The sequence below is a fragment of the Leuresthes tenuis genome, unplaced genomic scaffold (genome assembly GCF_036924035.1).
Source record: "Leuresthes tenuis unplaced genomic scaffold, fLeuTen1.0.hap1 SCAF_9, whole genome shotgun sequence".
NCBI classification, from domain to species: domain Eukaryota; kingdom Metazoa; phylum Chordata; class Actinopteri; order Atheriniformes; family Atherinopsidae; genus Leuresthes; species Leuresthes tenuis.
Window position 1 is genome coordinate 4,008,745 of NW_027325363.1, and position 69,384 is coordinate 4,078,128.

General features: G+C 40.3%; 3 protein-coding genes across 3 annotated transcripts; 2 read left to right on the forward strand and 1 right to left on the reverse strand.

Moving 5' to 3' along the window:
• Positions 1 to 15,071: 15,071 nt before the first annotated feature.
• On the reverse strand, positions 15,072 to 18,315 carry polr1g (RNA polymerase I subunit G). The gene is made up of 3 exons (XM_072391939.1): positions 18,094 to 18,315; positions 17,786 to 17,930; positions 15,072 to 16,792 (listed from the first exon to the last, which is right to left on the reverse strand). The coding sequence occupies exons 1-3, from the start codon at positions 18,173 to 18,175 to the stop codon at positions 15,994 to 15,996; spliced, it is 1,026 nt and encodes a 341-aa protein (XP_072248040.1). The 5' UTR covers positions 18,176 to 18,315; the 3' UTR covers positions 15,072 to 15,993.
• Positions 18,316 to 18,414: 99 nt separating this feature from the next.
• Positions 18,415 to 23,298, forward strand: LOC140313947 (interferon regulatory factor 2-binding protein 1-like). Its single transcript, XM_072391938.1, has 3 exons — positions 18,415 to 19,735; positions 19,923 to 20,305; positions 20,459 to 23,298. Exons 1-2 carry the CDS (start codon positions 18,720 to 18,722, stop codon positions 20,263 to 20,265), a joined length of 1,359 nt encoding a protein of 452 aa, XP_072248039.1. The 5' UTR covers positions 18,415 to 18,719; the 3' UTR covers positions 20,266 to 20,305; positions 20,459 to 23,298.
• A 3,486-nt stretch (positions 23,299 to 26,784) lies between these two features.
• On the forward strand, positions 26,785 to 30,776 carry foxa3 (forkhead box A3). Its single transcript, XM_072391940.1, has 2 exons — positions 26,785 to 27,253; positions 28,569 to 30,776. The coding sequence occupies exons 1-2, from the start codon at positions 27,182 to 27,184 to the stop codon at positions 29,898 to 29,900; spliced, it is 1,404 nt and encodes a 467-aa protein (XP_072248041.1). The 5' UTR covers positions 26,785 to 27,181; the 3' UTR covers positions 29,901 to 30,776.
• The last annotated feature ends 38,608 nt before the right edge of the window (positions 30,777 to 69,384 follow it).

Below are 69,384 nucleotides of genomic sequence, written 5' to 3' on the forward strand. Positions count from 1 at the left end.
GGAAACCAACCCTGACAAAGCACCATCAGATCCATCATGTGGAAATGTTTGGATTTTAAAAAGGGAAAGAACACTGAACGCAGAGCCGGATGAAGTACAGCACAATATATATAAACTTTCACCCAGTGAGACGTCACAGTGAATTCCAAATCATTCATTCTTCAGGTATTGTTGGTTGAGAGTGACAGCTATAGTGAAAATAAGGTACCAAAGATCATGGGGGATGCACAAGGCTTTTACTCAACACACATTTAAAAAATTAGATTTGTTTATATGTACAAAATCATAACTAAACCCATTTATCAGATTACAAATGTCTGTGGGAGGGTGAAAGACTGAGTCCATCTACTCCACCTTCCACTCTACCAAATATTCTTAATTAATCCAGTAAATGTGGTGCGATCACTGCTGGTGAAACAACATGCAGTGCAGATGGTCTTCATTTGCAAACAGGAGCGCATTGTTGGAATAATTTTAAAGGTGGAGCCACAATAATGTCCACTGCTGATGAAACAGTCTGATGCCAGTGTGCGAGGTTCACTCAGCATAGAAAGATGCATGAGGAATTTCCTGGAAAGAGGGTTCAGGATAACTGCCGTACATGAATTAGAGCCGAGATTAAAGATACAAAGTAGACTGTATTTCTCCAACTGTGTCAGACCTTTATATAAAACTTAAGAAAAAGGTCAAACAAAAACTAACAAATATATTTTCCCTTCTTTTAAGTACAGTCGCAAAAATATGTCTGTTATTAAATATATTGTGTTGAAGGCAATGCAATATTTATAGAGATGACTTGATTTTCTTTACAGCCGAGCATGAATATTGATATCGGAATCAAAGTGATGTGAGGAGGTCTCTCCTGTATGAAAATGCTTTCACAGGGTGCCGAGGCTCTTTTAATCACTGCTTTGGTGTTGAAAAAAAACCTTTGAACGTATGCTTAACAGCAACATGTGAGTGGAAAAGCCGTACCAGGTCAACAGAGAGATGCATCAAACAATAACTCTCACTCGCAGTAATGCTACGGAAGGTTAGCTGCTGCTCTCACACGTTGTCTCACCTGCTAATCTTCTGGATGTCTTAAAAGGTCAAAAAAGTTCAGGAAATCTGGACTTAACCCCTCAGTTTTGTCATATTACAGGCCAATTTCTAAACTCCTGTTACTTTCAAATTCAGTTTTTATCATTTCTATCCGATTGAATGCCTTTTTAGACAAGAATACTATTCTGTAGGCATTCTGGTCGGGATTTAATTGCGCACACAGCACTGAAACGGCCCTTTTAAGGCTCTTTTATGATTTTATTTCAGCAAATGACTCTGGTAACTGTTATCCTCGTGCTTTTAGATTTAACATCTGCGATTGACACTGTATCTCGGGGGGAGCTCTGGTGGTTGTTACCTGTGTTTGCCAACCCCTTTAACATGAGACACAAATGGCTGTGTTGTTAAAGCAAGTCTGCAGGAGGATTGTCTTTGCCTGACATACCAATTTCCAATGAACAATCCCACTTTGACAACTCCCAGTCAAAGGGACTCGGAGCAGAAGGGCTTGTCAGTCTCAACCCGCAGGCAGATGGCTGCCTAGCAGGACTTCGGGGGGAGCGATAGCTCTCTTCCAATGGCCAATTTATTTCTCACCCAGCAGCCTGAACTCTGACCCAAATTTAACTGAGGGCTCACGCACACAAACACTCTAGGAAGGCAGCTTCCAAGTCGTCATGCTGAATTTACTGTCTCGCTCTGTGTTAGAACCGCTGAAGATGAATAAATTTGATGGGGAAATTATACAAATTGCTCGCCACATGGCTTTGTTCTGATGCTGTAAAAAGCAATGATCAGAACTCAAAGCTCATAGCTAAAACTAAGCATAAAAGTTGAAGTGATATAAGTTCAGTTATGCATAGAAATGTATGACTCAGACTGTGGTTGTTTAAAAATATGTGCTTTGTCTACTGGGTTATGGAGAGGGGAATTTTCTGCTCAGGATATTTAGAGCTGGTCAACAAATCATAGTTCTATAACAGCACTGGGAATGCACTGCTATGTTACAAATAGGCCCTCTACGATGCTTTAGTCTAGGTGTAGCAACTAGCTAACACACAGTTTGGTCTTCATCATGGAAATGCATGTTAGCTGGATGCCAGAATTGAATTTGATCTCTGTTTTTCTGTCTGTTGTTACACTAAATATGGTCCAGAGCAACTTTCTGCTGCAACACCTAAATCTGTCAGGACGGATTCTCTAATCAACCTGTCTTTTGTTGCTTTGTGAGGATACTTTACATTGCTGGCGCACCGAATATGTCTCCAGCTCCAATCTGCATTGAACAGATCACCCGAGTGTATACATCCATTTTAAATCAGGGTGCTGGGGGAACAAAAGTTGGCACACTTATTCAAACATGGAGCCTCTAAAACTGACAGCAACACAGTGGCAGCTCACTCTTTGTCCCGCTGTGCAGGGCAGAGTCAAAAATAAGAAATTAGCCTGATTATCTAAGAAAGTGATGAGTATTAGTCGCAGCGTACTGACACCTTTCATGTTGTAAGGGAGTAGTGATGGTTACTGGACAACAGTCTCACAGCAAATAAGCACATTGACAAAAAGAATGTGCATCTTCACACACAGTTTTTTTTTATTTGTGCCTGCTTCACACTTTAGGTTTTGATATGCATGGACCAAACAAGGGAATGACATTAAATTCAATTTAACTAATTAATTTTTTCTGTATTGATTGCTTAGTTAGGAGCATGTCAGAGGTGTACTTATTCAGTTTGTTGTTGCACTTTGCATCTCAGCGGGGCCTTTTCATTCGGTTTGATTCTGCTAACTTCATCAGATTTGTTTATTATGGCTTGTATGTCTACATGTTACTTGAAATGTACTGTACATTATAGGGTTGAGAGGCAGCTGCTGTTTTAAGTGAAGAATATTAAAGTACTTTGACTTGTAAATGGGTAAGTTTGACAGAGATCACAGGATGTGGAGACAGATTATTGCAAAATCAGCAGTACAAGACAACGTGTTGGAGAGTGTGAGGGTGAACCTCTCGTTTCAGTGATTGATCTGCATTCCTGTCCTCACCTATGGTAATGATCGTCCATTTAAGACTGAAGGAATGCGGTCACAGATTCCTGTGCAGATGAGATTAAGAGCTCAAACATTCAAGAGAAGCTGCGTCCACCACTTTAGGGAGATTTTCTGTTTCATTGATTAATTTTCACCTTTTATTACATACAGTAGGAACACAAAGTCTGCGAGTCATTTAAAATTTGGCAGTAAATGGGTGATGATTTAGGTGATGATTCTGAACATGATTAAGGGGTAAAATGTTCTTTTCATTTTAAAGAATAAGCTGAAAAATGCCTATTAACCTAAGACATTTTTTATGTGATCTCTTTGTTAGCCATGTATCCCCCACTGGCTGTAGCTCCACTCTGCTCACAGAGCAGCACAGACTGTGTCCATGTCTGCATCTGCAGTGAAGGTCAAGTGAAGGAGCTCTTTTTTTTGTCGCTGCCTCTCACTGAGGTTGACCTGCACTGTCACATGAACACGTCCTCTGAGACACAGAAACACACAGCCTGCTATCACACAGAAACACTCATAATTTTGCAAAAAAACTCATGCACATAGAAACTGTATCCACACACAGCAACAAACTGCACCAAACCAGCTCTCACTGTCAGTCTTCAAGGCTCTAATAAACCAAGACTCTGAAAAAGCTTTCAGGATATCGAGCCGCCCAAACAATGGGGGGAAATGGCATTGGGGTTTCCATGGCAACTGCTGCAAGCTGCTAAGGGGGCTGCTTTGAAAACATATGTCAGACTTGACTGGTTTGTTCACAGTGAGCCTAGCAACAGATTCTCAGTGCAGCCTATCACACTGTCTTGTGTAGCATTCACTGTTCTAACATTTGACTTGCTGTGTGCCAGTGGTCTAAAGTGATTAAAGCAAAGAAAACTAGTCCCATTAACAAAGGGAGAAGAACTTCAGGCTTCTTGGCTGTGAGAGGCAGAGATTTCCTTTTGTACAGCATATTAACGAGCCAAACTGATCATATTCTCCTTTTGGTATTTTAAAGATTTTAATGCAACCAAAAGATGAAGAGATGGAGCACCGGAGCTGCAAATCCTAAGATCCACAACAACTGATCTCTGTTTCAGAAAAGCAAATGTTCAACATTCTCTGAGCATATTATCTCAAAGATCCTTTTAAGTCTCTTTGCTGCATTGTCTCTTATAACTAGAGAGGATTTGACAGCTGGGAGTCAGAGATACTTTCACCTGGACTAGATTAAGTAGTCAGGTTCAATATTATTGGGAAGTCATTTCTGACTACGAGACACTCACCTGTCTCAGCTTTTCTAAGGGGGGTGATATATTGCTTTTTGTATTCACTATTATTCAAAAGGGGCTCAAATGTGCCACCCAGCTGTTCTGAGAGACAGCCAGCGTATGGAAGCCAAATGGTCAACGGGTGACTTTCTGTTTCCTGACATTTTTTAAATATTTAATTAAATAAAAAGCTTAATAATGACTTATGAAGATATGTGATACACGCAGCTGTAAATATCATTCTGCTGCGTTTTCTACTGTCAAGTCCCATGTGTTTGAATTCCTGTTTGTCACTGCAGAGGTGGTGGGTGGGTTGTAGCAGCAGCAGCTCTCTGCCATATCACTGCCACACAATATGAGGAGCAAGGTGGGAGGGTGGGTAGGAAGAAAAAATTAAGGAAATAACTGAGATGAGGAAGGGGAGAGCGATGGGGAGGAAGTTGATTTGGGGGGAGGGAGAGCAGAAACGAGAGATGCGTCATACCAAAACATTAGTATGCAATCAAGTTGTTGGTGCGGTAAGGATTGTGGCTGTCTGTCGACGGCTGCCGCAGCCTTTCACATCTACACCGCAACACACATGCACAAACACACAACCCCTAGCTCAGTAACAGCACACAAACAGGCAGCACAACAACTCCCTCCATTGTCTGGGAGAAAATAGAAGTACAAAAGAAGAATTGCAATTTCCATGTCAGTTTGAGCAGAGAGGCTTCATATATCCAGTTATTGATCCATGTCACCCTTTCATTTTCAGCGGAGGGGCTTATTATAGGGCTGGAGCTGGAAATGGGCCAGAGTACAAACTCATACTGGTACATATATACAGAGAAGAGCAGTGGGTATTTTCTAATTTGGCTTCGAGAGAGACAGACAGACAGACAGACAGACAGACAGACAGACAGACAGACAGACAGACAGACAGACAGAGAGATAGAAAGACAGATAGATAGATAGATAGATAGATAGATAGATAGATAGATAGATAGATAGATAGATAGATAGATAGATAGATAGATAGATAGATAGATAGATAGATAGATAGATAGATAGATTATTTGCTGAATATTTGAAGCTTGAGGCCTTTGTGATCTTTATGCTTTCAACAGCATGCCTAAAGACTGTCTGTGTATTTTGGTGGGGGAGGGAAAGGGGGACTCTGAAGACATTGATGAGCTGCGCCCTCCCTCCTCCCTTTCTCTCCATCGCTGCGGTCCTTAGCAGGTCCAAGTTACCATGGCAACGCTCACATTGCCGCAGGCTGGCTGGAGCAAGGCGCGCTGGTTGAAAAAGAAAGCAAGAGTGGAAAGGAATTGAGAGAGATGACTGCAGAGGGAGGGGGGGGATGGCAAGAAATGGTCCTCCCATTCATTACCACTATAGCACCCCTCTCTGCCCCCCAACCGAAGAAAAAAATAAGAACAAAAACCCTTCTCCACACCAACTACAACTCCCCAAACACCACCCCCACCAACCCAAACCTCATCATTGGCATCGAGTTGGCCGGTCAGCAGAAAGGCCTCTGCTCTGCTCTGTAATCTGCACACGTTGGATCCAAACTTCAGACTGCATTTATTATTCATCCTCGTCCTCCTCCATGGCAGACAGCACCGCAGCCTAACACACACACACACACACACACACACACACACACACACACACACACACAGAGCAGAACCTCTTCTGAGCTCATACAGCAGCTCTCACACATACAGTGCTGTTCAGCCATACATTGACTCATTCTTTTACCGTTGGTATAATGTATTTCCACGGAGTCACCAGCTGATATAAGATAACCGTCTGTAGATAGATGCTACAGTGATCAACTGGAACTGAACAGGCCTCATGGCCTCAGCTCACATTTGAACCTTCCACTTGTGACTTGAAGATTGAGGTAGAGTTTTGTCAAAATGCTGGTTCTGACTATCGAGATCAGAAAGTCAGAAAGTTGTGGCTTTTAAAGCAAAAACGAGCCTATTAAGAAATCTTCCCATTGTTTTATTTTTCACTCAAAGTATATGCATATTTTGTACTGGAAAAACACAGATCTGGCCAGTTTATCCCTCAGTATTCCATTTGGTATATGAAAGTTTAAATGTATTAATCGGAAATAGTTAAATTCTGTAATTCTGGCCAAAGACAGTCTGCCCCGCAGTGGATATTCATCATCCTGTTATGCCTAAAGTACCGGGTGGCATATAGGTTTGATTTGACTTCCCCTTTCCCTGGCTGAGCTGGATTGGAAAATTAATGGGGGCTTGTCCGGGATTGTTAATTCATCCCATGATTAAGAAGGTAATGTTTTGTTTAGTGATTTCATTTGAGCAAGTGAGTAGTTGGTGCTCTGCTTGTTAAGGTACTAAAAGTGACTCCTGTGCTGTAAGTTTTTGGTTTAATTATTCTCATTATCTATGGTTCTCAGTACAACATATGTGTCAATAATTACAGATGGTGCAAGGTGGGAGTAAGAATCAGATGTTGCTACAATGTCCAGTGTTGGTGATCCGAGTTGCCCTATAAGGTTGCCAACATGTCCTGCAAAGTCACCTCAGCATACAGTGCAGACTGCTCAGAGGACTGTTGCTGCTTTTCAGTTGTTCAGTATATGGGTGATGAGTGATGATACAGCAAGCAGTAGGATTTTTTCGTTTTTAGATTAGATTTATATTTAATTTTATAATTTTTGTTGACACTCTCAGGCCCTCAGTTCAATTAGAGTTTTGCTTTTGCTGTCAATTTCTTTACCTTCAGCCAATATCTGGTTTGTTGTAACTTCCCCTTTCTCTGAGGTGGATCGTAACAAATACATATTGGTATGCATTCAATAAAACATCCCGTAAACCAGTAAAAAGCCCAATTCTGTAGTCAACGGTCAGTTAAGTCAAGCTGCTGTCCATCTGTGCACATTGGTATAAACAAATATATCAGCATTTAAATGTTAATGCACCTCTGTGGAAAAAAATACCATGCAAACATCAAATATCAACCAAAATTGTACCCTTCATACTTTGAATTTAAAAACATGAACATCTGAGCCTTTTTTAGAATAGTTAAATGAAAACCATAAACACTGCTGTGGCTTACTTTTTCATTAAACTTCACTGCTCTTCATCATACTTAGAGATGTTCCTTTAAGTCAGCAGTTGATGGTGAAATGTCAGTCTGTTGAACTCAAACATGAACTGATCCTGCCTCACTGACTTCTCGACCTCTGAGCTGCTATCCTGAGCAGTGAAAGTGGTGCATTCAAGGAGACTAACTCACTCTGGCGTGGTTGCTAAGATACAGTGGGGCTGACCAGGTCTGAGGCTGATTCCCACAGAGACACTGCATCCAGATCCTCCACTATTCTTTCTTCTTTTTTCATTCATCTTACCTAAAACAAGAAAAAAAACTTTTAAATGCAAAGGCTGCTTATTTACTGAGGCTGCCTTTTCACCATTATTTATGATTATAACGCAGTAATGCATCAGTCACAAGTTTCTCCTGAGAGAAGAAACTTCACGACACCTGTGGTAATACTTTGATGATTCACGTGGTCCATCTCCAAAGAAAACATCAAGAATGTATGGATTACTCATCAGTTACAATAGTCAAATACCTCAAACTCTATTGTTTCATTCCATCAAGACAGATATATTGAGTTGTTTTTCTTTTGTGCAGGTTGATAAATGTGAATCGTTCTTGAGGTGGACACATTCGGTGTCATTTGAGCTGGAGCACATGGTTTGCATGCTACCTCAGCCAGCTTTATGTTTAGATTTAGCATGTTCTTTGTTATGTATATCCATCACATATAATATTAAGAAATAAGAACACACATTCACACATTCAAATATGCATTTTTATTTAAATTGTGTAGTGTCCACTCCTTGTCAACAGGTTGAAGATCCAGACTGGTAAACAGGAGGCGGAACGCTCCAATATAACTTATAAGAAAGTCGGTTGTCAGTGTACAATTTTGGAAAGAAATAGAAGAGTTGCCAAGTTGTATCGCTAAAGTTTTAGAGTCAGAAATCCATAGTAATGCAATCAGGGCTAATTGGTAAGCTCATACTTCCAATCACTTAACACTATCCTGCTCTGGTTACTATTGTGTGGTCACAGACTGGACAACTTAAGGGTTGTAAAGTAGAAGCAGTTTTCATTTTCTTTCATGTTCCTTCAAACAAGACGTGTCACTAAATCACTGAGTTAATAACCACTCAAACTAATGTGGTTATGAAATATCACTCCACTTCACAGAAAAACTGCTTCTAGCCAGTTCGAGGAAGAAGAACAAAACTGGGGAAGGTGTGGTACGTGGGGCTGAGGTGTCTTCCAGCACTGTTTACAAAAGAATTTTGGATGATGTGTAATATGTAAATAAAACAGAATCCAGTTGTTTAGAGACCTAATATGACTGTAAAATGATAAAAGATATAAAATGGAAGTGTTATTCTTTTTAAAGTTCCTCTCCAGGAGTTATTAAACCATGAAAAAACTCCCATGGCCTTAAAATGGCTTGAGGCATGGCTTCAGGGAATACCTTAGTTGAATAAATACTTATGAATAATGCTAATCTGACTTCGCCTGCCAGCAAATGACACTGTCTTCTTTACCTCTACTACGCTATGCAATGAGCAGCTCTAATTTGGGATAAATCATCTGTATATATTCTAACATTACATAATATGTGATTCTCAAGAAGAAGGGGTTAAATTATATAAATTATTATAAAACTATACACATTTGCATGCAAGTCACTCAGACTGTGTTTTGTGACACTAAAAATTATCTTATCTTATGGACATGTTAACTATGTTTGAAATGTTTGGACAGGAGCGGGTTTATGGATATATTTCAGCTCTTTTTTAACCACACTCTGGAAGAGTTTAGAAAAATGTAATCTCATGGCTATGCATATGAATAACACACCACTTCCAGCACTTCATTTCTATGCATTTTGAGCTTTTAGCATGACATTTTATGCTGCTAAATTAAGTTAGAGTTAGGATTGAATAAGGGTGATGTGTCTTATTGTCACATTACATAGAGTGGACAATACAGTAAATAGCATAAATGGTTAGTGTTAGAATAAAAGCACAGGACAGAGTGACTCCCCAGTCCTCAGGTTACATAGAAATAACACACAAAACTACAAAAACACATACTAATAACATGTGATATGACAGGACATTAACCACACCTTCTCTTGAGAACAGACTGGCTGGAACCCGAGAAGACAAACGACCAGCAAGGATTTTAGCTGCTCAACAGTTAAAATCATGGTCTAAAACCTGTACATAATTGTCTTTTGGTTTGTTACACACAAGAACATTCTCCACTTCACCTTAATCCATCTTAAAAAAGCTCAGGCCAAGAAAAGGTATAAGTCCTCAAATCCATCAATGCCAGTTTGAAAGCAATAATAAAAAAAGAAATAATTAAAAAAATACAATCCTATTTTTTTTACGTTCAGGTAATAATGTATTTGATCTCATGACAGAACTTGAAATTGTTACAAAAGAGAGGTCATGTGAAGTCATGTGAACGCTGCGTAACAGGAAGCATTAGCCTTGGGATGTGTTACCATGTCACAATTTATAATCATGGATTGTGAAACTGCTATGATTTGGACAAGTGAATAAAAGTGTATATTCCATATTTTCAAGTAAACATTTGGAATTAAACTATGTGGTTTGGTTTCTGTTATAAATGTATGTATATGTTATATGTTCTTTTTAACTAGTTTGTGGACACCATTTCAACACTTCACATGAGGTTGCATATTCTTGGAACATATTATAGATCTTAATTCATTGCATGGACTGAAGGCCTCTGGGGTTGCTGTCTAATTCAGTTTACTTGAACTTGTAAACCTGTGTTTACTGAAAATGTTCTTTAGAAGTTTTCCTGAGCTCATGTGTAGTTTCTACTACAGAATCATGTTAGTTTTTAACGGAGGGCTGCATGATGTCCTGAGGATCTCGACCAATCAGTGATGGTTTCTCTGGACTCTTTTAATGCCACTGTGCACTTTAGATGATGCCATCCCCAAAATCAGAAGTTATTCTTGAATTGTTCAACTTTTTATTCATACAGTCTGTCACAGAAAGGTGAATCCCTCCCCATCTTTATTTCTAGAAGCTCCTCCGGGATGCTCTTTTTAGACCATGTCATGTTACTGACCTTTTGTACCTAATTAGATGTTAAACCACATGTTAAGCATTACAAAACTTTTCCAGTCTGTTTCTGCTCTCATTGTCCCAACTTTTTAAACATGTTACTGGCATCTGGTTACTGAGCTTATATTGTTCAAAAGAACAATAAGATTTCCAAGTTTCAACATTTAATATGTTATGTTTGTACTATAACAGCTTTAAATGATTTACACATCACTTCGTTCTGTTTTTATTTACATTTTTTAGCAGTGTTCCAGTTTAATCATAAAAAAGTGAGCCGTAGATCTTTCTTTCCTCTTGTTCCACACATCTGTCCCTTTACTAATAAAGCACTGTGAGCTCTTCAGCCCTCCTGTGCTCATGTATTTATCTGCAGTCACAGCAGAACTTGTCAAATTTGTTTTGCAACATTACTGTGGTGAAAAACAGGAAATAAACTACTCGGGATCAGTTTACCAAGGGGAGCCTGTTGGAGTGAGCTTTGCAGACCTGTCACAACTCCTTTTTATTCATTTTATTGCAGCTCTGCAGTGTGGTCTCTTTAACTGTGTAGACACCAAGAAAAAGCAACACTAATAATGTGATAGAAAAGCATCTCTGCTTCCTGTCCACACTGGCGAGTTTACTTGTTTGTTCATAGTTTTTACCACACATCCTTCACACATACAGGTGTGTGACTAAGTGAAATGTAGTAAAACTAGAGAAAGTAAAATGCATATGAATTTAAAACTAATTAAAAGATTGCTTGAATAGAAGTCTGTGACAGTTTGTAAGAGTCACAATGATTCACCTTATGTAACCAGTCTGATGTGAGTAACCTCCTCTACTGCTGCACTTGGCATCGGATTTACTGAATGTTTTAGGCTGATCACTCCGGCGCTTTTTTAGAGAGCTTTGTCTATAAGTGAGTGGTGAAGCCACGCATACCTAACGCACACACAGCACAACGGCATTCAGTAATGGTAGTGCACTGCGGATGGTAAAATGACCACTTTGAGCACCTGAGTGCAGTGTAGAGAGATGAAGACACAAAAGAGGGCAGTTATGACTGCGAGAGGTGATTTAGAGTTCTATCCTGCTGTGTATTTCAGACTACATTTGACTGAAAGTGAACTCTGAATGTGAGGGAAATCAGATGAAGATCTGTCACATCCTCTTGAGAACATTGCACATGCTGACACACAAACACAGGCCCTCGTGATGCAACCTCGATGAAAGATTTAAAAAAAGGCTGAGAATGACACAATTAAATGATATTATGCTTGGAAAACCAGTTCATGCTTTATTTAGCTCTGAAGTTTTCTGCCTGTACTATACGCAGGTCAGCAGAAATCGGATTGATGGAGTTGTTCATGAAAACATGTAAATAGTTGATTACTGAATAAAGTTTTCAGAGAGGATTTTTTGTATGCAGTAACAAAAACTGCATGCAGTATATTGGACCTTCATGGAACTTTTTGTATTTATCTTTGCTCTGATTTGTCAGTTAGCTCATTTCTATTGTGAAACTGTTTATTTATAGTTCAGCTCTGGCTCAGTTTAGCTGTTACAGTCATATGAAATAAAAGTTCTAAGGTTTTAGATATCAGGACATAATAAATCAAATCATCTGGTAAAAACAAGTCAATTCAACCTCAGATGAACAACACATGGCAAATTGCACTGTCCTTTATTTACAAAAACTGAGGCAAAATAAAGGTGCAGTGTGTGAAAAATTAAGTACACTCTATGATTCAAGAGCTTGTTGAGCCACCTTTAGCAGCACTGACTTAAATAATCCTTTTTCTTGATGATGCTTTCAGTATCTCACATCCTTGTGGAGAAATTTCGGTCTTTACAACTTTAGACTATTTAGCAAAATCCGTTCCTTGGCTCCCACTAAAGTTCCTGAATGTAACAACGCTGTAGTAGGAACAAATCTCAGTGGAGCCCTGCACATGCACAGCCATACATGTGTTTGTTGACATGTTTAAGAGGCTGACAAAGGAGGCATCAGAAGTCACCGAGAAAATGTCAAGCAACAACGTAGAGTAATGTAACAGAATGTAAGAAGAATAAGAGCATATTTTTATATAATATCAGAACGTATTCATTACTGGTACTTATCAGTGCTGGTCTCTCCTGTAGGGGATGAAGACGTTTGGAAAAAAAAGTTCAACGAAAGAAAAAGTGAGGTTGAATCAAAGCTATGGTAGTTACTTAACCTATTCTGTTCTTTTCCTCTTTTCTATCAATGTCCAACTGTGTGTGGAAGTGCACATGAGCTAAATAAGCTATCAAAATGTATTAAGTTTGTGTTGTTGTCCACATCCCACACAAGATGGTTAGCTGTCTGGAAGAAGCTAATTAGGCTACATTCATTCATTTTCTAGACAATGATTTGAATTAACTCACATTTATTTAGTTTTTCACTTCACTGATGTAACGTAAGTCCTGTTAATCATCCATGATCATATTCTGCAGCAAAACTTAATATGAAAACAACATCATTAATCCTTCTATTTATCAGGAACTGCAACCAAAAAATTGCTCGAGAGGCACAGGAACTCTTTCTATTAGAAATTAAATGTAAATAATTTAATATCGGTTACAATTCTGTATATGATAAAATGTGCTGCTAAAATAAATTATTTATTTGCTTAATTATTTATGCTAAGATCAGCAGGTTTCACACATATTATTTGATATGTTGTACACATTTATTTTGGATGCTTTCTTAGTGATAGTGATGGTGATGAGGCTCCGGGGGAAGTAAGGTGATAAATGTGCTAACACGCAGCATTTTCCCCTTCAAATAGATTCCGTTATGATCTGAAAAAAAAAATCATAATAATAGATAAATGAATCAGTATTTTATTATGTGGACATTTTAAATCATTGACTGAACTGTCATGGAATAGCCCTGAACCTAAAAATGAGAAGACACACAACATTTAGAAGGCAGAATGTTTAAAAGAGACCTTTCAGGTTCTTTTGAGGTGGTTTTAACTTGACAGACAGTTGCTCATTGATTTTCTGAAGTGTTTTTTTTATTTGTATATTAGCGCAGACATTACACAGAGTTAGTTTTTTTAAATTCATTGTGTAAACAACTGGGAAATCAATAGAGGGTTATTATAGAATAATGGTTTAGTGTGATGAAACTGGCACATGTACACTTTTAAATAAATGAGCTGTTGATCAAATATGAGATATACAGGTGGATTTTGTGTTATAAGAAGTATGTTAAGGAGATTTAACCAACACAGTAAAAAGCATTTTTTACTTTTAGCTCTAGCAGCTGCACAGTTACAGAAATGCACTAAAGCCTGGAGCACAGAAGCTCACACACACATTCAACATACCTGTGAGGACACACACAAATCTGGCATTAGATGTGAGTCACAGAGACGCTTTATCCAGCATCTAACATCCAAGGCTCTCTGCTTTACTGACTGCCAGCTAAACCAAAAACAACTATATTATTATGCTAAGTGGTGCCAAATTCACACTGGTGATGTACTCTCTTTGGTATGTTGAGGTTTTATGTTCTGTTATGATTGTTTTGGATCTTAAAGACATCTTGAAAGCTTTACAAAAATGTATGTGCAGGTTTATGAGTCTGGATCAATAGGCCTTGCAGCATGTGCGGTGGGGGGTTACTACAGATGGTGAGAGTGTGATAGCACCAGAGGTGCCTGAGCTCATTAAGAAGCAGGACCATGCTCCGGTGCAGAGCAGGCAGAGGGGAGCAGGGGAGGGAGGGAGGGACGGAGGATGCAGAGCCAAGGCTGAAATTTTTCACCTCGGTGTAACAGAGATCTGACGATTTACCGCCGTCTGAAAAGTTTACAATTACAAATTCTTTCTTTGTGGATTTGGACAGCAACGGAAGATCTGTTCTATATGATTTAAAAGACAGTGTGTAAATAATAAGCTCAGAGGTCGCTCAGTCTGCGTCACAGACACGAGCCTGGACTGTGGCGCCATCTTCCTGACAGAACCGTTTACTTCTTCGCGGCATCTTACTGTGAGGAACTTTGGCTTGTGGTGAAAATGTAGAGATTTGTAGTCTTAAGCTCCTCTAAAATGGGTCTGACTCCAGTATTTTGTGCAGATATATGGAACCGATTATCGTCAAGAAGAGTATCCTGCAAAGTCTGAGCTTGTGGAAAAAAAACAGAACAAGAAATAAAAAAAAAAACATTTTTTGTCAATGTGTTCTGGGAGAAAACTTAATACATCAATAATATGAGAATTAGTCATGAAACAGCACACATTCCTTCAATTATAAGGTTTCAAAGATCCAAACAGTAAAAACAGCTCTTTACCAGAGCTTAAAAAGAGGTGAACACACTGAGATGAACAATAACACACCACATAGTTCTCTGTGCCATCATCATCCACCCCCACTGCTTCCACAGGAATTAAAAGAGTAAGTAGCAGCCAGGTGGTGCTGATCAAATACACCTGATTAACTGATCGTCAGTAAGTGTGAGCACCTCTATAAAAGTTTTATCAGTTTGCTGCTCTGGAGCATTCAGGTGTGTGTTAACGCGATGTCAAGGAGGAAAGACATCAGCAATGATCTTAGAGGAGTAACTGTTGCTGCCCATCAGTCTGGGAAACAACAACCCTTGTTTTTATTTTGGAAATAAATTCAGTTCTACGAGACAATTTTATTTCAGACACTATTTTCAGGAACAAACAGTAGCAAAAAGACAGTTTTTAATGACAATCTTACACACAAATCACATCTTTGTGATCACTGGAAATCTACAATTCTGCCAATTTTGAGTTTTTCTACTTTTTAAGAGCAGCAGAGTCACAACACAAATTCATGTTTCATTCTTTCTGGATGAAGTCAGCGCCGACAGGGAACGAGAGGAAAATGTTGCTAGAATCTTTCACCTCCCAGCTGTGGGACAGAAAACACCAATTTTCTTGTTTTTCCATTAATCAGTTTTAGAGATTGTTTTCCTGCACGGCTTCCCATTACGTGACTCACAACCTTCACAAATGCAAACAATAAATCTTACGTGGCACCGTCTCGTTAATCTGTCTTTATATCAGCTCCGGTTTTCTGGATCTGCTGCCAAACCAGCCATGTTAGTGGTGTAAATACACACAGCATGAGCACAACCCCGTAACACTCCCTCCATCTTGACAGACACTGGCAGAAAACTCAGAATCTCATCCTATATTCAGCCTCATTTCCCATGCAGTCATCATTTCCTGAAGCTGTACACAGTATCTGTGTGTAAAGCTGTCAGCTTCTGAGCTCAAAACCAGAGCAACATTGGCCCAAGAGATGCTGAAATGAGCCTATTTTATAAATCATCTCACTGCTCAGTAGATTCAGGATGTGTTTTTGTTTTCCTAAAACAACCAGCTGCCAAAGTCTTGCATTACGCATCATTCCAATTAGCTGGAGGAAATTTGTAGTAAACTGTAACTCACACAGATTAAAAGATAAAACTGAACATTAAACATCGGTGTCAAACCCACTAGTCATCATCAGTTTTGCTTTTCTTCTTCTTCTTCTTCTTCTTTCTTTCCGAGCCTCCGGCTGCTTCACCACATAAAATGTCTATTGGTTCAGATTTCACAGAAACTTCTTCCACCTTCACTCGTACACTGGGCTCCAGTCCCTCCTCCACCAACTCCCGCTCTCTGTCCTTCTTTTTCTTCTTCTTCTTCCTCTTCTCTCCCAAATCATCCCCCTCAAGGAAGGGGAGAGCCTCCATCACTTCCTCCTGAACTTCCTCAGGTTCCTCTTTCACCTTCAACCCTTCCTCCATTTGCTCCGTCTTTACCCGCTTTTCTTTCTTTTTCTTTTTCTTCTTTTTCCTGCCTTCCTCCTCATCCTCCTCTGCCTCATGCCTCGTTTCCTCTATGAATCGCTTGACCACCAGGGGGCGAAGAGTTGTAGAGGAGGGACCGAAGGCAGCTCCATCCACCTCATTCTCTGCCACGCAGGTCAACGTGGGGGTCTTGCTACCGAAGGGGTGGAACCGCTGTTTGAGCCCAGCTGGTATTGAGGGTGCTGGAGAGGCGGGGATGACCCGAGGGGCCTGGTTGGTGCTGCTGTCTCCGTAACTCTCACACACATTCAGCAGCCCTGAAAAAGTGGGACCTAAAACCATGCCGTCTGCCGCCTGCTTGTCGCTGGTGAGCAGGTGAAGCTCTGAGGTTCCATGGTTGGATGCCAGGATGCTGTAGATCTGTTGGCGGCTCCCAGGAGCTGCAGCCGTGGGAACCTTCAGGGTCTGAAGACCTGACAGGGGCACCTTGATGCCACTGAAGCTGGATGGTGAGAGGAAAGGCAAGTTTGGGGGTCAGTCACAACAGGCTGGGAATTCATCTCCAAATGTTTACAGTAGAATTTTTGGCCTGTTATACATTTGGGAAACATTTAAAAAAAACTCAGCAAAGAGTCTGATTTGTCACAGAAGGCACTGAAAACATCAACTGGCTTTCTGATGAGATGGGCATCGAGCATTGAACCACCAATACTAACTTGTGCTTTATAAAACATTGTGGTTAGCTTGAAACAGCTCGATAAAGATCAGTCAGACGAGTCAGGGGACGAGTCATGTGTGATCACTCAAGATTGCCCTCCTCCCCAAAATGTGCCTATGTGGCATTTGTTCATGCAGGCAGATACAACCAGCACTTATGTTGAATGGAAATGTGATCTAAAGTGGCCATAAGGCATGTGAAGGGTAGAAATGGTCACATTGTTGTTTTCACCCTAATCATGAACGTTTGAAACTAAACCCAAGTCACTTAGATTTCTAACTCCAATAAAGGGATGTTATTTTTCTTAATTGTAATGTGTTTTATTTGCATGTTACCTAGGCGACCAGAAAAATGGCAACCATTAATGTGACGACTGCGCTGCAAAACAGATGCATTTTAGACCTATCTATGAGGTAATGACAAAGTATGTCGGTAGGTTACTATTAAGTAATTGTTTTTATAAATGGAAATGTGTGAAACGTATGATTGAGCATATCGTCATTAAAATAATAACATATTAATGTCATATTGCCTATATATTAATGATATTTTAATTACAACTTAAATATACTTAGCACAAAACTAGTTGTTCCAAAATAGCAAACTTGAAGTTAACTGATTATCGCCACACTTTAAGTATGCTAAGGATTAGTCTGACTTCAGGTATAGTCAAGTATGCTAAAATCTAAAATATTTAGAAACAGATCTTGTAAAAGTTTGACTGCAAATGGAAAGTAGAAGTAACGAAACGGATGGAAAGAGACATTCTGCACCCACCATTTTGGGTCAAAGCTGGCAGGAGCTTTAATGAGCCATAACTCGCTGTTATTGTTCTTCAGGGTGTCTGTCAGAGTGCTGCTGCAGGGCACATGGCAGAGAGACACAAAGTCAGCAGGACACTCGTACCGTGTGATCTTCTTCTCTGTGAAAACAAACACAACCTTGGTTTTTCCAACAAGAAATGACCAACTAACTTTTGGAAAATACAAAAGCTCTTGTCGTTAAAAGCTGCTCAAACATAGTTACACTCGCATTTCAGTCATTTCAATGCACCAGTTAAGTGGAATTTATGTGCTGAAACTCACCGGTTTCTTTCACTGGTTCTGCCGACGGAGAATGATCCTCCTCTTCATCTTCGCTTGATGACGACGACATATTTTTTGGCATTTTTAAAGTTTTGGAATGACCGCAAACGTGAAATCGTGAAATAAAAAGGTATCTACCTCAACAGCATGGCTTTAAGAGGATGCACATGTGTTAACACAAAATGAACTGTGACCTTTAATTGCTTTACTTCCGTGTCAGATTTGGATGTAGTTCCACATCCAGGTTTGAGAGGACTGTTAGCGTCCGCACCACTGGATAGGAAAACTCAAACACCCACAATTCTCCGCGCAGTGTTACGTAACGTTCCAGCGTCCGTGGGGGAAACAGTTGACAGCAACGAAGAGTAGGCCGAAGTGGGTAAACAAAACAGATGTTTGAAAAAAAAAGGCGAGAACAGCAGAAACTTTTCAGCTAAAAATTAATCCATATAATGTCTAAAAATATTTTAAAGCCGTGTAAGGCCCGTTAAGGCAGAAAGTCGGCAGAAAAGAGAGGGCGTGCACCTGGCAAAGCTAAATAGGTTAACACAGCTAACCTGTGCTAGCACGTTAGCAAGCTAGGTGGCTCGTTGAACCCGCTCGGGTTAGCCAGGTAGGCGCCAGCCATGTCGTCCCCTTCTTCTTCCAGGCGCCAATGGTGCTACCTGTGCGACCTGCCAAAGATGCCGTGGACTGTGGTGTGGGACTTCAGCGAGGTGGTCTGTCGTGGGTGTGTGAACTATGAGGGGGCGAATCAGATTGAATTTCTTATAGCGAGCGCCCGGCAGCTTAAGCGAACTCACAGCATGCAGGACGGTAACGTCAGATCACCTGGTCCCATGCCCAATAAGCACGGCTCTTCATCTAGAGGAGAGACTGCGGCAGATGGTGGCAGGCCGCTTTCCGATCGCTTTGATCGGGGAGGAAGGGGAGATGGTTCTGGGTCAGCGTTACGTGTGCCGCCGAACGGGCTGCACCGTGACGGTCAGGCACCTCAAGAGGTGAACCGTCAGAGCCCCAGCGGCAGCCGGAGACCCATGCTTGGTGCTGCCATTAATCCCAGTCTAGTAACTCAAAGTATTGCAGGGATTCCCCATGGGCTGCTTGCGGGCATGCCAGCAGGTCTGACCGCAAGGACAGCCCCTATGAGCAGTCCAATGATCTTCCCTGCTCCGGTGCTGGCTGAAATGAGCCGCAGACAGCTGGGGTTAGGGATGGGAATATCCCCTTTTATCACTCCAGAGCTGGAGCGAGAGCTCAGTTCCTCTCAGAACCAGGCCAAAACACAGGCACAGACCCACACGGCAGTGGCTAGCAGCAGTGCCAGCAAAAGTATGAGCATCACTTCTTCCTCTTTCTCTATGGTTGGAGGTGTTAGTCAGACAAGTCCAAAGCCTGCCTCATCTCCAGCCCGGCAGCCACGCCCCCTAACCTCCAGGTCTGGAGGGGAGCCCCTCGGATCCAGCACCTCAGCAGAAGCAGCCACCACCGCTGCAGCATTACCCAACAGTGGTGCCTCAGAGGTGGGATCAGCGTCTGCCAGCAACACCCACTCAACTGGAAACGCTCTGTCCTGCACCTTGTGTCATGAGAGACTGGAAGACACACACTTTGTTCAGTGTCCATCAGTGCCAGGGCATAGGTTTGTCTTTGTCATTTCTTATCAATGTTACAATGTGATATCAGCCTGAAACATGACAGTTTCTACTATTTTTAGTCTCTGGTTACTTTGGAGTTCACAGTTCATAGTTTTAACAAATTTGCTACTTGATCGTTATTGTTAGTTATGTCTTTATGACTGTTTGCTCCTCTACCTCCTGCAAATGTAGGTTCTGCTTCCCCTGCACCAGAGTGTACATCCAGAGTCGACGGGGTGATGGCGAGGTGTACTGCCCTAGTGGAGAGCGCTGTCCATTGGATAACTCTCCCAACAGTCCCCCATGGGCCTTCATGCAGGGAGAGGTCTCCACCATACTGGGCACAGGGGCAGCAGGGGCAGGTTCAGCGTCAGCTGCTGTGTCTGGAGGCAGCACAGGGCCAGGAGCTGCAGGAGCATCCGGAGCAGCAAGTGGGCCAGCAGCAGGTGGAGGTGGGGGTGGAAGCGGAGGTGGAGGTGGGGGTGGAGGAGGAGGAAGTGGAGATGTCACTGTCAAGAAGGAGAGAGAAACGTGATGAGGATTTCCATGGCAACTATGACCCAATACAGCAACAGGCAAGTCTTCACACACCAACCAGATGTTCACATAACCTCAAATGTTGTTTAAGTAGTTTAAACGGGAGTGTTTGCCGTCTGCATGTGCTCCCAGATGTGCTTCTTTAATATGGCAGAATGTTATGTTTGTTTGTTTGCTCTTTGTTACCCCAGAGTCATATCCCACACAGAAGCAGATGTCTACACTGGACTGTTGAGGGACCCAGAAGAAAAGCAACACAGCAACCCACAAATCAGAAAACCTCCACTGCACAGGTCTTAACTCCACTTACTCACAAGTCAGTTTAATCTGCGTTATCAGGCCTCAGCAGATCTCTGACTTAAGTTGCAAAGACTGCCTTTACATCATATTATTTTTATCTTAACAAATGCTGACATTGTAAACCTTTACCCTAAATCCCTAAACTCCCTGTGTAAAGAGAATGTAAAGTAAAACATTAATTAGGTTTCCATCACATCCCATCACATCAAGAGGAGCAATTTCAGCTCAGATTTTCAATCCAACAAACAGCAGAGATCCTGGTGATACAACCAAGACAGTGGCTAAAGAAACCTCACATGTAGAATCACAGTATGTTGCTTCTGGAAGCAGATATCCAGCACAAATCACCAGCTTAACAGTCCTCTGGGTTATTTATATCACTTCAAATTGGACATTTCAGCGTTCCAAAGCCACGAAAAACTTGGCTAGCCCATTGCTTTTTTACAGGCAGATCAGGTTAGTCAGACCTCACAAAGTTTGTGAACCCTGCAAAGAGACCAGTTTTCTATTGACAAAATCTTACAGCCATCAGAACGATGTGAGAAATGCTTTACATCACATAACAATACTTCAAGCAGCCAGTGACAAACGGAGAGGAAGAGCGTCTCCTTCTCTTTGTGGTCAGTATTGCAGTAATACGTATTATATGTTAAGAGGAGCTTGTTAACAGACCTGATGGTTATTGTTTCAGATCGTGATCAAACTAGATTCAGACATTAACTAGAGAGCGTCCAGTGATGGGATCACAGCATCCCGACACTTGTCAACATGCCACAGTCTGATTCATGATCACTTAGCAGTCATTACGAGATCATTTCACAGGTGTTCAGTGTTCGTGAGTCAGAATACATTCATCTTTGTGACCTTCAATTAGTTTTTACCACCACTGCATTGGAGAGATGGACTGCACCCCTGCGCAGCCCCTACCCCTAAAATAAAAGAAACACTTGAAAAAAAATGCATGGATTTTATGTTCTTACCTTATTTGTGTGCAATAAGTGCAAAAAAAAGCTTCACAAAGTTACACTTTGTTTAAAAAAAACATGGACAGGCTGAAACTCCTCCATCCCGATGTGATCAGCCTGGGAGAAAAACACAGATTTAGGCATGACTTGGTGCTCCGCCATTCTGTGTGTAGGTTGGACACCACAGAGCTGATTCAACGTGTGCGTAAGAGCCAAAACAGGCCACTAATCCCACAGCACTGAGGAGCTGTGTGGATGAGCTGCAGCAGCACAACCTGGGGAGTCTTTTGGTCTGTGGTAGCGTGAAAAGAGCTACGCTCATAAAACAAAAGCAGCTGCAGTTGTTTCTTATCTGTGTTGTCAGACCTGACTGCAGTAACGTGAAGCCTCTCTATAAAAAAAATCTACTGTCTTGGACAAAATGCCAAAATCTCTGCCAGTTCTTCCAAATGAAATCTAATCTGCCTGTTCAAGAGATAACTTTCAGGCCCAAGTAACAAAACATTGACAGTGATGATCACAAAGTGTAGCCTGTAAATCAAGATTTATTTTTATTGCTTTGTTTTAGTAAAAGAAAAAATCTCTATCAGACGTGTAAGATGCAGACTGACCTGTGATGTGGACAGAATGCCAGTAGTGATGTTTCTCTGTGCACTTTTAATTTGTTTTGGTTGTTTTTGGTCAGCTCCACGCAGAGAAAACAGGATGTTTGCCGTTTAGACACGACCAGCTCATCTGTCAAAGCATCAACCGGCCACAGAGACTCTGTGTTTGACTGTATTTAATATTGCTTACATACAAATCCAGCTCAGCCTACGCTTTACCCCGAATGTATATCTAAAGATATCTATTGATAGGCCTAGGACTATATTTTATACTAGAATGTTAAATGTTATATACTGTAATAGTATGTATGTGCAATCCCTTCATCTTAGTATATGCAGCAGTTTAAAATATGCTATCAAAGACTAATGCGTATCATTTCCTAAACCTTTTGTTTTTAAAGGGAGAATCCACCTAAAAACAGAAACACCCTCTGACACCGAAAGTTGAACTAAACAGTTGCTCACAGTGGGAAGAGCATCTAAATATCTGATTGTATTTGTTGACTTTATATGGCAGATACATAAAAATCTTGCAGGGATTTAAACCGAACAGTCCATAATATGGAGTTGGTGTTCAGGGTGGATTCTCCCTTTATGTGCAGCATGTACCATCAGTACGGAAGCACAAACAAACTAAAGGGGATTTTTCATGCCCAACCCAGTGTTTCTGGATGTAAAAAAGTCATTATTTCTCGAGCACTTGGTTTTCTCATCGGTTTACAGACTCCCATCTTTGACTGTACTGATGGGATCTGATGGTGTTGAGCAGAGAATGTCCCACAGGTCGGGTCTGTTGTAGAGAAATGGAATTTAAGTAGAATATGCACTGATTCGTAATGCAATCCCTTGTTAAGTGCCTTTTAAAATGTTTACCATCTGCTTTTGTCTGGGAACCTCAGGGGAAGTAAGAGTGCAAATGGGCTCTTTATTGTCAAGTCAATGATTGACCTGAATCTGTTTCCCTTCGGTCGCCATCAGACGGCTTTTACCTGAAACCTTTGGAAAGTCGACTGGCTGTTCATTGTTTTCTGTGCATCCCTCTCCATTTCAACTTTCTTTTCATCATTGTACCTTTTTCCCCTCTTTGTAGATCTGTTGGTTTTACTGCAGCTTCATGTACAAAATTTTAGAAACCAGGAATAAACGGGATGGAAACTTTTACATGTTCGTGTGTTCTTTTTTTAATTGAGACTCGGGAAATGTGACGAATCAAAATCCATCTGCTTGAGCAGTTTTTGACCAGGATTATTTCACTAACTCTGTGATGTACTGTCTGTCGTAGTGTTAGACAACACTGAGCTCAGAATGTAGAGAGAACCAGAGCTTCTTCAGGTTCTTCAGCTTGATTCAGAGCTTCGTCTCCGTGCAGCTGTGGAGCAGGAAGATGCAGAGCTGTTGTTTTATCAGGGCCACAAGGTGGCGCTCCTGACTACAGAGTGACTGACGGAGTAAAAGCTGCACAGACAACATCTTAATATGGTCTTTGGACAGATACATGTAGTACCTAAATGTTTCCGGCCACCTTATTTCTTTGTATCTTCCCAGGAAACTGGGAACTATGAAGTGATTTATTAAAATCATAAATGGAAAACAGTATAAAGGGCCAACAGAGTGTGTATAATTCTAATAAGGTCTCATACAGTGATGTGATAAAGCCTTGATGCGGCCCTCATTGATGCAGGGAAAAGGAAAAGGATGCAGTGATTCACTGAATCATATGTAAACATGAATGGAAGTTCATTAAAAACTGAGTTTTTCTCAGCAGCTTTAAAGTGAATCTCTGGTCTGAGCTCCTTTATTCTCCAACACAGCCTGAACCCTCTGAGACGAGCTTTCTGTCATTTCTTTAAGGAGTCTTCAGGAATAGTTCTCCAGGCTTCTTGAAGGACATCCCAAAGCTCTTCTTTGGATGTGGGCTGCCTTTTGTTCCGTTCTCTGTCAGATGATCCCACACTGCTTCAATAATGTTGAGGTCCGGGCTCTGGGGAGGATTCATCCCTCCATAAGACCTGTTGCCACTGATTTTCAGTCCACTTCTTGTGTCATTTGGCATAGCTCAGCCTTTTCTCCCCGTTTCCCTTCCTTAAGAATGGCTTCTTAATGGCAGAAATCCTATTTTCTGTCTGTCAAACTGTGTTATCTTTGCTGTTTTTCATAGATGCAACTAAATAAATGAGAACAAATGATGTGTCTTTGTGACAAAGTGCCTAATAAACACTGGTTCATCCCTTGAGTTAGGAGCCTTTTTTCTGCTTGAATGATTCACAAGTCAGAGTTAAGTAGCTAAACAAAGAAAAAATAACATTCCTCTGAAAATGGTCAGGTGCAAGGACTGGACTGAAAATAAGTGAACAAGCAGAAAATGTCCAAAGAAAAGGCTGCTTGGAAGCAAAGAAATGGGGGCTGGACCGAGACTCGACACTTCCTGAGAAATCAGCTCGGATTCACCGGTTTTGACCTGAATCAGCTCGAATAAAATTGCAAACTCCCACAATTTTCACGAAACCTGTCGTTTTTATTGCGATAAAGATGTCTAGCGGTGGGGGTTCCGTGAGTTATTCCTCCCCACCGCCCGGCCGTCGTGCTTCTAGTAGGCCGTTTCCTCGATTAGTGTCAGCTCATTACAGCCATTGTTAAACCAATTATAGAGGTGTTAATGGACGATGGAGGCTCAACTGGCATGAAAAACAACCTGCAGAGACTGGAGGGGGAAAATGGGATCTGGGAATGTACATCGATCAAGGATGTTTATTAAAAAGAGAAAAGGAAAAAAGGAAATACTAAACTCGTGCAAGTGTGAGAAGACGTGAAATCAGTTAAATAAACTGTGTTTGTGTTTGTTGGGTGGAGCATTTCTGTCCAAAAGTCATTCAGAGGTATTTTAAACTGCTCTGACGGACTGAATTCAAACATATTTGACAAAACTGGCAACAAATGTTACAAATGATCTCATATATAAATCCCAAACCAGTTTACAAACGGGAACCAAACCATTTTAACCAAAAGGGTCCAAACGAAGGTTCTGCAGTCACTCTGGATGAAGAGGTTGTTTCTGTAAACCAGGATAAAACATTATGGATCTGATCCAGCCCCACAAAGCGGGCCTGTTTCTGTGTAATCATGATGAAATAGTCCCTCAAATGCATCATGCCCACCTCATCTTTAAAAAGCCTACAACATATCTCTGTGTCTTCACTCTGTCCAGATCAGAGCCTGGAGGTCATGGTTTTATCAAGCTTTTTATCTACAACTTCACCTCCAAGCAGATGAGAAAGGCTCGTCTCTTTCGGGCTTAATTACATCATTACAGACACGCAGGTGTGAGCTCATTCCGAGTGTTAATCGACTTGACAGCTTTTTGCAAACAGCTGATAGGCTAATCGCTGAGTCCTTCCAGGTGATGGCGTCCATGGCGTCTGAGGGAGAAAAAAGGCTACATTCAGTAATACAATCAAAGTGTCCCTGAAGGCAACGCGGATCATAAACAGCTGCCTGGAAAACTTTCCCACATGGAATCAGCACTCTCACACTGAACTCATCTTTTCTGTGGCATCTTCTGGTTTTTCTTCCTGTTACTTCCTCGGGATCTTTTCTCACAGTCTAATCCCGTCGACCTCCCGCATGCGCATCAATTACATCTCCATTGACTGACCATTAGGCAGAGGCATTGACATTCACAGGCCTCCGTCTGCACCCAGGCCTGATGTGTATTCCACGACACAGGAGTCCGACCCTATGCATTACGCCAGGATTACATTATTTATTGTATTTCTCTATGGCGTTTTACAGAAAAAAAGAGACTCAACAGCAAAGTTCTTTAGAAGAGGAGGCCTCTCACATTCATCCGAAGCTCAACTCAGACAGGGTGCGCAGTGGCGTTTTAAAGGAAAGATATTTTACGCACAGATTACGCACAAACATAAAGTCAGATACTGCTACTAAAGGTCCCCTTTTTACAAATATGGAGAGGATTTCCCATGATGATGCCATGTTGCGTGGTGTTTAAGAGCTGTGGACCAGATGATCTGATATGCTTCATTTCAAAGTCAAGCAATTTCAAGATAGTTGGGACTTTAGGAAATATATAAACATTTCTATCTTTAAAATAGTCACATTTCACCGTTAAAACTCAACATCTAAAACAGAGTTAGAACAACTAAGTCCGCACAGAATGTGTTAGAAGCTTTAAACCGCAGAAAAGGGATGGCTGGGGGACTTTCACAGCCCTCACATGCATAAAAAAAACAATGAACGTAGTTAAAAATCTGCATTTCCTTTGACACCAAACTGCCGTTCATGTTTCCCCCCAAACTTATTTTCAGTTTAAATGCTGAGATGTTACACTTTATTTTACAAAAATATTTTGAAAGGAAGCATTAGAGCGCAAATTTCACCAAACTATTTTAACTTCTGCACCTCACAGCTTCAGGGCGATCATGTTTTATCTGACAATAATAACAAAAATGAGCGCAGCTGTCTCACTGAAAGACGCCCGGGTGGCCCCGGTGCAGCCGCCGGGCCAATATGCAGCACACCAGGGGGCCACATCGGCCTTTTCGCTGGGCCCTTCCTGGATCCTGCGGTATTCAAATGTGAAGAGCGGGGCGGGTACCAACAGCAGTTTATAAGAGGAGGACGTCCAGAGTTCTTTACCGTATTTGCCCGCTGAACCTTCGTCTGTCTCAGACTGCGTCCCGAGGGCCCCGGCGGACTGAGGGGGAAAAACGGGCCATAAGAAGAAGTCAGCATCTGATGCCAAAACAATATTACGCTTTCGAAACAATGGATGACTGACAAATAAGAAATATTGACTTAACTATTCCCAGGAGCCGAGCGTCGCATCGCTTTGGTCATTTTTACGCAATATCGACACTAAATTCTTTAATTTTGCTTGGTGCAAAGAGGGACAACTTTTTGTCTGGATTTTCCCCAGAAAAAAAACACCAACTTTGCTGAGGATTTTATATTCATTTTTTTTATTTTTTTCTTAAAAATCCAATCGTAGATAGATAAAATCCTTCCGCTCTAAAGTATTGTGTTGGGGATGTTGAGCTCTGTGAAGATGGAAGCCCATGATTTACCAGAGTGGAATACTTTCTACAGTGAAGCCAGCGAGGTAAAACCGCACTCACACGTATAGTATAACAAACATGATTACAAATAAACTCAAATAGTTTTTCGTGTTGTAAAAAGTGGAAAAGTTTGGAGGTTTGTATTGTATGTTAAAAACAGATGGGGGAAAAGGCAAAACCTCATTTGCGTATTGGAAGTAAAATGCAATTCTACTCCTTGGATAAATAGAAGATTTGAATTTAGCATTAAAACCGAAAACTTCCTCAGAAGTGTTACACGATCATGTAAGAATTAAATGAAGCAAGTTTGATGGAACTGCAGTAAGAATCACGACGAAATAGATTATTAAAGAGATTTTAAAAGGCCAAAAAAAGAAAAAAATGACCCAACTGAAAATGATCCGTTTATCTTATACACCGACATCTTGGTAATAATCTTATTTTCAATATTTCATAAATTAAAGAAACCAAATGATTTTTACAATCCACAAAAACCCGGTAATATTTCGATTGTCTTATTTCAATTCTAAGTTCTGCCCACATTGAGCTTTCCAAATTTTCTTTCTTTTTTTTAAATAGAACTTTGCTCTTCTTAGTTCGTCTTCCTTTGAGTCTCTGCAGGATGAACTTTCGCGACAATTCAAGTGTTAATTAAACTCTTTTTTTCTCACTAATTCAATTAAGAGTTAATTCCATCAGCAGCTTCAGTTCTCACCTCAACTCAACCTGATGAAATTACCAAGAAGAAAGAGTCTGACAATATTTAACCCACAATCAGCAAGCGGGCTGTGATACCTTTGATCCCACATAGATTTAGATTTTTTGTGATGTGTTTGTTTCCACATCCTGAACATTAAACTGGATTCATTAAAACAATTGGAATTATCAATATTTGTAAAAAATAAGATATAGTTTATTTGGAAATGAAAGCACTCCTCCATTTTCGTTTAAATTGTGAACAGCTTGTTTTTTCCGTGGCAGCAGTGAAGGAGGCCGTCTGAGCTGAGAGGCACCATGACGCGCTTTTTACGCATTTTCAGGTTAACATCGCTGTGTGAAATCCATGTCCTCTCCGCACACTGAGAGCTTCATTGTGCATTGATAAGACTCACCTTTTAGATGGAGAAGCTGCTTTCTCTCCACTTTTCACACATATTTTGCCCAAAAAAGTAAATTCCATCTATCACTTACAACAAATAATCACGCTCTTTGTTTCCAAAAAGTTTTTTTTTCCGAACAAATACATCTTTTATATAATTATTTATATTGTTTTAAACTTTTGTTGTCTGATATGAACTGATACTCTCTTTGTTTTTCCTCGGGACTAACCAGATGTTGTTTTGTTCCTTCTGACTCCAGATGTATTCCTCTCCAAGCACCATGAACTCGGGTCTGGGCTCCATGGGCTCCATGGGTTCCATCAACAGCTACATCAACCTGAACCCTGCCACCGCCTCCCCCGCAGGTATGAACATGGCATATCCCAGTTCCAGCCTCAGCAGTTCCCCTTTGACATCAATGGGCTCTGGGCCGAGTCACATGTCCCTCTCCCCTGTGGCCTCATCCCTCAGCTCAGGATCTCTGACTCAGCTGGGCCCTGCTGCTCCAGGCTCCCTGGGTTCTTTGTCCCACTATCAAAATATGGGGCAGTCCATGAGTCAGCTGGGATATCCTTCTACGGGGAGCCTGAGTCGTCCAGGACCCAAAGAGATTCCCCCTAAGCCCTACCGACGCTCCCTGACCCATGCCAAGCCACCATACTCCTACATATCCCTCATCACTATGGCCATCCAGCAGAGTGGCAGCAAAATGCTCACCCTGAATGAAATCTACCAGTGGATCATGGACTTGTTCCCCTACTACCGCGAGAACCAGCAGCGCTGGCAGAACTCTATCCGCCATTCGCTCTCCTTCAACGACTGCTTTGTGAAGGTTGCTCGCTCACCAGACAAGCCGGGTAAAGGCTCCTACTGGACTCTGCACCCACAGTCAGGCAACATGTTTGAGAATGGCTGCTACCTGAGGCGCCAGAAACGCTTCAAGATTGAGGACAAGACGGCAAAAAAAGGAGGCAAGAGCCAGGAAGTGGGCTCTGGTAAAGGAGGTCACAGTGGAGATCACCTGGTGGAGGATCGCAGCCCTACAGGTGGATCAGAGGGAGCTGACTCTACCCACTCAGATAACTCCCACCCGGGCTCCTCAGATGATCAGTGTCATCAGAGAAATACCCTGGTTTCACTGGATTGCCCGCAGCTGTCCTCCTCCCACCTCCACAGCCCACCTGTCTCCCTGCCTCCTTCCTCCTCCACTTCATCTTCCATCCCTCAATCCTCATTGTCCCTCTCAGGCACCTCCTCCTCCAACCCACTCCACCACTCACAGTCTTTAGCTGGTAGCTCTCACCTTCTACCCAGCCCCATGCAGCATCACATGGACCTACAGAATGATGCCCTCAAGTCTCTGGACCCCCACTACAACTTCAACCACCCCTTCTCCATTACCAACCTCATGTCCAACGAGCAGAAGATGGACCTCAAGTCCTACCAGGACCAGGTGATGGCTTACAACAGTTACACTGGCGGCTCTCCTGTGGGAGCCAAGCAGATCTATGACAGCCCAGGCCCGGCCGCAATGGACTCAGGCGCTTACTACCAAACTCTGTACAGCCGCTCGGTGCTCAACGCCTCCTAATATGGACACTCAGTGCCCTACAAACACACACACACACACACCTGTCTGTAGAGGTGAGTCAAGATGGAGACTTCTGTTTCTCTGTACTAAAATGGACACCAAAGCTCGAATTATCTTCCTCTTTCTTTATCTTTCCCTGTCTGGCTCTAGTCCAGTGGTCATCGCAGGACTCTCGTTTAAAATGGCTGCCATGTTTGAGAGACCAAAGAACTTAAAAAAGAATCTTTAACTGACTCTTATCAAAGAAGGAGACTGGTTGGTTACATGGAAGACAGAAAAGTGAGGCTGGACGATGAGAAGGACTTTTGATTCATCATGTAAGTCAGTCAGATCTTGTGTTTGCCTGTCGCAGGAGGACCGTGTGACAGAAATTTACTTTGTACAAAATGTAAATACTGGTAATAGTGCAGGGGAGGAGGATATTTGCATTTATTTATGAAGGGAATAAATTTTAATATATCTTATGAGGCGCTCTGTCGACCAGTTACAACCCAGATGTGAGGGTGTTATATCCAAAGATGGAAAGATGGGTTTCAGGTTACTGCAACGGGAGACAGTTGAGCTCATATTTCGTGTTACAGCTTTTGTTAAAAAAGTTCTGTCATCTTTGTCACATCATCATTCATCCGTCAGTGTAAATGCAGCTCATGAGATCTATACAAAAATTGTATATTTGTTGGTTAATACAGAAACAAAATAAGAGAAAAAAAAGAAAAAGATGGAAGGAGACAAAGCAACTGTGGTAAAAAAGCAAAAAAAAAAAAAAGTTAGGATGTGTTTTTGTTCCTCTTGGTTCAAACCATTTCTTGTAATGAATGCCTTTCTGCAGACTGTAACATTTAGAAGAGGAGTTCAGTCAGTTACTAAAACAGTGGGAGGGGGGAGAGATGCACTATGGGAGGATTTACATACAGTACTTTGCACTATGGCGCTCCTACAGGCCAAGTGGGCTGATAGTGTGTTTGTGTGTGTGTTACAACAATGCTAAGGAACGCCCTCCCAACACTGTCAATGCATCAGCTCAATGGGATCAGTGTAACAATTGGGTGTCAAATGACCCTTGATGTCCAAAAAAAGTGCCTTTTCTTCAAATGACTGCTGATCTGATAAGGGATCAATGTATCGACAATCTGTCGAAGGATTATTCTGATAAACAGCAGGGGCCGCAGAAGTTTCAGGTCACATGATGTCCTTTGTGGAAGATATTTTAGTTTCAAAGAGAAATGTCTTTATTTAAGCTATGTTTGCTTTTTAAACTTTGAAAGTGTGCTGATATAATATATTGTCTTGGTTTTTTTTGTCGTTGTCATTTCTTGTTGGTTTAAATGTGATTAAAATGATTCCTGTTTCATTTTTCTTATTAAAAAGGCAAAAAATTTGGGGAAGAAATGGTACATTTGATTTTTTTCTTTCTCCAAAATTATGCATGCATTTCTTTCTTTCAGGCTTTCACAGAGACAAACAATTCTGTAAAAATGACTTAAGAATGTTAAAATCAATATAATGTTATCCAACTGGCTTTTACATTATATTTAAAAATGTTTAGTTGAATAAAATACATCTTTTGCAGCAAATGTGTTACCCCCTGTGCACAAACTTTCTGAAAGTCCAAAAACACAACAGAGTTTGCAACAACAACTTACTTAAAAGTAAATTAATTGATATTACATGTTGTTATTTGCATCATGATTTGGATTCTTCCCGCTCAATCAATCAATCAGGGCTCTTCTTGGCAAAGCAGTGCCACAGGAATAGCAGAGTCTTGTTGAAACAGCTCCTGACCAAATGACTGTGGTGTGAGACATGTAGGACTGGTAGACTAAACACGGCTGGATCGCACTGAGAGCCTCAAAGCAGAACTCCGTACACACCATCAGCCTGGAGCAAGACCACTCCAAAAACTACTAACCTGCCTCTGACCCTGAACTAGAAAAACTATCAGCAAGTCAACAAAACAAAAAGAGGGAGGGAGTGGGGGACAGAACATTTTTCCTCTTCAATCTTTACTCTGACCAGTCAGATTTTCATCTGTTTCTCCCAAAAATTGAAAATGGATCATTTCCATTATGTCAGAGGAGCTTTTCAGAGAGAGAGCAGCTAAATTATGGGCACCTGCTGAATTACCGTGGAGATGATAGGAAGGAGTGGTTATGCACGTGGAAATGTTGCAAATTTTTGCTCCAAAAAACATACAAAGTAACTTCTGGTGCACATGAATGGTTCTTCTTTTGTACCTGTGCAGGATAACAGAAAGTTGATTTATTGATCGCAGTTCCTGCAACCTTCTGTCCCTGGAATCCAGCTCCCCTCCCCTGTCGCCATGCCTCCTGTCTGTCTGTCTGTCTGTCTGCTGACAGTTGCTCAACCTTGTCCCATTTGTTATTCCACTTTTCTTTGTCACATCAGGTGTGGCATCATGATCCTAATATACACATCAGCAACAAAATGAACAATGTTACTCCACTGTTTAAATCTGTTCTTGAGCATTTTCTGATACATTCTCCATTTTATGACATAATGATAATGGCTCTCAAAAGAAGCACAACATGCATACAAACATGCAGATACACACACACCCCATGGAAATGGTGATTAGTCTCAGTCTGAGTGTGAAACTAAGGGAGTTCGTCACCTTGCATGCACAATAGTCCCCTTTAGAGCAGTTGGCTTGATAAGATAGGCAAGCGCCTGCCTGATATGGTCTCCACAGCTACAAAGACACACACACTCACGGCAGCTCCAGGTATGACTAACCTGGCAGGCTAAAATGTCACCCTGATATGTCCCTTCAGTAATCAGGAGACCACGCTGATAGTGGTCACACTCAGTCCAGGCTTCTCATGCAGGGACACATGTTGGAGTGCACGTAAAACACACTGTGGCTCTGCAGCAGCTGGAAAGGAACAATTTCTGCAACAAAAAAGGAAAAATTTTAAATGTGACCCTTAAATTTCAAACATTTCTTCCATAAGATGTAACTGACCCAGTTTTAGAATCTTAGAGAACAGATACCAGCTGCTGATAACAGGCTGGATGTCACAATATAACAATCTCTCACAAACAAGCATAATAGCAGTAGCTAAAGATATGGGATTTGCTTCTTTATCACACAATTCTCAGACTGAAGCATTCATATTTAAGTCAAACTCAGCAGTAGATACGATCCTCAGTTTGTGCTTGTTTGCTTCAAGCATCATTGACTGTGGTACAAAGTAACCCAGATTTAGCTCTTATCAAAGAAACTGTGGGACTAATTCTGCACAGTGAACAAAACTATAATTTGACATTGATTGTTAATATGTAGTAAATGAAGGACATTAACTTTAAGATAAAAACAAATCATTAAACTTCTGCAAACTGCTGTGAATTAATCCCCAAAAATTTCATTCATCGCACCAAAAATCTGTCATGACACAGTTTTGTGTCTCTGGCTTCTGGTAAAGTGAGAGTGGGATCCATCTTTAAATTTCCTTTTAATCTTTCGAAGTGCATAATTCCAAACAACCTTACTCTGAATAGTTTCGCTGTGGCTGGCTGTTTATTGCATCTGCTTTAAACACTGAAAGTCCGAGAAAGAGAAGAGTTGATGACTGACGACAGTGGAACACGAGATGTGGAAATCACCTCTATGTGCTAGAGAATAGTGAAAAATAAAGAATATATACACAGATACTACAAACTAAATTGATCACTAATATGATGTGAGTCAATTAAGAAATACATAAATAAGAAAAAAGGTATAAATAAACATTGCCAGTGTCCCCAGTGTTCCAGTAGAAAATATACTAACTCTTAATTACAGGTTTCCTTGTTTATGATGGCTACCCAAAGTAAGTTGTGTTCAGTTGAAGCATCAGTTGTGCACATCCTCTGAAACTGATGTAACACATGCTCAAAATGCAATAAGGTGGAGACCAGTAAAGCCAATGTTGAAACAAATGTGACCAGATATCCAAAATCCACGATTGAACATCTACAATTATCCAGCAGTGACATTAACACAAGTCAAATACTAACTTCTTTCATGATCTCCATGTTGACCGTTTACATCCTGCATGGTGCGACTTCACCAAGTGGAATTCTCTGGTAACAGGTTTACCAGGTTTCCAGGTTTCTCTGGCTTATGAAGGTGCCACCGTCCTCACCTCTCTGGTTTTTTATTCATTTGGTCTTTATTTTAGATTCCGTTATTATTCTATTATAACCTACGACTTTGTTAAGTACTTGGTTACGATTAACAAAACATCATGTTTATGTGTTAAAAGATACAATAAAAAAGATTCAATCTTACCAACATTTTCTATGTTTTCTGGGTGACGTTGCAAAGTGGGCTCCTGTCCAAGTGTTTCAGAAGGAAAGAAACCAAACACTTTCTCCAGAGCAGGCCTTTTGTGTTGTTTCTCAGCCACTTGACTTCGGGGGTTACTGAGCGGGTTGAAATGTGCCCTTTGTGTCGCTACATCTTAAAACCCCATCCTGAACATTGGATGTTTATGTGTGGTGGAAGCAAAAAACATGAGGAAAAAAGCCAGCGTTGGGTTTGTCTCCTCTGGATACATGTAATGACATGGTGGTGTAACGTGATGGAGAGCGAGTCGGGCGGTGTTGAATGTAAATGTCTCATTCATAGACTTATTGTCACACAATTCTAAGCTGATTAAACATAGTTGGGACAACAATTACTCATAATTATTCTTACTTTCAGTATATTTAGCTAATTAAAGAGGCTAAGCACTCATTTGTGCAGGATTGTTTTATCTAGACACCCCTTAAGATGTGACATGAAGATATATTAGTGATTGTTTATGGTAAAAACAAAGGAAAATGCATTAAAATCAGATCTTTCCAACAAGCTAATCACTTTGTGTTGTGTTTGCATATTTAGAGAGAGAATTTAAATTGGACCTGTATGAGAGCAACACTGTTGCTGGAAATAAAAAAAGGCTCTCAGTATGCCCCACTGAATACATGGTGACAGCTACTCTCAGGCTGTACTGCGGGTGATGGCAAATCCGCCACAGAGCTTGCCAGCATACACACCTGCACAAAGGGCTTCTGTGCGGAAATTAAAGACTTTTGTTCAGAAATAAGGAAAAAATATTCCACTGTTGCTGTAGTTCAGAAAGAAAGAAAGGGTGTGTGTGTGTGTGCGTTTCTAAGATGTGCAATGCAAATGAGGCAGTGCATCCTGGATCCTGTTAGGTGGATGTACTGTTTACACTTGCTCTAGCCTGAGGAAAGGGAGGGAGAGAATGAGGAGCACGTTTACAGTTCAGCCCTCAGGACATACGCTCCCTCTTTTTTTCCTTGAAGAAATAATGAGTGCAGTGACAGATGAAAAGATAGACGAGTCAACTATGAAACAGTTTGGGGTCTGAACCTGAACTCACAGCAAGTTTCCACTAAATTTCATAAAATCAAAGTAGACACCAAGAGATTTAAGTGGATGTTTTTACTTTTGTTATGACAAATTATTAGTGTAGCACCCAAATTAAGAATAATTTTGCTTAAAAGATATCTTACACGACATACATCAACTGATTTAGTAAGTGATAAAGGAAACAACAGATAGTGTAAGTCAGTAATCACGCTGAGAGACAGCATCGGGAGGATGAAAGCTGTGAAGGGGCCGTCAGACACTCAGTCAGGAGTGCAGTAAGACAGAGATATACTGAGATAAAGCTGCAGCTCATAAAGACGAAGAGACAGTTCATAAGACAATAAAGCAGTCAAAGATAGCTGAGCACAGTCTCAGACAGACGTATTTGTTCAAATCAGGATGGGAGAAAAGTAAATGTGGCAATAAAGGATTTTATATATTCAAATCCTCCCTTTCAAATACATATAGTACACACAGAGGATTTTCTCCTTTTATGTTTAAAAGACCTATAAGATGTTGGAGATAATGTGGGTTGGGTTGAAGACGAAACAAAACATTATTGGCAGAATGAGGGGATGTTTGTTTTTTTATGAAGGATTGTGAAAACTACCCGAGAGCAGTCTGTCATACCTGCAGCAGACAGCAGTCAGAGCGCTCTAAGCTTGGTGAAAGATGGTTGCCTAACAAGCAAGCTAAAGCTAAAAGTTAATCAGAAAATAGCTTTTTTTTGCCACTGAAAATAAAGAAACTTGAATTGAGTCCCAACTGTGTGTGGTGACAAACTGTCTGATGCAAAAGTGATGTGTTTTGTAAAAATCCTCTTTATAATGTTTCCTCAAAGTGTAATGAAATATTTCTGGTTTAAGTTGTTTTAGATCACGAAAAATTCCTCTTTCTCACGGCCCCGATCTGAGATGCTTTTAGCTTGGCTGGCCTGTCATGAGCCATTTCTCACTCACCAAACTGAGAGCGCTCTGACAACTGTAGGTACTGACTAATCATATGTACTACACTCAACCCTGAAACGTTGCCCTAACATTTGATGAAAACAATCTTAACTTACACGCTTATATGAAATACAACAACAGAGACGTTTTAATCAAGTGTAAAATGCAGAAACTACATGTGTGAGATAGATTGAGCTGCAGGTGATAAACAGGAGGGTTGAGAAACAGAGCGGACAGAAAGCGAGATGGAAAAAAGATGTAAGTCTGTCAGAGAGTCATGATGACCGAGGAACATTCAAGGCACCACAGCTCAGTCCATGAGACAGTCAGTTAGTATTTCATTCAGGCAGACAGACAGACGGACGGAGCGCCACAGAGGCAAAGATAAGCCATTGGACTTTGCACCGTTGGCTGTGGGTGTTGCAAAAAGGTTCGAGATAAACTGTTGGCCTGAGAGTCGAACACAGAGGAGGAGGCTGATTACATATAACCTGGTATGTGTGTGTGTGTGTGTGTGCAGGGACATACAGGGAGGACAATATTGATCCAAACTGCACCATAGACTCAGAATGCGAGACGACGAGAACAGGCAGCCTCTCTGCTGTTGAGCAAAGCAGCAACAGATTAAAGGTCAGGGAGGCAGGTTTGCACATCAGTTGCTGGTTCTAACCCCTGAGTAACAGCTTTTTTTTAGAGCCCTTGAGGTCTAACAGCACGCTGTTGGGAAATGTAGGGACTGCCGTGCTGTAAATGAATGTTAAAAAGTCACTGCAGAAATCAAGAATTAAATTCTTCCCTCATTCTTCCAGCTTGAATATTCTCCACCAGCTAAATTCTTGGTTTAATTTTTTGTTAAATTTCCCACTTTATTTCTCTTTCTTGTTTTCAAATTCATAAATAATTTGGATTTTTCATCACAACTTCCTGTGACAGTTTGCATCGACCGGTTTCCTTAAGGGATTATTGCGGGTTGATTTTATCTTATCTTAATTTGTGTCAGGGATACTGTCTCAGTTGTGATAACACATTAAGCACCTGTTGGGTTCGTCAACTCTGTAACATGACCCACAGTAAATTTGAAAATAAGCCAGGAAGTCATTCTTAATATGTTGACACTGTTATGAATGAACAGTGATAACAATCTAACTGTAAATGTTATGCATCAACACCTGCTTTCGTCTAAAGTTTCAAGATATTTGGTAATACAGAAGTGGAATTTTCAAGAACAATATCCTGAAAACTCATACGTTATGATGCTGGGGAACTTGGTGCACAGCAGTTCAGGGAAAATCCCTCATGTATTATCAAATAATCTGTTCACAAAATCACCTATACTTTCTAAACTGAAAGGATGTCACTCAAGCATAAAGTGATAAATACACTGAATCATACAAACTTGGAGAGCTGCTTTTTCACTTAATGCTTTCATTCTAACAAGCCCTCCAATCACAAAGAGCGAACAGGTTGTTACCCTTAAATACTCTTAAATATAATGCAGAGGTGCATCCTTCAAACTAATGCTTCTACAGGCAGCAGGAGGGAAATATAACCCATATCACAGTGTTTCCAGAGCACAGAGCTTCTTTCTTCAAGCCACAGTACTCCTAAGGTGGAGTTGTTTTTTCAGTCCTGTGCTACATACACAATAACTTTTACTCGCTGGTACACAATAACATGACGTGGTACAGGTCAGAAAACGATATGCGAGGATTGAATTACATTCTTTTTACTACACCAACTTGTCCATTTTTCTGTGGTTCGGGTTAACAAGTTGTGGCAACATTTGTCATTTCCTACTTGTGTTTTGGTAAAAACATCATTATAATACAAGAACATTATTAAACTTAGGGTTGAATTGCAGCCTTTTTGCAATGCCAGCATCACCTTAACGAACACAATTTTGCTGGTTGCCCTGGTGACACATCAACACGTTACAACTTGTCTCGTACTGTTGCCTGGTCAAAGAATCAGACACACAGTGAAACACAGGTTGCAGCAATAGTAAATGATTAGAGGAAACCTCATAAGGGCATGTTTGAATCCATCCATGACACTAGTGTTTTTCCAATGAATTTTATTGCCTTTTTTTTTATTTTACAGTTTTTAACTAGACTTCTTATATATGCAGAATGTGGTTTAACATTTATAAACTATGCAAAGCCTTCCCTGAAAAAGAGCATTGATGGAGCCTTTCCAGATATCCAAATTGTCAGTTCCACAGGCGCTGATGCACCCCCATACCATCAGCGATGCATGCTTTTGAAATGAGTGCTAACAAGGTGGATATTTCCTTTACTCTTTAGCATGGAGTCTGACCACAGAACAGTTTTCCACTCGGTTCATTTTAAATGAGCCTTGGCTCAGAGGACACGTCAGCGTTTCTGGATCATGTTCACATATGGCTTTTACTCTGCATGATAGAGCTTTAACCTGCATTTGTGGATGGCACGGTGGACTGTGTTCACAGACGGTGGAAGTGTTCCTGAGCCCATGCAGTGATTTCCATGACAAAATCATGTCCGTGTTAATGCACTGCTGCTTGAGTGCCTGAAGATCACAGACATCCAGAAATATTTTTCAGCCGTGTCCCTTCAACACAGAGATGTCTCAAGATTTTCTGACACTTTTGATGATGTCTCATACTGTAAATGGATTATTCAAAGTCTGAAACATTTTGAAGACAGCTTTATCTCATCCATGAAGCTGTCCTCATCTTTACTTCTGAAAGTGTTTGCCTCTCTAAGTTGCTCATTTTGTACACAACCTACTTAGTTTCAACATGTTACTCCAGTTGTTTCATTTTGGTACCACCTCCTTTCCAGCGTTTTGTTGCCCCTGTTCCGACTCTTAAGATGCGTTGCTGCCATTAAATCAAAGATGAGCTAATATTTTTCATGAAATAGTCAAATGTCCCAATTTCAACATCTGATATGAGACTTTACACAGCATTCCAACTTTTTGAAGTAGACTACAAAACACGTTAGTTTTTCTTCTCAACAAAAGCAAATCAGTAAAAAGAGTCTTTACAGATACCTTAAAGGGGTACTCCGGTATTTTTAAACCTAGACCTTATTTCTGGCATGAAATACGTTCATCTACTCACCAAGAACAGTTTGGTGAAAGTCAGCGTCTTTCGGGAAGATATTTAGATAACTCGAGATCCATTTAACGGAGTGAACGGGGCTTAGACGATGCAGCCTCTAAATAAGGCATTATCTGTCTTTATTTCACCAATACTTTAAGAAGAATGAATGAATGAACGTGTACTATAGCTCTGTTAGCTCATAGCTGCTGTTATGTGGCTACTTGCAGCTATAGGAGAGCTAACAGAGGGAATTCTACACAGGCACTCTACTGGGACCACTTCATCTGCTGAGCCTAACTTCTTGAGTTCACTGTTAGCAATATGGAGGAGCGTCTTTGGTAAATCTTTAAGAATCAGTAAGTATCTTGTCCATCTTATTTGTTGGACAAAATTCATTACTCTTTAAGACACAATGAACCGTTGAAATGAAAAAATAGGAAGAAAAGGGGATTAATTCTGTCAAATCAGGGTGTTTGGATCAAAATATTTAAATGTATTTGTGGGTTGTGAGGTCTTCACTGATATCATTGGAAGGAGGAACCGCTGATGTTTTGGCAGCTTCATTGTTACATTTTCCTCCAATGTTCATGCTTTGATATTAGAGAACAGAAAATGGTCAGTGGTTCGGCCCTTTTTGGAGCGGATGTGCTGTCTCTTCATAGCTGCTTTCAATTTGAACAAACTGACAAGTGGACTGTGACAGTGTCAGGATGGTGTGAGTAGACATGTCCACAAGTGTGATGAGACCGTCAGGAATGTTCACCAACATCTGGAGAGCATGTGTCGGGTCAAACACACAGTGAAAATGTGTGTGTGTGCTACTGGCTAGACTTTAAGACAACAGTACTTGAATTGACATGACGGCCACCACTGTCCACTGCTGTAAATCACAGACATTCGCACACACACATATAAAGGCACACAGAGCATGTCAAAGACTGTGTTTGTCTCCAGCTCACAGATGGATGAAGACAGGGCGTCCATCCTTTGCCAAGAAACAGAATCCGATAGAGCAATGTGTCAAACCTTTCTGTTGAAACTGGCTCTACTCCGACATCCAAACCTGACTTTACACCCAATGTTTGGAGCTGAAGGGTAAGAACCAGGACTTTGATTCTCAGTTTGAAACCAGTTAGGTCAAACAGGGCTCTCTCAAGAAAGATTTCACTGTATTTACTCAGTTTTGATGTTTGTTTGTTTTTGTGGTATCAAAGCAAGTGAGACTCTGGCTCATAAAAAGCAACTGAATTTCTTCCACCTAAGACTCTTTTTTTCTGCAAAACTCAGAAACTTGCCAGTCTGTTTTGGTTTATGAAAGCAGATTCAGATGAAAAGGGGAAAAAATTAGCATAAAGAGGGGTGAAGAACATCCGTCATTACCAACAATTCTTTGATCTACTTCAAATAAGTCTTTCAGTAAAGGAGATAAAATCAACAGAAAACAGACAATTTTACACAATTTAGTTCTGCTTACGTTTAACATAATGAACAGAAAAAAATGGGGAAACATCGAACTGTTGACACTCTCCTCCTCCCAAAACCAATCTCATGGGTTGTTTGTTCATTCAGTTAATAACGACCTATTATTACAATAAAAGAATATGTAAATTTAAGTGGTTGTGAGAGCAACTGAAGTGTCAAAAGGGCGTCCGTTAAGTTGATGGTTGCATCGAAAAATGGAACCATGAAGTATTTTATTTCCCCTAATCAACAACTGTAATTGTCTAAAGCCAATATCTACAACAAAAAACATTCTCACTCAAGATTTATAAAGAAAGAATGTGAAGTGATAAGGATTTTAGAGTAATTGGACATATTTTTGATTATCTAACATATCACAAACGAATTTAATCAGGTCAGTATGATGAGGTTTATTGTCTAATTATGTTTCTCATTGTTAGTTGTTATAATATAGTCTTACCTGTAGGTGCTATGAGTAACTTTAGCCATGTTTCTTGGTCGTGCGTAAGGTGTTTGAGGCTTTAAATAGAGAATATTTGTTTTGATTTAAGCAGTAAAAGATTGGGTTGCTTTGGAATTCTAAAGGGAGACAACCAAATAAAAGATTTCCTTGTATCTCAGCTTAAGATGAGGCTTACATTATCATGCATTTTTACTTGCGATTCAAACAATCTTTTTACATGCAAATGCTAATTAGGAACATCAGTGAGGTGCACATTCATATAGTTTCATGATGATTGGAATTCATAAAGAAGAACGATATCTACACACAGCTTTATTAATCTGGTGAAAAGAGTGTGTGTACACATTTCTGCCTTTGTGACTACACACAGATTTATGCATTTGATTGGTAAATGTTTTAAACTACAACAAAAATTCGAAAAGATAAGAATTAGAAAAATAAGGAGTTTGCAATCATAAAAAACAACGATAGGCTCGGACGTTATCCCCACCTGTTTGTTTCTAGAAGCTGCAAACTGAACCTAATTTACACTGCACCACATATCTGAAAACTGCTCGATATCATCATGGTCTATGTGTTCTGTAGCACTGCACTTTTTAGGATCTCCTGATTTTCTTGTCCATACTGAATTTGCTTAGCTCCTGTGTTGTGTCAAATTAGCATTAGCTAAATTGCCAGGCTCTGTATTCTGCCTGGTTTATGCTTGTTTTCCTTCTGTGTCATGGATAGTTTTACTTAATTTTTCCTACTTCCCTCATTTATTTCAGTTAAATTTGCTTCCTGCCCTTGCATCATACCAGGGGTACGATTTAATCTTTTTTACTGAGCACTTGACCTTGTTGGGAAACATAATGGGGTTAAGGAAAGATATAGAAGAAATTTGTAAGAATAATTGTACCCTAACCCAATTGGTATCTTTTGGAATCTGATCATGTTGTTAAAAGGAGCCTGTATAAAGTATATTGTATATATTGTGTATATCTGATAACATAATAATTTATTATCAAGTTTTGTATTTAGGAAAGAAAAAGGCACAAAAATGAAAGATGATACAAGCTGCTCACTCTGCTGACCTGATATTTATTCAGTAATGGTGGGTCCAAATGATCCCCTTTCTTTCACTAGATGCTTGAGTGTTTTCTATGCTAAAGAAGAAAAAGAAGCACAGAAGATCCTTTTATTTTAAAATGAGCATTTTTTTATGCTAATTTATTAAATTCGAACAACTCTAACCATGGCTGCTGCTTACTTCTGGCACATTTCACTCAGTTTTCAACCTTCCTTAGCAGATAAATCTATTAGACCTGGCCCCAGGTCTTTGTTACTGATTGCCAGTCACCTGTTTTGTATTACTCATTATCTTCGTGTGTTTAACCCTTTAACGTCCTGCTCTACCATTTGGTAACCATTCTTCACTGACTATACTCTGTGTTATCAAAGATTAGTGGGAGTGAACCAACCTAAACCATCTCTAAAACTGGAGTTGCTCCATGGAAATGAAAACCGTTTTTTCTTGACTTTTTTCTCAGTGCATGGTTTGTTGTAAGTGTGTTCACCACCCATTCATGTCAGTTCTTTTCCATTCTGTTAGGGTTCAGTGTTTTTGGTTTCTTGTTGATATTCGGTTCTACTGTAGGGCCTTCTGTTCTGTATTTTCAATTAGTTTGTTAAATGTCCACCTTTCAGAGTTCATGTGGCTGCTTTCTGGGGTTCTGTGTGTATTTGAGTCCTCACTTCATGACACACCACACACATTGGTGAACTGAACGTGGCCCCTCTGGTCCACATGTCGAAGTGTTAGTGTAAGTGTTAGTGTGATCATTGGTGTGTGAGCGTGATGTAAAGAAATATATGAATAAAACAGTATCAGTGGGTGAATGTGGTGAACAAGTCGTCACTGGACAAGAAAAGCGTTAAATAAATTCTGTTTCTTCAGTTTCATTGTATCTAAAACACAAAATGACCCCAAAATGAGTTATGCTGTTTTCATTCTTTTTTTTATCTGAATTGATGTATCCACATACACCTCAGTGAACATATGAGTGATGGCTTGGTTGTCGACCTGACAGTGGCCTCTTTGATGTATTGCCCAATCCTGTCACCTCCTCTGGGCTCTGAAACTGGTTTTCTTGTGATCGACATCGCTCCCCCCGTCCCTGCAGACACCTGCCATTAACCCTGCATATGCCATAAAATGAGTAAATGCTGACAATAGAAAACAACATTCCACCTTTGCATCCACATGTGGGCTCTAAAATTAACTTCCTCTTTTTGGGAGAAGCTTTTGTCATTGACCCGACTCCCTCAGACCGTTAAGCTGGTGCTGCCAGAAGAGATTAACTTGTTTAAGATGCGTTGACTGACTGAACTATACAATGTATTTCTGTCTACTGATATCTAAGATGTATAGCATCACTTGCTCCATGCAATAAAAAATTTACTCATCATTAAAAAAAAAACAATCAAATTAGTTTTTTAAGGTTTTCTCTAAGTTATTAAAATGAATATTTTTTATTGAATTATAACAATGCACTGGCCATTCTGTCAGTTCTCTATGAAGTTTACAACCATAAAACGGAAAACTTGAACAAGATTAAACAGAAAAAATTAATCCTTATGTAATCCCAACATAGACATAAACAAATCAAATATAAGCATATTTATGTTAACGTAGGTGAGCACCGCAGAGCGGTGAGGAGGACAGCCATGGCACTGCAAATAGTTTCATGACTCTGATTATTTGCTGCAAATATTTACAGCAAATCAGAATTGTGCAGCTTTGTGTGCAGCTCAGATAATCCCTGACTGTTTAATATTCAACAAGGCCCAAATCAAACGTGCTTTGAATGACCTTTAACTATATTTAACTATCCGTACCGCAGTCCAGGTGAGACGTGTGTGGGATGGTTTACTCTTCCTCAGAAATATACAAAATATGATTATATATGATGACCGACGAGTACGAAGGGTCGAGGGGATTGGATGTGAGAGGTTGACGAACATAAACCCATTCTGGTGAAGTTGGCATGTAAACAGTAGGGGACCATCTCTGGACGCTTCAGCTATTTGACTCCCTGGTTCCTGTAATGAAAAGGGGCAAAAAAATGGGAAAAGGGGTGTGGAACGTAGGCAAATAGAGTCAGTTTAAACAAGCCTACACAGAAGCACATGAAACTGGTTATGTGAGGTATTTCTTTCCTAATCTTAGCTTTTATGGGGTTAGGGTTGTACAGATACTCACAAACACAAAAACAATATTCCATGGTGATATCTTATCAGTAGTACTCCACCCATTAGAATGGAAGTTTACATGTCAGAATGAGTTTTCTGTGTGTTGTCTGGAATAATCAGTGACTGTCAGGAAAAGGCTGGTGACTTCCAAGCCTAATAACGCACAAGCTGGTCAAACCAGCACCCCATCAGTAGTCAACAGGCAACAGATGGATATGGGACGACTTTAAGAAATGATCACCAGGGCTCACATGAACTAGTAAAGTCCAGATTCCTGGTGCTGAAGAAATAAAAGGACACAAGTACCATCTTAAACTTGGCAACACTCAGATACCATCAATTATTAGGGTCCAGTCTGTAGTTGGAGAGACACAGAAGGTCTAGGTGACTAACCAAAAGCTGGAAGCCTGGCTGGCTGTAATTATAAAGGCCCCTGTTCACCAACCATCTGGATCACTGATAAACATCCACCTCTCCTGTCTTTTCAGAGGGTAACATGTTGAATCTGGACTAGGTTGATCAGTGAGAGAGATCGTTTGGATTCAGCATAGTGGGCCAATCCACCCAGTTAATGAGGTTTATTTTTATTTTTCACCCCTTACTTTCCACACAACCAACAGGTCAAGCATTGCTGATACATTTCCTGCAACAAGGCTCTCACTAACCCTATCCTTGAACTACACTCAAACCTCTACCATGAGCAAACAACAACTGTGTGATGAAAAGCAAACATGGCTTTGTTTACATTTTCATCTACACAGTCTTCTGGTTTTCCTTGTTGAATACAGCAAATAAACTACACACCCCTTCTGCTGTGAAGAGTTATGTCCTCTTGTGCAGGTGTCAATGGTATGCCCAAGCTGGCATTTGGATGTGGTCTTTGTGGTGTGTTCATGTGCTGTATGTTTGTTCACATGCTGACGACACAGGGCGCCCAGCAGGGAGCTCATTCATTGCTGCTGTCTTAAGATCATGATGCACCAACATATGATCCCGTCATCATTTCTCACGTAAGCTGTCGATGTTCTGTAAACACCATCAAAACTTTTTTTTTACCAGGAAATGGTGACATTATCATCTTGCTACAACTGTCTTGATGATCAAGTCCCCAATACCATAACAAATGCCATCTATAAGTAAATTAACCACATCAAGCACCTCCACCCAGTGAGGGGGACCTAAGGCTGCACAAAAGCTCACATCAGCAGCCTGCACAACACTGGGAGCTGAAAGTTAACATAGCAAAGCTGCTTAAGTTCCCTGATACTGCTTCCCTGGAAGGAGTACATCAAGCAAACTAACAAGGATTTAAAAATACCTGTAACTAGCGTAAGAGTGCAGAAACAAGTTGTTGCAAGTAAGCTGTGATCCAGAGGGTTTACAGGGAAATCCATCTGCACCTTCAACAGACTTGGCTTCACAACCGCCAAACAAAAAAGGGCCTCCATGGAGCCGTAGAGGGGAGCTGATCGACCCTAACTGTGTTGCCTGCGAGACGGTGTCTAATCAAAGTGGCTGTCTGCACATATATGTTTCTGTCCACTCTTTGTGGACAGAAACATGTGGTGCTGTATACTGTTAATTATCAGGCAACAGAGGAAATCATAAGTCTTTAAGACTGGCAACACCTCAGAAGTGGAAAATGCAAAGCTATTTTTCTGATAGAACCATGGTGTTTCATAACGTACACAATCTGCTTTAGGCCTTACAGAAAAAAAGCAGCTTGATGCTGAAGTAATTGCAGAGGTACATTAAAGTGTCCTACCATAACTGCTAGGATTGCATGAAAACAACGTAATGTTTCATTCTAAGCCAGTGAGTTTTCATTACCTTGGAATGAATAATCTTTATGAAAATGTTACAACAGTCAAGAGCAAACACACTAAAACTTGCTTTAGATGATGTCATTACATCCGACATCCTGGACCTTTAAGGACACTTTGCTATGATACTGTTGCTCGTATTTATTACATTTCAGGCATGGATTTTTGCAGGACTCTTCGAGCAGAAGTTTTTTTCCCTAAGCACATCAAATGAATCCTCTTTGGAATGAAAAAAGTAATATTCAGTTTAATCTCTGCAAACACATCTGATTGTGATGGTAGCTTCAGAGGTGGAGGGCCCTGTTAGTTAAAAGGTTGCAGATTGTCCAAGATTCTGAACCCCACATTGCCCCAAGATATACTTGTCATCGGTAAATTGCTTTGGAAAGAAGCATGTTCTAAATCAATGTAATAGAGTACATTTTTATCACTGGTGGATACTTCAGCTTTTGTCTTTTTCTGAGGATTTCTGGGCTCTGGTGCACTTTGTTTTGCAGTGGAGGGAGACAGGAAGGAGCCTTCAAATGGTGCCAAATGTTTTATTTTGTGAGGTAAGATGATCACTGGGTCGTATCAAAATGGCGTGTATGACACTTGCTGTACTGTTTTCAAAAAAGTTGTATGGAAGTAAGACTAAAGATGAATGTGTTGGGCAAACAAACACAGCTTATACAATTTCCCTGCGCTACTGCTCAACATCACATTAAAGATACATTCAGTAGCCTGTTAAACAACAGGATAAATGATTTCTTATAATTTTCATGCTGATGCAGCGCACCTGATCCCAGAATAATCATGTTCATTATTAAAGATGACCATGATTAGATTATTAAACATGTAAATCCAACATAAAAGTGACAACCACAAACTATTGATTAAAACTCCAACTCGTCTTCTTTGAATTTGCTTTTTCTCGCAGCTTCAGGCCAGAATGAACTCAAATCAAGCTTCTCTGTGGCCTTTGACCGGAGTCACTGAGACAGTCGCACCACCGTGACAACTGCCGTCAGGAACTTAGTTCATTAGTTGTGTGTGTACAGCTGGACACACAAACACACGCATACATGTAAGCAGGGGCAATATAACAGCTGGGGTTGTGGCCTACAATACAGCAGAAATAAAAGTAACAGAGAGGCTAGAGAAGGAGGTTTGGATCTGCAGAGCAGCTGTAAAACAAAGGGGCAGGGAATATGAATGATTCCCTCCTCCATGAATAACTGCTGCTGATGCGCATTTAAGGGGAATCACAAAAATAAGTTCAAAAGAAAACTATGAAACAAGCTTTTGGGTGTAAAATAATCTGATAATCAGTGTATGAAGCACAAAGCTAGTCTGCAATATAGCCTACCGAAAACAAATGATACAAAAGTATGAAAACTAAAGCTCCTGTGTATCTGCACAGGTGTCTTTGGGTGGGAACAGGTGTAATAAAGGTAATTCAGGCTTACCCCTCTCAGCTGGGATTTGATTGGCTCTTCTGTTGTCATATTGTGACAAGTGGAACCGCATGGTTTATTAAAATGATGAGGTTCGCCTCTTATACCTGTCTGAAACAAGAAAGCTTCGACAACTTTTTGAAAATGTTGCCACCAGCAAAAAAAATAGTGGACAGATTCCCGCTTGAGAGAATAAAAGATGTTTTTGGACCAGTTTTTTCTTCTCATCTTCATGAGAACATTTCAATTTTCAAAGGAATTTAAATACTTAATTTTGTATTGGCTTGAGAATAATTTGAAATAAATGCTGACTGTAAATATACTCTTTAAAATAAATACTAAATAACTCAAATAGTTTTATTCTGAGGTAGGAGAGCAGAATAAACATCTCAAAAATAAAACTGCATGGCGGATGTTTAAGGACTTCTTTGAAAGGCACTGAGGCCACCATCAGTTTCTCCAGATAAGGGATGACTGACAGCCGTTGGTTAATCAACCCTCCAGTGACACGCTTCAGAGGAATGAGGATCCTGCTCACTTTCACTGACCTGTTACTGCAGCCAATTTGTTTTTCCACCAACTCCAATCACAGGCCCCCCGGCTAGGACCAATTAACAGCAACACACACAAACACACACATTCAGTGAGAGGCCTCTGCAGCACCCAGCTGGGGCAGATTAGTGGCTCTCCACCCACATACTATGCTGGTGAGACGATCAGGGACTTTAAATTAGCACCCACACATGAGAGAAGAACACCCTCTTTACTGTTTCCAAACTTTTGTTTTCCCGGCAATGTGTAAATCAAGGTGAGCTTCCTCTGGTGCAGAGGATCTGTAATGAAAATTAACTGCCTAACATTTGAGGAACATCGCAATTTATGCAGTTTGGACATACTGTAACAACAATATTTTAGCTACTGTAAGCTAACTGCCAACTTAGAGACACAAATATACTGATGAATTCATGGATTTCATATATACCCATGCAGATCATTTAGTGAGCGGCCCGATAAGGGATCAGACAAACGGCAGCTCATTCCAACCTGGTCTTTGGATGTTTTCATACTTTAGTGATATCCAGTCTGTCAAAGACAAAATAACTTAACCAGTGATGGAAGTGACCCGTTTGGGAGAAATCTGAAGTGTTTGAAAGATTCTGAATCCACGTCTTTAAATACAGCTGAAAAAAATGGCCGCTCACATGACGCTGCAGCCCAGGTAAATTCTGACATCAGTATAAAGCACATGTTGTTCTAAACTGTCCTCACATGTCAGCTGGAGGGGCAGTGGGTGGAAACACAAAACTTAAGAGTGTAAAACCTGATTCTGAGACTACTTTGGGACCAACCCGTCATTACTCAAAGTTGATAAACTAATTGCTTGGTCAGGAGCCTGATGCATCAGTTTTGAATACAGACGATACCCTCAAAACTTCATTTTTGGACCTGCAGGGTTTCCTGGGCTCGAGTGATACATCACCACGGCAACATGAAAAATGCCAAAGTGTTTTAAAATAACCTGTATCTTATTGTGTCTATTCATGCCTCACTATAATGTTTTTCCTTTAAAACCTAACCCTTTAATGCCTATCAAAGTTGAAGGGTACAGTAGTAGAACAAAGAAAGCAAGAATAAAGACAAAAAGGAAGTAAAAAAACAGCAGTGTCAAGGTTAGACTCCAGCACAACGCACATGCTTGGGAGCCAGGCATCAATCTTCCTCCTCCTCCTCTTCAACCTGTCTAAGGGTGTCCATGTTAACTGGTGATAACCCTGCACTGTAAAATGATTTATAACTGGAACTCTTCGGCAGCTTCCTATAAACAGAGGATGCTCTGAGGAGTCCTATTTCAATGCATCTCATCTTCAGAAATGTTGCAGCAGTGTGTCCTTTCCACAGAAAACAGAGACAAACAAGGCAGGTCTGTGGCGACAGATTGGACACAGTCTACTTCGGTTTGGCGTGTGCTGGTGTCTCGAATGGCCCACGCTGTTTTATGAACATATCCATCCTGGCTGTTCATCCTACAGATGTTTTTCTACCTTCCCAAAACCTAAAATGGACATGGTCTGAAGAGGGGGGCTGATGAAGAGGAGGAGGAGAGTGGAGGGACGAAAAAAGCAGGGGGAAGGTTTGAAGGCCAGTGGTAGAGGATGGAGGGGGAGGCGGCTGCTGCGGGTGGATGAATGAGTTCTACTATGTCTGCTGGCACCAGACGGGGTGCGCGTGTGCATGTGTGTGCGTTGGGGCATGCGGCTGAACGGGGCTTCTTGAGAAGAGGCTGAAAACCTCTCACGCTCAGGTAGACAAGCCACACTTATTTTTGTGTAACTGCAGCACAGTTTGATCCACAGTAGAAGGGGAAGAGAGCTGTGATGAAGCGTATCGATCAATAGCATTTGTAAAATGAGCTTTAAGTGTTTTGTACTTGTTGTCCAAGACTTAATATATTCTGTGTGAAACTGGTTAAACTTAAACTGTCTTCTTGCTCAGGAGCGGATTGTACGTTCTGACCAGCAGTTGGAAGTCATCTTTGTGGTGTGTTCATTAGTTATTTTGTTGTCCGTCACATTGATTTGGTGTTGAGGAACCCTTAAAGTTTCCATCAACCTTTTATAATGTGCAACTTCAAAGTCTCCAAAAAGAATGGAATACCAGAAAGATTATGAGTATGGCTTTGTTTGAGCAAAGGATGGTGGCTGGAAAGGATCAAGAGCTGTCATGAAGCCATTTTATAATGTGGTCACATCTGTAGCTCCTTAGAGTTGCTGATTTTAACGTTAGCCATCATCGCTACCAGTACAAGTCCTGCATTTTGTTGTATCTTCATGTAAACATAGCTTCTGCTTAATCTTGGATGTTTGTATTCTTCCTGTTTCATCCCAGTCAATAGATCACAGCCTTCTGATAGAGAATGCCTTTCTTCATTTGTGGAATATGATCATTATCAGAAGCATCCTGTCCCAAAGCAATGCTGAGAAGCAGGTCTACGCCTTCCTCCCATCTAGGCTGGACTACTGTAATGCTATTTCAGCCGGGGGTCCAAACAACTCCTTAATCTTCCAGTTGTTCCAAAATGGAGCAGCTAGAATTCTGACTGGTACCACCAAGAGAGAACACATCTCGGCCATCGTAGCCTCTCTACATTGGCACCTCATTCAATTTAGAAAATAATTAATCACAAAAGTTTTAATGACCTCAAGATCTCATCGTTCCATACCAACCTTCAAGAGTTCTGAGAGTGCTGGCCTGCTTGTTATTAGTATATAGAAAACGTGTAGCACCAAAGCTTTATTGAGCTTTAATCATCAGTAAACCTTCAAGAAACTCCATATGCATCCAGATTTATTGGTTAACAATTTGGTCTTGGTGCCTTCCTCAAGATCACCTGAGTTTGAGTAAAGCTATAAGGCCAACAAGTCAGCCAGAATTGGAAGACCAGAATGGGAGGCAGAGCATTTAGTTTTCAGGCTCCTCTCCTGTGGAGCCAGCCATCCGTCCACGATTCAAACTCCCTTTCTGCTTTTAAGACAAAGCTAAAAACGGGAGACTTTACTTCTTACTATCTTTATGTTTTGTTATTACTGTTCATATTAATGTTTCACTGCTATTGCCATCGTGTTTTTACCTTTTATTCTGTTTTATTTTTTTTTCCTTTAAAGGACTTCGGGTTGTAGTTCAATTGTGTGAAAAACACTTTATAAATAAAGTTGAGCTGAGTTGAGTCAAGATCCCGTGCTCTCACATGCAAATGTCTACATAAGTTCAGGGCTGCAGTGTGTGGGAACAGATCTTTACAGCAATGCTGCATCAGTTAGCCGTTGGGTCACACTGCAGTGAATCTGAATAGTCATTTGAACCTATGCAATCTTTATAGCCGTGTCTCTCTTCAGCCTCTACAGTGAGCCACCTTTATCATAAAGCCAGGCAGTGATAGCTGAGTCTGAATACTCAGCATCTTTGCAGATTGAACTCCACCAAACTTTAAAAAATATTTCTCTTCTTTCGGTAAGACTGTGATTTTGGAAGTGGCGGAATGTCCGAACCTGAAATATCTTCTCCTCTCCTGGTCTTTCTTCTTTTTTTCTCATCTCTCATTTATGTCTCCCTCTGCAGCCCTCCCACCCCTCCCACCTCGCTCCCCCCTGTCAAAATAAACACATTGAGAGCTGCCCTTCTTTTCATTCAGACGCCCCGGTCGACAAGCCTAATTTCGGGCTCTGCTGTCCTCCTGTGTGTGTGTGAGTGTTTCTCTAAAGTATTTATAACACACTTTTTTTTTTTTTTAAATACTCCCATTTCTCCTCCTTCCTCGTGTCCCGGCGTGGTATCTGACATAACCGGCACTGGGTTTCTCTCTGTGGCTCTGCGTTCCTGGCAGATAGAGGGGCCGTCAACCACTGCTGGGGGAACTTTCCTGGCTCGGGGAAGCCATCAGACAATCACACCTTTCATGGGCCGTAGAGAACGACGCCCATCGAGCGGCTCTTAGGCCTTGGCCAGGGAATTTCTCTCCTTCCCTAGACCCCGTCCAGCTCCTTTTTCTGTTTCTGTCGCCAACTTGTGCCACTTGATTTCTGCTGTAACTGTAAAGATTAGCTTTTTTTAAAGACCTCAGTGCCACAGGTGGGCAGTGATTACAGAGGGATGAGGGATGATCTTTTGTATTTTCAGTGTTTGATCAGGGGTAGTGATCTTTAAACTTACTTAAAAAATGTATTTGACAGACAGCTTCCAACACAAACTAAGAGTTGTTACCTTATCATTGTTCTAATAGATAATAGACTCAATTGTGAGGCAAATATTTACACTTAAAGAGTGTTTATCACATGAGGTGTAAAAACACTTTGATCAAAATCAATTTAATATAGTATTATATTCCATAATTTGGTATAAATACATACATTATTTTATCTGGCAACACAAGAAATGTTTTATTTCTTTATGATATCTATGCAAGTGGTCGAGTGAAGTTAATGTAACTTTAATTTAAAATCAAACTAAATGATTCTGGTTAAAAAGATGCAAACAACCCGTAAGTCAAATTAACATGAAGTTCAGGTTGTATTTGGACAAATTGGTGGTTTTACATTATAAAATATTGTCCTTTAAACATCTTCTCCTGCTTTCGTTATCCCTTTCTCTGCCAAAATAATATAAAGGCATAAGTAAGTGGATAATCTTGTTCTCTGTTCTTTGGCAGACTAACACAGAAAAAAAACTTCAAGATTATTGAGCATTTTGTGTTAATGAGCAAACAAAACTTTAAGTGATCTTCCAATGATCTTTTATCTCATGTCCTGCCAGCTGTAGCCTCTCATACTACTTCTACGCCTCTATTTTCTTCCTTGATCTCTGCAAATTTCCTCCCCCGACTTTTCCCTCTGGATTTTATTCCCTCTGAAGCCACCTCTGAGTCTACAAAGCCACCTTTCTGCAGTTTAAATTTAGAATCACCTTCTCTGGGGCCACAAGGTTGTCCTGAGGAGAGTTTGAGAAAAAGATTTTCTAAACATGTCCCTGAATTAGCAGATTCTGTGAAGACCAATTTGGAAAGGCTTGGTTTGGAAGCATGAGGGGACCAGTTGTGATGCTGCGCTGTGTGCTTCCCGTAAGCGTGCTGAGTAACTTTATTCAAAGAGCTGTGGTATAAAAGGCCAAATAAAGATCAAATCAGCATGGAGGAAACACACATGGAGGGTAAGGCTTCTGTGCAGCGGTGGGGGCAACCCGGGACATGGAAAATGCAATAAAAAACACAATTTGAGCCAGAAGCATATCAGAGTCTTTAAAGGGAAAATTTTATAAAAAATGTCAAAGGAAAGTTTTCTATTCATAGAATTAATAAACACAGGACAAAGTACATTTTGAATATTTTATTCTGTTTATTGTACTTAGATACATATCTCAGCTCTGGAGAGAGCAACAGGTGGAGGATGCCTGATATCAGATTATAAATTATATACAAAAGACAGATTTAGCCACCATAATATCATCCAGTTATTAGAAGACTACTGCTTTGAAGACTTTAAGTTTGTCATTTGGTCATCACCATCTTGGGTTTTGGAACCAGAAGTGATATGATGACAGAAAGGCTCTCAGCAAGGACCTGAGAACATCCACCTGACACACAAATCAGCAACTCAGTACCTCAGGCTTATCTTACATGAGATGTAAAAAGTTACAATTATATGAGACTCCATCTTGCAAGGACAAGCTAAGCACCTGGGACCAAAATACCAAACTTTGGACCAATCAGTGACCTTTATCAGCAGCTATTCTTGGTAACAAATAAAGTGTTGCATTAATGAACAACTTAATTTATAAGGAATCATATCGGCATGCAGAACATCCAAGTACCTCACAGAGGTTTTGGTTTGTGTACCCTGTGATCTGAAAGTCAGAGACTCCATCTTGTAATCTGCTGTCCAGTTTTCTCCGATATATCCAAGTCAGCTAATGTAGCATTGTTAGTTTAGGACAAAATTGTATTGGCCTGCCAGCACCAGTTATTTATCATGATCACAGTTGGAGGCCCACAGTATGATATGTCAAGTTTTAATGATACCAACGAGGATTGCGGGGACCCATCAGTGAGACAAACTTTAGATTTAAATAGATCAACCCCCTTTGATAATAAGTATAAAGTTGTTTTATGCACCAATAAGCTGGCCACCAACTGCTGCACAACAAGCATGCAGAAGAAATTGATCAAATGTAGAAGATGAAGATGCCACTGAGGACCACTGCAAACTGCTTTGACACCAAAAACAGTATTTTATCTGCCATATTGTGCAGTTACATTCAACACTTTGCTGTTACCATTCACCGTTTTATCCGTAGGGTGGGTGAAATGCAAAGGTGCTACTAAACAGAACTTCACTTTCAGATGATTTTCTGCAAGATTAAATGGTTGAAATTGAGTGGAAACTGGCTGGAACTTGACAAAGCTATTCTAAGTGGCTGCTTCTGTAAAATAAATGTAAATAACCTTTGACATGAAATTATATGTGCAATGGGAGCAGGTCATTAAAGTAAAGATTTGAAGATTTCTTATTGGTGAAGCCAGCATCTGCAGTCCGCTTAGATTCACTTTAATTACACCGTCTCCCACTTACTCACTCACTCACTATAAGCTTATTTTTAAATGGTTTATATTCTTTACTGTTTATTTGACTATAAGGAGTACTAATCTACTAATGAGGCACATATGAAATCTAAAGGAAGGAAGACATTAAGAATAATGTCATTGCTTCTTAAAAGACTCTTGATCCAACACAGTTTGAATTTGCAGACATTGCTTCAGTCGGAGAAGTGTTAGAGAGCGGTGGGATGACAACACACACTCACCACACATCCTGACATGGATAAGCAGAGGGGTGGGACCAGACCTGCTGAGCAGTCTTGCATCCTGGTGTCACGTCAGCCTTTTTAATTCCTTCCTGGAACCTGTGAGGATTTTCACCGTGCTAACAATGTGTACTCATGCATGAGTCACACACACACATTAGCAGCACATTGCTCATACTCCCCATTCCAATCTCTTTCTGTGTTTCTGTTTCTGTAATGACTGAAATCCACATTTTGTTTGTCTTAGTTTGGCAGAAGGTTAGGGTTAGGGGTTGTCAATCCGTGGAACAGTATGCACGCCTAGTGTTTATGCATCTGAGTAAGCGTCCACGCACGGATGCATGTCTTGTCACTTCAGCACGGTCTGCTGCTTTTCAGTTTCCTTCACTTGGCCTGTCGTGTCCCAGGGCATTAATCCACACTGAGCTGCTCTCTGCTTTCTGTCCAAACTCCATCATCTCAGGCAATCAAGTGCAGTCTGTTTCTTTCATAAAGGCTGCATTTCGCCTCATCGTAATTTCTCCTGAACCTCCGTTTGGCCAGAAGCCCCTGTATCTATAGGCCTATTCAGGACTGGGCTTGCAGTTGCTGAGTGCATCTCTAAAGCCAAGCTAAAAGCAGGCATATGCAGAAGTGTGAGCCTCTTATATTCAAGCTCAAAACATGAATGAATGACAGACCATTATGACACAGAAGAAAAAGCCTGCTTTTTAAAAAATTCTGTTCAATACTTGAGACTAATCTATACTATACATACACACTTAGTTTTTTTTGGGCAACAAATATTTAACTCAAAAGCTAGTTTTATGGGAGTTTAGTAGGAGTGCTTTTAATATACATTTAGCAGATGCTTTCATCCAAAGAAGCTTACAGTTGGGGAACAACATAAAAGCCTTGAGTGCTAAAGCTATTTAGATGACAGAATATACAATCAGTTGTACTGTGTTACCATAAATGTATAAAAAGTAGTGTATAGTATGGAATCTGGACGGAATCTTTTTATCAATTCTTGAAGCCAGGGATCAAAAGTAACCAGGAAGTCCTCAACTTGTAACAGTCATATCTGAAGTATGTTCAGACCCTTCAATACAACCCCCGAACCCTGCAAGTGATAGGACGGAAATATTTCAGATAGAGTGATAATGCCCAGTGCTTTCAGTCATGCATTCAAGACCAAAATACAACAACAGGTTTTTCACTTTTCAGTTAAGAAAGATAACACTTTACTAAAAAAAACTTCACTTCCTGGTTGAGTTTAGGCAATGGCAATATTTGGATGAGGCTACAAATATATCATGGTTTTGGCTAAAAGACATTATTTTTACAACTTGACCATCATCCTTGTGAATTTAATTTTGCTAGTTGCCTTGGTTTCATGTAAACATCATATTATAATGAAACATTCTCACTTCCTGGTTGGGTTTCGAAAAAATACTTTACTTGGTTAAGATTAGAAAATGACCATAGTTAGGACTGAAATACATTCTTTTTACGACATGACTTTTCCCACTATGGCCACCACTAATACAAGTCACATGCAGTTGCTCTTACAACCACTAGAGGTTCATACCCTACATCAGTGAGTATAGGTAACACCACATGTGGTGTGCAGGACAGTCTGGAAGCTACAAGCAACAATCCAAAACAATTACAGACCAGAACATTAAAAAATTCAGCATATATTTATGAAAACTCACTGTAAGAAAATCATTTTACACATTGTTACTATGTCTAAATTGCCACAGGCAGAGTTGTCCAGGCGTCTCCTTTGCAAACTACTTATGGTAGAAGCATGGTTTGCCTTTGGTGAGAGTGAATGGGGATTTCTGCATCATCTGAGCGTTTTGCTGGCAAGTGATATTCAAGATTCGACATACACTTTTGAAGATGAACCCTTTTCCTTATCCATGTTAGTTTGACATTCACAACATTAGGCTACATCCCCTCTTGATTTAACACACTACCAATGGTCACATTCACAGAAAGTGCTTACGGTAATCTTGGAATTTCTGCTTTTTATTCTTAGTCTTTTGAGTTATTGGTCTTTATATTCTTGATTATTTCTTGCTAAATTTAGTTTTTTGATTCCTATGTCTCCACTTTTTCTTTTGTAGTCTGTAGTTTTTGGTTCGCTGTACTTTTGGTTTCAGGTTTAGATAAAACGTTCAGAAGTTTCCATCGGTGAAACACTTTCTGTTGGTGAAAATATTAGAGGCCAACAGAAACAAGGTCCTCAAAAAGGTGATAGAGTGAGAAAGCTCAGATGAGACTCACTAGGAGTTTTCTATTCTTCTTTCCTTTAGCGACTATCCTCTGCCTATCATTTTATCATTCATTGTTTTATCATGTTCCTGGCCCCTGAACCACAGTCCAGTAGAGGAAGATGGTTTTGGTCTGGTTTTGCTCAAGGTCTCCTCCTGTTAAAGGGGAGTCTTTTCTCTCCACTGTCACCTGCTGCTTCATGAATGCTCAAGATAGGGGACTGAATCAGACAACGTTTTATGAAATGACATTAAATAAACACACTTATGAAGAATTAGCCTGTATTCAGTTAGACTTCATCTGAACTTGTTTACACTGTATGTAAAGTGCACTGACATGTTTCTTTTGTAGTTTCTCAAAACTTTTCTGAAAGTAAAGTTTGTAAAATAATTAACCTAAACAATGTAGATAGTTCTATATTTCTATAGTTCTGTTAAAGATAAACTAATCAAACCCCAAACCCTGGGACACATTGAATATTCAGGGTTCATTGAAAGCAGTTAGCTACCTCTCACATAGAGTGGTACACTGGTTCAAAACAAACAGAGCAGGACTGGGACAGAACTGGTCGGACTGGTTTTTGTAGACACTGGTGATGCTTAAGGGAGGAATAAGGTATTGTTGAAAATTTTCCATCAAAGAGTTTTTCTCTCAAAATATCCTTAATAAATTACAGGGAGCAGATGGTATGTCTGGAATTTATTGTTTATTCTCACCTTTGTTGGCAACCTGTAAAGCCTAGAAAGCAAAATGTTTTATATATAATATTTTCAGTATTTGATTAATTCTACAAGAGTTCTAAGGAATTTTATTATTTATAAACATATTTCAGACTCTATTAGAGGCACTAAATTTGAATTATACTATTGTCATCTTTCTAGTGAAAAGACAACGAATACGATGAACAACAGTTCATTAAATTGCCTTTTGAAATGAACGATTTATCACCTGATAAGCACCTGCCTTTCCTCTCCTCCATCTGGGTTTGTTTGAAGTTGAATGAAGCTTACAAAAGTCAAACAAAGCGCCTTATGGCTTGCTTGCTTGTAAAGACAGTTAATTAAAACTTGGCATCCATTTAAAAGAATTATTACTTGTGGGAAGGTGGAGCGAACACTCAGGAAAGTAACAGGCTGTTAAAATGTCAGAGGAGGGTGGGGGAACATCGGCGAAAACAACTGTATCTATTACTTTCTGAACAGTGACATACTTTGAGTGAAACCTACTGAAGGTCAACCAAAGAGGAACAACATCAGCTAACCTACCATCACCTGAATGCGGTTTCAACACTGCCCTACCTGGAATCTTTCTACCAGGAATGGATTTTAATTGCCTGACATTTTATCTGAAAACTATTAGTGTCTATAAGAAATAGTTCTTTTACCCTTTTAGACCCAATTTTTCGAAACCCTAAATGAATATTTTAAGACTAAGAATTTTTTTCAATGGCAAATATTGAAATACAGGAAGCAAAGATAACAGGTACACTTCATTTTCAGTAATGAAATATGAATCTACGTACCTCTACCCCTACAACTATACTATGGATGTCCAAATGTAGCCCAATTATACATGCAACATTAAGGAAACATAACATTTTTATACTATTAGCACAGTTATCTGTGTCATCTGTGAGCCCCAACGTCGCTGCATGGAACATGGATATGTCTGTTAAGACTGATCCACCCACAGACTTGTTTGTTTTCCAAAAGAATCAGCCACTTCACATACAACAGGATGTAAACATCATGACGTGCATGACCAGTAGATATTACATCAAAGTGCGCCAGACTCCAGCAGCAGTTATTTTGGTGGCATATACCACTTAAACAGAAGGGTGAGAACGATCATAAAATCATAAAAAAGCTTTACAAGCTCAACATATTCAAGGTGGCACAACTCTGAACTATATGCAGTCATTTTAACGGAGCAGCACATACAAATAGGAGTGGCTTTTCAATTGGTATATGATAGTGATGAATTAATTCCGATCCGATACCAAGTAAAACCAAAGCTGATTTTGTCAATACTGATACTTTCATAAAAAAGTTTAACGTGTTAAAAGAAGGGAACTTTTAAAATGTAGTGTTTTAAACTGTAGCCACCCAATGATACCAAAACTCAGATTAACTTTCTCATTCTTTATTTAAAGAGCATTTTCAGTTGTAATAAGGATAAGAAATGATAAGGAGGAATTAAAAAAATTATCTACTGAGAACTTGTATGTTCATTTTAAATTATGGCAACTGACATGTAGAACAAGCAAGTCAAGATGTACCCAAACTCCACGTCGCATGTAGCTTAGTTTTTATTTTTGGGTGTAAAACGCTCCACACATGACTATGCTTTTGCTCAGCCATTCTCTTCCCATCCCATCTGTCTGAAGAAGGGTACACTGATACAGCCGTAGTTCCCCTTACAAGCACAAGGAGATGTAAGTTAGTCGCTGAAATAACTATGTACTGTGTTGAAAATGTAGCCGTATACATGAAATTTGTGAAAGTATCGATACTTTTGATAAAGTATCGATCCTAAAATCGATACTAAAATGGACAGGTTTGGCATCGAAAATGTTGATACTAAGATCCACACAACACGAGTATATAATCTGCTTATATCATTACAAAATAAGACAAGTGTGTCCACACTTTTCTCCTTCATAGTTTTTCCTGCTATTATTAGTTCCATATCCTTTAAGGCCCACATTTACTATCACATTGTGCAAGACTTGTTTTGCTGTTAAAAAATGTCAGTATTTACCAATAAAACATAGAGGTAACTAGGAACCTGAAAGGTTTGAACACAGGGATTTTTGTGTTTGGGCAAGTTATGTATTTATGATAGGTTATCTTTCAGAGTGCATTTCAAACACACAGATTGATTTGTTAAGTATTAGGGAAGCATTAGAGGCTCTGCTGCAGAACAGGACACTTCCGTTGGAATTGTTTGGGATTTGCTGCTGCACTAATTTGCAGGTTTAGTAAGTCTGGACCTAAGGGATTTTTTTTTAGCACTTGAGCAGAATCAACAGAATAAACTACTGAATCTTCTCCACCAAGTTTGCAGTTTATTTTTTTCTGAGAACACACACTAAAAGTGGGGACAATGGACAAAGGTGTGCCGAGAGATCTGACAGCAGCTACGCTAGCTACATTCAAGTGGAATAAAACCTTATAAAGTAAGCAGCTACTTATTAAACAAGCTTATATTTCGAAAGAAAAAATATCTTTTATCTTCTTTATGCCTACCTGCTGTTTGGGTCTTCTTTTATAAAGACTGATCAAGCCAATACTGTCTGAAAAGGGCTTACCTGAAAACCCTGGGCCCTCAGCTGTCTTGATGAGGTGCTGCTGAGCCACTCAAAAGGTTGGGAATGGATCTGACTTCTGTTAATCAGTGCTGAGACAGGTGAACTGCAGCGATACAAAAAATGAAAACATTTGGCTTTCCCGAGCTGCATGTTTGCCATTTTACAGTTCAGCAGCTTTGCTCTGAGACCAGAGAGTTTACATGTGGCTGCTGAAAATCTGCTTCACACACAGACACACAAACGCATACACTTTCACATACATGCCATAAATAGATAATAGGCATAAATCATACACGTATTTACACAATGTTACCTACACGATCCACGCTCACACGGGCAGATTCACACCGAATACACACCAAAGTGCACACACACACTGAGGCTCCTTCTCTGTGGCTTCTTGAGGTCTGTTAGTCCCACAGGCAGCGGCGAACAGGACGGAATTAGTGATACGGCGGGTTATTTTTCACTGCTAAAGGTACAGTCTGCCAAACCAAATAAATAACACCACCATTCATTAATTTTTCCCTCCAGAACTAGTTTTCCTTCCCTTTTTCTGCCGAAAAAACACAGAAACACACGCTCATACAAACAAAAATGTGCTGGCGAGCACCCAGTCAGGCTGCACACTGACAACAAAGATGCAATATGAATACAGAAAATAAACACACGTACACACTTACAGCTGCAGGATGTGCCCCCAACAATCAAACCGAGTGTAAAACACAATAAAAGCTACTACAAGCTCCTTGACCTCATTTGGACAGGAACAGCAGGATAAATAGAAAACTGAAAGCCTGTTTTTTAAAAGAATCTCGAGTCCTCAGAGGCCTGAGAAGAACCTCACTCCTTAAATAAACCAAAGAAGACCGCACATATTTGCTGTATAACACTTGGATTACACTTGGATTATTATACAGCTTGTAGCAGATTAAAATGGTTTATGTAAATAAGTTGTATATTTAAAAGTTTTAAATATGTCCGTTCATACCCGTTCCAATGCGTTCACACTCAAAACCCATCGTTTCAATTACAGAATATCAATATCAGAATCTCTATGTGTGGTAGTATTAATAGTTTTCATCAACATAAGTGGCAATTACAGCCACTGACATAAAAAGGAGAAAAAATGTAAGAAAAGCACTTCAAAAAGAGACGATGTCCATGAATGAGGGCGATTCATTGAGGAGACAGGAGACTGGAAGTAAATTTAGTCTGAGAGGAAAGGAAATACCATTTCGTAACCGGGGAGACACAAGAGTCAAGTTTTTCTGTGCTCTCTCCATTAGTGGTTTAGATAAATATTGAAGTAAACAGAAAAACAAACTGGAGTAAACTACAAGCATGTGAAAGTGTGGCTTCGTCTACGTGTTGGATGAATTTAAATAGTCTTTTTACATACGACTGTCTCCCTTCAGGAGTGATGAAACACTGCAATAGACTCATAATAAGGTACTGATTTCATGTAAGGGTCGGACATATCTCACCACAACTCAACTTAAAGTATTTCATGCTGATACTTTGACAATGATCACCTGCTAAAAATACTAACAATCCTTCTTAGGAAATTAAATGAATGCCTGGCTTAGGCCTCAAGTTATGAGCGTTCAGTACATTTCAATAATTAAATATTCAAACTTCTCAGTCTCCAGGGGACGGATCTTCATGTGTTTTGTTGTGGTGTCCTGTGGGATGAGCTTTGGAAGTATGGGTTATCCGGCCATTTGTTTGGTCCTGTATAACCAGAATGAGACTTTGATTCACACTGCTGACAGCAAGTCAGACCTGTTTTCTGTAGGTTGTTGGACTCTTGGAGGCTGTCCTTTCTCACCAGCTGTGTTCATAGCCTTTATGGACAGAACTTCTAAATGTAAACAAGGGTCGGGGGTTTCCACTTCAGTCGGCTTCAGTCGGGGATTACATCTCTGCTATTAGCAGATGATGTAGTCCCCTTGGCCACTGGGTTAGCTTGCAGCCTGGATAAGAAACAGTACCTCCATGCCCAAGAACCCGTTTTTCAGATGGAAAAGGGTGGGTTGCCCATTCCAGGCTGGGAGTGTGCCGTTACCTCCAGAGGAGGAGCTGAACAATGTCAGGGTGTTCACAAGTGAGGGGGAAAAAGAAATCAGGAGATCGAAAAGCAGAGAGGTCTGTGGTGGTCCAGTGAAATCTGAGCCAAGGTGAAGCTGCCTGGTTACCAGTTGATCAACATCGTAGCCCTCACCTAATATCATGAGCTTGGCTAGCAACCAGGAATTAGGAATGTATTAGGACTACAAGCATCAGAATTTAGCTTTACCTTTAGGGATGATGAGTCATCCAGAAGGGGCTCAGCGTAAAGCTGCTGTTCCTCCTAATCAGAAGGAGCCAGTTTAGGTGGGTTGGGTATCTGTTAAGGATGCTTTCCATTTGCCCCCTCAGGGAGCTTTTTCAGGCATGTTCCACAAAGAAAAGACCTAAAGGCAGACGCAGGACCCATTGGAGATATTACATCTCTGAAGTGGCTTTGGAACACACTGGGAAGGCTTGTGTTTAAGAAAGCTAATTTCTGGCCCTGTGCCACGGTTGAACACACTGCTAACATGCAGACTAACCCATGGTGGTGACTGACATTAAAAACTATTCCTCATCTTTCACTTGTTAATGATATTTTTGCTTTACAGTGGCTAGATTTGTCCACAGCTCTAAGTCTGGAGGCGGTAAGGCAAGAGTAATGAGTGGGATATTTTGGAAGTCGACTCACTGCTACCCTGCCAGTGAGGTTTGTATGGAGACAGAGGGAAATTAACTGTATCAATGGAGAAAGTGTCCTGCCCCTGGTACAGGTGAGGTTCCAGTGCAAGGCAAACAGAACAGGTCCAGTTCAGTTCATTTCCTCAGTAAAAACAGAGGGGGAGAGACCCAGAGGGTACAGTTAGAGCAGCTACATCCTCTGTCTGTTTCCTTCAAAACATCCGCTCCATGAATTAGACATCTTATTTACAAAGTGCTCCCTCCTCCACCTGTGCCTCCAGCCCACTCCCTCTACTCCTGCCCTCCTCCTCCTCTGGCTGAACACCACTGCTCCACCCGTCTCCCACCTCTCCTCCAGGTCCCCTCCCATGTTACTTCTCATACAGCCAGAAAAATGGGATGACTTTGGTCACCATAGAGGTGACCAAACAGGGAAAAATACAGATCAAAATAAGAAGCTGAACGCTTTCATTCATTCTCAAATGAGCTACAGAACCACTCTAAGTCAAATATTCAGACATAATATTCATCTTCAACATTATTTTTTTACACCTTCTCCTATTTTGTATTACAACAAAGGTCTGTACACAGTCATTTCACCAGTATTATAAGTGCTTTGATAACTTTTTAAATACTACAGAGACTGAAGAGGGTGCTTTCTATGACTGTTTGATATGAATTAAATACCGAATTTAAAGTGACACTTAAGAAATACATTTATTTGAGCAGAGTTTTAAGTTAGAGTCTGAAATTCTGATGAAATTCTGATGAACACTCAGCTCAGCTAAAAATATGCACCTGATCATCAGATGCCACAGAATATATTAATCAGGAAGCCAAACATGGGAACATAAAGAATCCGGTAAGTTTTAAAAATGAAACACCTCGAGTAGACTTCTGATCATATTATCACATCTCTACATTGACATAAACTGTGGCATAAGGCCAATAATGAACCGGTCAAGTAATTAAACATGGATGAGGAGATGGTCAGCTGTTCAAAAACCAAGGTGTTAAATGACACCACATTATGTCATTTATATTTTTAGTTAAGAACAATACCCAAGAGGACAAGTTGTGGAAATGAACTGCAGGAGTTTGGGACAAGAAGCTGCACAATATAAGATACAAGAGAAATATCTGATTTTGCTGAATTTGGCCTGCATTCAGCTGGCATGATTTCATCTGCTTAGGCCAGACCAGTGGCTCTGTTCCTTTGGAGTGATCAAAAGGTTTGTCAACTCACTTAAACAGAGAGCACTGGATTACACTGGATTAATGCAAGTTTCTTTTTTTTTAATATCTTTTGAGAGAGTTTATCATATGATTCCTCTGACTTTTCCTATCTGTTTTCCGGATAGCATGAGGAAATTAAACTGTTTCATCCACTGATGAATCAACCTAAGGAGTATTTGGTGACTGACCCTCATTTATCTGTGATCATCTGTGTAACCCTAATGTGACTCAATTGAGCAAAGGAAATCCATGTGTCCATTACAGCCTGAGAGACTTTATGTGTCCACTATAAAAGTATAATTTCAAGACACTACAGGCCTCTATCAACTAGAACAGCAAGCCCTTGTAATAAAACAGAAGTTTTCATACCCTAAAATATGACTCATAATTCTATCCTGTAAAGTTTCGCCCCGATAAGTGGCAGTAGTGAAATACCCCTCATACAAGCATTTCCACATCGGTGGATCGGCTGATGTCATTACCGAGTTTATCATTTAACAAGCAAGCTGCCAATCAGTTCAATCAATCAGGCAGAAGGGGTTAAGAAATACAAAGAGACATGAGATTCGTTCCAGCATGCATTCTGTCTGTGTCAGTGTGTTAATGTAGTTAGGGATGAAAATAAAAACTACTTGGTTGGGGTTTGAGGTTTGAGTTTATAAAATGCAACGTGGACATCACAGTCGTCATTTTTACACTATATCCTTCTTTTTCTTTTAACATAGTTACAGTCTGCATCTACACGCCACATGGACACGTTTTGGGGAGGACAGTCTGTTAGAAAGACATTGGATTTAAATGTTTTTTTTAATCAAGAGTGATGCATTTACAAATTCTGAGTGTAAAAGGATTTGAAATTACCCACTTCTTTGCATGCAACTGGCATACAATATGCAGATCAGACAAAAAAACTCTAGCACCTGCTAACATCTGGATTTTAAGTGGAATGGAGAGCGTTTGCATCATGTTTTCTGAAGCCTTCTCACACTTTGAACCATCTATGTTTTCATGCTCTGCATGTTGCCCTACTGTGCCATAATCTTTCTTTCTGTCAAGGCAAACTACAAATCATTGTCTCCAAATCACTGCCGATAAACATATTTTAATGAATTCTGTTCACTTCTCACACAGACCAGGCCACATGTTGCAATTAAAGTACATTTAATTTTAGTCTCATCTGGCATGGTAGCTGTACAAAGGTACCAGTGTTAGCAAGTGGCCTGACACAGAGACAGAAAGGGAACACACTGAGGTATTTATAGTGAAAAGTAGGTAGCAGAGGTGGCGGGAGGAGCCTGCATCTAAGGGGAAACAAGGTAGACCAGAGTTTAATATTTGTTTCCTTTATTCTAACAGCAGAACAGGGACATGCAAAAGTTGTACCTCTTCTGGCCCAATTTTGTGTTACAGTGGTAAGTTATTAGTTGTTGATCATTTTATGAAGACATAATTCAGAATTGTATTAATTTTGTTCTGAAAAAGTAAAAAAGTGCTTCAAAAAAGTCATTTTTACCAATGTTTCTGACCTTAATTAGCTTTTTAGGGCTTTGGCTGGCTTTGAATGATTAAGAAAGGTCAGGTGAGGAAAATTCCAAAGCTTTGTAAATAATCTGACTCCACCAAACCTTGTCCTATCAATCAGCAGCAACTCGCTCCTCTAAGAAGCTTCTTAAAGCACCAAAACTCAAAAACAATTCATGCCCACAAAGCAGGAAAAGGCTGTGAGGTGCTTTCTCAGCTTATAAATAAGACAGTTGTGAGAATATAGGGAAATAATCAGACTCTAAATGACTTTAAGGAGGGTTTTGTAGTTATTGGAGTGGATGCACACTGTTCTGTTGTGAGTATAAATGGAAAATGTTTCCTGTGTTCTCACCAGAGATTCAGCATCAGACATTTGCATGTGAACATCTAAAAAAGCTCAATGCATTTAATGTCTGCGCTGCACAACCTAGTTATTTACTCTAAAATAGGGAAGAGAAATTTGCTCAGTGCTTGTTTTCTTATTAGCCCCATTCCAAAAACAGCAGTGCAGCCCGAAGAATCTCATCTTTGGAAATATTTGGCCTCCAACAAAGAGTTTAAAATCAATGTTAATGGCTAAATGGAGTATTAGTAAGTATTGAACATAAATATAATTTTTATTGAAATATAAAATGGAAATTTCTGAGTTCACTGATGAATTGCATAAGAAATATATAACCATACATGACATCCGTTATGTTTATTTAAATTTTTTTACATATTGACCAAAAAAACAACTTAATCTTAGAGATGGTGTCACATGACTCCAGAAACCATGCTTTAACCATCATTCCTTTAAGTTTTAAGTGTCTTGCTGCCCCCAAAGAAAACTTTTGCACTAGATTAGTCAGTGCTTTTATGAAAAAATAAAATGTCTTCTCCTGCTTCTACCTTCCCTGCGTCATTCTCTGTTTCTGTTCATTGTTCCACGTTCAGGTGCTTTGCCAGCTGGTTAATGGTTAACCTTGGGCTCGGCACTGGCGGGCAGCGAGGGGAGGAGGTGGCAGCCATGAAGAAATAGTGACATTTCACTGCCATTATTCATCCGTGCTTTGTTCCCGCTGCACTGAGGAGTGTTTGCACTAGGCTGGAGTGCAGGGTGGAGGGATGACAAGATGGAGGGATGAATGGGGTAGGGTGTGTAGAGAGAAGGGAGGTTGGGTTGATTGGGGGGTTTGAGAGGTGAAGAAGTCATGGGGTTAAAGTGTGAGATACAAGACAAAGGCCTCAGTGACTCTGCCTCACTATCTTTAACGTTTAATTCTTGTGTTTTTTCTCTCTCTCTCTCGTCTTTTTTTTTTTTCTAATAGTATGTCCCCAGCCTGTTTGTAGTCCATAATAAAGACATGCACACATAAATGTACAAATATATGGCCCACACGGTCATATACACATACATACAGATGCCCCTCTCAGCTGTTTACATGGTGTGTTTGCACAATATGGTGGATGGGAGGAGGGAGAAAAGGAAGAAGGAGAAGAGATTTCAGCCTCAGTCAGGGATGTTCTTTACTGAGTTCAAACCACCTCAAAAAACTCCTCAGTTGCTTTACGTTTATTGTTGTAGGATTAATATAGTCCTCCTTGGACTATATACAGCAGGACTGTGATATTAACGTGATTAAGAAAGGACTCTGCAGCATGTTGTAACAAACTACAATGAGGTCAAACCCTGAGGAAGCAATAAAATAACTCTGCTTTGTTAAGTGTGAACTTAATGTGTTTCACTTTTATCAATCAATCTGATCTTTTAAAAATAGCACTTTTGTATCAAAACGAGCAAAACAACATACAAATGCAAAAAACAGTAAAAACAAAACTTCCTACCCTGTACCTTCCCGTCCCACAGCTCTAATGCTCTAAAGGACTGTATTCTGAGGCACACTCCATTTAAGGGGAGAAAAAAATGAGGAAAAACTTAGGAAACATCATATTTGCATCGGGAAATATCTCAGAAAATTATGTGAGGAAACACTAGAGGCTGATAGAAGAAAGGAAAAAGTTCCAGATCCTGTTGTAGGACCACAATCGAGATAAAAACAAATATAAACACATGTGTTCGTGAAACAATTAAATGAGACCACATTTTAAAAAGCAAATAAAAGTCCATTAAAACCAGACTGAAAATACAGTCAAATTAATCTTATATACCTTAAGGTAAAGTAAAGACATCTCAATAGATAAATTAGTGAAATTACATAAAAAAATGTAGTTTGTTTTCAGAGACATCTTCAGGAAGGCTGCTAAACAGACTGGGCCTTAATAAGAGAAGGATGCCTCATCCTAGGTGTTGGTTCTTACTTTGGGTCCAATTAAAACCCTCCAGAATGCTCAGGTCTTATAAACAGACAGGACAAAGGACAGTTAGAAGATTAAAGACTAATGACAGGAGATTTAAATCAGTTCTGAAGCTGCGTCTGTAAAAATGGTCACGTGAGTTCTCTTTTCTGGTCTTAGTCAACATTCATGCTGTTGAGTTTTAAATAAGCTTTAGTTGTGATATAGTATATAGATGCAGAGCATTACATTAATCAATCTTTTCTATTTGATCTATTGTTTTGCTTTTTGTAACACATACAGATAGTTGCAACGTCCATACTGTCATTTTCTTCACTCATTTAATCCAATTCAGGGGTGCAGAAGGGCGAAAAGGTACGATGCGTCCTGGACGGGTCGCAAGTCCATTGCAAGACCAACAACCAACCTAACATGTATGTTTTTGGATGATGGGAGGAAGCCAGAGTACCCAGGCAGAACCCACAGTTACACAGGGAGAAAGGCTCCAACTGGGCTTTGAACCAGGAACCTTCAAGCTGTGAGGCAACAGAACTAAGCACCACACCACTGTGCAGCCTCCGTGTGTGGATTTGGGAATTGAAAATATTAGATGTACGTTACGAGGTTACGACACGTTAATATGTGCACGGATACTCACGACTCATTATGATGTCTGCATATTGCTGTCCATTAAAGTGTAGTCATTGGGGTTTGCAGGAGTTCAATAACTGGCTCCAACATGGCATCTCAGAGCAGAACAAATCGCTTGTGTTTTACTGTGTCCAAAGCTAAGAACCAGCTGACCTTTCACACTGGGACCTAACCAACACATTCAAAAATGTATTCTTAATATTCTTTGGAATTTAAATCAGATTGGGTCTCTACATTAGTGTTTTATCCTTTTATTTGAGAAATGTGGACTGTTTTAACTTAGTTTTTTACTCTTAAACAGCACTTTGCTCAGTG

Bases quoted from the DNA above. Each gene is read 5' to 3' on its own strand.
- foxa3 (XM_072391940.1), top strand. From the start codon at position 27,182: ATGTTGAGCTCTGTGAAGATGGAAGCCCATGATTTACCAGAGTGGAAT. The intron at 27,254-28,568 runs GTAAAACCGCAC...TTCTGACTCCAG, and splicing joins TCTACAGTGAAGCCAGCGAG to ATGTATTCCTCTCCAAGCAC.
- polr1g (XM_072391939.1), bottom strand. From the start codon at position 18,175: ATGCCAAAAAATATGTCGTCGTCATCAAGCGAAGATGAAGAGGAGGAT. The intron at 17,931-18,093 runs GTGAGTTTCAGC...TTGTTTTCACAG, and splicing joins AGAACCAGTGAAAGAAACCG to AGAAGAAGATCACACGGTAC. The intron at 16,793-17,785 runs GTGGGTGCAGAA...CTCACCATCCAG, and splicing joins GCCAGCTTTGACCCAAAATG to CTTCAGTGGCATCAAGGTGC.
- LOC140313947 (XM_072391938.1), top strand. From the start codon at position 18,720: ATGTCGTCCCCTTCTTCTTCCAGGCGCCAATGGTGCTACCTGTGCGAC. The intron at 19,736-19,922 runs GTTTGTCTTTGT...CTGCAAATGTAG, and splicing joins CCATCAGTGCCAGGGCATAG to GTTCTGCTTCCCCTGCACCA.